This window comes from Aquarana catesbeiana, linkage group LG01 (assembly GCF_042186555.1).
Source record: "Aquarana catesbeiana isolate 2022-GZ linkage group LG01, ASM4218655v1, whole genome shotgun sequence".
NCBI classification, from domain to species: Eukaryota; Metazoa; Chordata; class Amphibia; order Anura; family Ranidae; genus Aquarana; species Aquarana catesbeiana.
In genome coordinates, this window is record NC_133324.1 from 100,648,255 (window position 1) to 100,720,343 (window position 72,089).

Sequence of the window (72,089 nt, forward strand, 5' to 3'; positions counted from 1 at the left end):
TTGGTTATATAGTCTAGATGTAATGGTCAGATGATTACAAATTTTAGTCTATATATTTTGTGTTTTCTTGTAAATTATGTACTCAGGTCATCAATAAACTAATTCCCTAGGGTATTAATAATAGTGATAACACATATTATATTAACTTTATATTAACGTTTACCTCCATGAAAAGTAAAGGAAAAAACCTGTTCATTTATAGCTAGCTGAAGGTTTAAAATAATAAAATGAGCATCACTCAGTATTATGCTGTGTGTCTGCTTAATTGTACAGCATAAAAAATATTATTGAATTTTCATAAACAGAGTCATTTTCTTTCCCACAAAACAAGGGAAACGTCCATAGCAAAGAAAACCCATTTTGATAGTGTAAATATTTGCGTTTGAAACACTGGATGAGGGATTAGTTATTTTAAACTACAAAAGCAAAATTACTAATAATGATTGGTTTCAAGTAATTAAATGCTTTTATGCAAATTTGTGAACCGTAAATATGACCTGGGAACAAAAGACTGCTTAACAGTTAGTATTAAGCAATACATTAGTGTATCAATTAAGCAGAAGTCTGTTTGGATGAAAGGGAAGTGGATGGTGTTGCCATGGTGACCTGAATGGTGTGAGGCGTAACACCCAAATTGAAATGGAGATACACAGTAAAATGTTTGCAAATATGTCTAGAAACTTATGTTCATTTACAAATTACTAATTGAAATTGGCTTTTACAGCAGGAAACACAAACATTATTTTTGCATTTTTTCCCGTGTATTACTGCATACCAGACAAAGAGACATTTCTGTCAAAATTAAATTGTCGTGCTGAACCAAATCTTAATTCACTGCAATTATGAAAATGATAATCAAGAGGCATTATTATTTCCTCCAACAATTAAGTGGCAACTATATGTAAATGTTTGCTCTTTTTTGTACATTTTCGTCATACTAAATTTCTGGCAGCAGTAGGTCACGTGGTCTGTAATTACAACTAGCACATTATTGAATCTTTTACTAGTTTGCGTGGGAATGGGAACCTCTTGTTACTAACCCACAGACATGTGTTGCTCATAGTTTATTTATCTGCAGACGGCAGCTCTAAAGTGGTTCTAAAGGCTCAAGATTTTTTACTTTCATGCATATGCATGAAGATATAAAACCTTCTGTGTGCAGCAGCTCCCCAGCCCCCCCAATACTTACCTGAGTCCCATCTTGATCTAGCGATGTGCACAAAAGTGTCAGCTATCCGGAGACTCTCACTCCTCATTGGCTGAAACACAGCCAGTGAGCCAATGAGAAGAGCGAGGGTCGAGCTGCAGCTCTGTGACTGAATGGACACACAGATCAGTGGGTGGGTAGCAAGTCTGCTCAGGTGCCCCCACAGCAAGCTCTTTGCTGTGGGGGCACTTGGTAGGCGGAGAAGTCAGGAGCGGATTTCCGAGTGTAGCCCCCTGTTCCTAAAAATGGGGCTATAGTGTAAATTTAGTTTTTGGCTGAGCTGTAAACAGCTCAGATTGATTGTTGATTATTGATTGATTGATTGATTATTTGGTTCTGTTCTAAACTTGACTGGGTTGTGCATTTCCCACTGTTGCCAGTAGGTGTCACTGGTACCACAGGACAGTGCAAGAATTACAACTAGGTTGAGCTGTAATGAATATTCTTTTTCCGGACACAGCCCAGTAGGAGGTTCCTGGCCGCTGTGCATCCTGGGAAGGGGTATTTATTGGACAGATGTCATGTACTCTGGGTCATTCTTACCTCTTCTGGCCTGAGGCTGTGCTGCTGCATCTTCTGCAGTAGGCCCAGAAGCCTTTCTGGGGCCTACTAATCCTGAGGTGGTCCTTAGGCTGTCTTGCCCGTGTGGAGGCAGCTGAGTCAAGCTGAGGAGATCCAGGGGAGGACCCTTGCTGGAGAGAGCCAGGATGAAGGCTGGTCTCTCAGAAGGGCCTGGTGACTCGTTTGGAGGACACACCTATATCCAAACTACCCTTACAGTACTGCTGGGTTGGCTTAAAGGTTCTGGTACTGTTAAGCTGTTCTACAATCTAATCAAGGTAACTAGCTCCTGGCTGCTAAGTCTGTGAGAGCCTTTACAATCACTTTAAGCCTTATAGATGGTTTGAATTTGCTGAACTGCCTGAGATTTGATCCATGTAGGAACAGGCTGATTTTATCCAAGTCGATCCATCCATTTCCTGCAATCCATGCTTAGGAAAGAAAATTGCATCATCTATGGACTGCCTTACTTCTTGGGCAATGCTACCCTGTTTCCCTGAAAATAAGACCTAGCGTGATTGTCGGTGATGGCTGCAATATAAGCCCTACCCCCCCAAATAAGCCCTAGTTAAAGTCCTTGTAGGTCTTCTTTTCAGGGTAGGGCCTATTTTCGGGTAAACAAGGTAGGGCTTATTTGGGGGGTAGGGCTTATATTGCAGCCATCACCGACAATCACGCTAGGTCTTATTTTCGGGGAAACAGGGTATGTGCAAATTTGATACTATTTGGTCCCACTGGATAGAATGTATTGATAAAGTCAGAAGCGGTATACTGTAAACTAATCTTAAAATATGTACAAAATCTGTCTAAAACTGTGTACACAGGAAGAAAAACACACACACACACAATGGTTGAGAGAAAGTTCTTTAGTCTATTCAATAACTAACAATGGCTTTAGTACAATTAAGAGATAAGGTTAGATCTTGTGTCAATTGCCTGGAATAATACAGTTCTATGCCTAGCAAAGCCACAGATGGCTATGCCCTTAGAAATAATGTTATCACAATTTCCTCCTGAGAACTCAACTGAAATAATGAAAAAGTGTTACTAAACCCACAACAGTTAAATCTGTCTGTATATGCAGAATAGCATGGTTGTTATACTCACTGTGGAACTTAAGGGCTTAATCCTTTGCATTGTGTAAAAAGGCCCTTTGACACTATATGGGCAGATCCTTCCCTCCTGCACTGTCTATCTTGGCAAGGCCATATAATACATTGAAGGTAGCCATCCTGCACATGCTCAGTTTATTCTCTATTGCTGGAGAGAACATTTCCTGTTTCAGTTGAACTGGTCAGGTCACATGATATTGACATTACACATGTGGGCGTGTATACAGGCTGTAGTGGAAATCTCCCTTACCTGAAAACTCAGCACTGGACAAAATGTGCAGTTTATCATGTGACTGTGATATACAGATCAGCAAAAAAGATAAATAGTGGTAGTATTTTAATGTAAAAACAAGATTTATAAGCTGTGGGCACTGTGTGTACCTCATTTCATAGCACCGATCAGTGCTCATGTGATCGGTCACCTCTCTCCTCCCTCGATCTGACAGCTACAGTGGGTGGGGCTGAGAAACCCCCGCTGATGTCAGCCAGGATGAGGGGAGGAGAGAAGGAGTGAGGCGGCCAGTCACGTGAACGCTCATCGGCGCTCTGAAAATGAGGTACACAGCGGGATTTTAAATACATGTACTGGGGACATTATTTAATATAGCAGAGGGGATTGTAGCAATGTCATTGTGTTATGATAGCAGCAAGAGGGGAGTGCTGGGGAGTGGATGGAGCTGACAGGCAGGGAGTTGAGGGGGGAAAGGATGGGAGATCAGAAAGGAAAGCTGCAGATGACAGAGGCAGGTAAACTGACCATGGTGCCAGATTCTCAGCAGCCATGATAAACTGACTTACATACAATAATTTAAAAAGGACCCCAACTTATTTTAAATCAATCATTCTACTGTAAGGAAAAAAATCTACAAGTGGCATTGATTTCTAATGTCTGTTAATTCATCCAGAACTGGCCTGACCAGCAAATTCAGACAAAAAAGCTGATCTTTTGGTGCTTTAAAAGTCTCCAAGAACCCCAAAATTGCATAACATCAGCAGGTGGCTCTTGCAAGCGTGTCAAAGATCATAAACTTTCTGCACCAATTTACCCTGCATTAGAGGAGTGCCAGGGAAAAAAAACTTTGCTGCCCAAAGAGGGCATTAGAGTAGGGCTACTGTTTGTCATTGAACATACAGGCAACAGCCAGGCCTTCCATAGCTATGTGCTGTGGACTGATGAATCAATAAAAGAGTTGTTTGGACACCGTAACAGTAGACATGTTTGGCACAATCCAAAGACAGCATTTCTGGAGAAGAACCTCATAACAACTGTGAAGTATTGTGGTAGAAATGTTATGTTTTTGGACAGTTTACAGGGGGGGAGAGCATAGCCAGGTTTTTTAGGTTATACAGGGGGCCAAATTACACAGCACAAGCACTGTGCTGTATAACATGCTTTAACCACTTGCTGACCAGCCACCGTCATTATACTGTGGCAGGTCAGCTTGTTCCCGTGAATCGCTCTACATTGGCTCTTTAAACAGGTGTGCCCACTGCATGGCGGAGGAGCTGATGTGCGTGGCCGGCGGCCGCAATGTCCGCCTGGCCCCCCCGCGATCGCTCCACAGAGAGGCAGAATGGGGATCTGTCAGTGTAAACAAACAGATCCCCGTTCTGTCAGGGGAGTAGAGAGTGATTGTCTGTTCCTAGTGATTAGGAACAGCAATCTCTCTCCTCCTCCAGTCAGAACACTGCCCCCACAGTTAGAAACACCTCCCAGGCAACACATTTAACCCCTTGATCGCCCCTGGTGTTAAGCCCTTCCCTGCCAGTGACATTTATACAGTAATCAGTACATTTTTATAGCTCTGATCGCTGTGTAACTGCCAATAGTCCCAAAAAGTGTCAAAAGTGTCCAATCTGTCTGCCGCAATGTCGCAGTCCCGCTAAAAATCGCTGATCACTGCCATTACTAGTAAAAAAAATAAAAAATATAAATGCCATAAATCTATTCCCTATTTTGTAGACGCTATAACTTTTTCTCAAACCAATCAATATACGCCTATTGTGATTTTTTTAACTAAAATATGTAGAATAATACATATTGGCCTAAACTGATGAAGAAATTTTTTTTTTTTTTTAATTTTGTGCGGGGGATATTTATTATAGCAAAAATTTTAAAAAAAGATCAAAGTCGGGCTGAAGTTACGTGACTTTCATGTCAGAGCAGTGTGAACCCGGGCCTAATGTTCACATTTATGATGTCAGACATTTTTGTTTTTGTTCAAACATAAGGCATGTGGCATGACACAGGTTAGTGCATGACCTCTATCTTTAGTCTGAGAACTGACACTTCCTGAGAAGAAACAACATATCCTATTTCCTGGGTCTCTATAGACCCAATTCCTGGGTCTCTCCATCTAGTGCTCATGCAGGTGAGAGCTACACAGTAATTAGATCTGACACAGACAGAGCTTTCATAAACACACAGAGTACTCATTCATGCAGTGTTTCATTACATGAGTACTCCCACATTTGTGATGCAAGGCAGAGGAAATGACTAGGCATACACTGGACACTGTGTGACCTGGAACAAGAAGTTGCCTATCCCTCTGGTCAACAGGGATAGGCTACCTACAGCAATATATAGATAAAAGGGAATTAATCAGCATTGACACTACAAACTGCAGCCCCAACATGTGAGCTAGACATGTGCAGGTTGAAAAAATTAGTTTTGTTTCGGTTCATTTTAATTTGTTATTTAAATGAAATAGTTTAGTTAAATTCGTTACATTTGTTACATTCGTTTTCTGAATTTGTTTAATTAATTTCATATTCAAGTTCGAATTTCAAAAATTTGACCAAATTTAATTTTTTTTTTACTGAATTTAAAAAATGCAACCGCTGACTAGCCATTTTCCAAAATTCAAATTTCGAATAGAATGAATTTGAATTCGAATAGAAAAGATTGGAATAGAATAGAGAATAAGAGAATATAATAGAAAATAAGAGAATATAATAGAAAAGAATAGAATAGAAAAACAATAGACTAGAATAGAAAATAATAGAATAAATAGAATAAATAGAATATAACCTAACCATCTTCATCTTCAATTATTTTCTATTATTTTGGTACACTGTGGCAGATGTTGATGGGGCACTGGTGGTACACTGTAACAGATGTTGATAGGACAGTAGTACACTGTGACAGATGTTGGTGGGGCACTGGTGCACTATGACATATGTTGATGGGGGCACTGGTAGCATTAGGCAGATGTTGATGGGGCACTGGTACACTGTGACAGATGTTGATGGGTCAATGGTACATTGTGACAGATGTTGATGGTGCACTGGTACACTGTGACAGATGTAGATGGGGCACTGGTGCACTGTGACAGATATGCATGGGGCACTGGTGGTACCCTGTGACAGATTTTGATGGGACAATGGTACACTGTGATAGATGTTGATGGAGCATAACTGTTGGATTCTTTCTATTTTATTCTAATGCTTTTATATTCTATTATTTTGTATTATTTCTAATCTTTTGATTTCTAATATATTCTAATTCTTTGTAGTCAATTTCATTCTATTTTAAATTAGAATTTTGGAAGATAGTTATAATATAACCATCTTAAGAAATTCTAATAGAAAAGGATAGAATATAAAATAATGGCAAATAATAGAATATAAAATAAGACAATAGAATAGAACATTGATAGAAAAGAATAAAATAAAATAGAAAGAATATAATGGTTATATTCTTTCTATTTTAGTCTATTCTATTATTTTTTCAATTCTTTTCTATTCTGTTCTCTTATTTTATATTCTATTCTTTTCTGCTATTTTCAATTCTAATCTTTTCTTTTTAAATTCATTCTATTTGAATTTCTGAAGATGGTTATATTCTTTATATTTTATTCTATCTATTGTTTTTCTATTCTATTCTCTTATTTTCAATTCTATGATTTTAACTGTTTTGGAAAATCAATTTCTAATTTGTTCGAATTCAATTCAAATTTGTTTTCAAATTAGATTTTGATTCAAATTTGTTTTCAAATTGGATTCAAATTTGTTTTTGAATTCGATTCAAATTTGTCCAAATTTTGGTTTGATATTTTGGATTCGTTTAAATTTGTTACTATTGTAAATCGGTAATTCAGGTACATCTGAATTTTTGATAACGAGAAATTGGCCGAATTTCGATTCGGAATGAGACACACATGTATAATGTGAGCCCATCATTAAAAGGTAAGGTAACAAACAACACAGTGAATACAACTTAGCTAATACCTAGTTAGGCAACAAAAACATTTGAAAGATTTCAATGCTTCTAAAAAATGTTGGTATTGTTTACGGATGCAGCATTTATAAAGAAAAAAAATAGAAAAAACTTTCAGATACCAATTTTAATATACAGCATGATGATCCTTGAAAGACTTGGGAGGCATTTTGTTTGTTTATATATTTTTATTTTTCATTTGATAGTAACTGAGAACTGAATATCTTTTATCATCACAGTACATGTTCCTTGTAACATCAACAAAGTTCATTCCACATTTACATGTATAGAAACCATTTCAGGTATTTTATTTTATAGCAAAAATATTATTATAATAAAAGTGATTAAACGTTCAAGGATTTTTGGAATACAAGAAAAAAGGTAAAAACATGGATTGATCCTGCTTCTGATCATGACTGAACTATTTAAAAACAATGTATTTTTCATTTCCTTCTACTACTAAATCAAGTTAAAATGAGAAGTTACATGAGAATGGAATTTGCACATTAATTAGGATAAGAGTCCTTGTCGTCACTGTTATTTAGGTTTATTGGCAGGTGATATGGCAGTGGTTCAGCAGCTAAAGTACTATAAAATGACAAAGTGCATTATTTTCAATAATTTGTTGTCAGAAGAGGTAAATAAAAAGAAAATATCCCAAGGATACACAGCTGCATATCTGCATGCTATTATAAAAATGCAAACATTTCCAGGACTACGAACAGGAATAAATCTAACCTTGAGACAGTTTTTTTTGTTCTGGTATGTTAGAGTAGGGACAGTTAAAATTTCTGTCAGGTTTTACTTTCTGTCTGTGGTCTCATTGAGGATTTACTCTGATTTCCTGTACATTTGACATTGGGGAAACTGTTGTCAATGATTCAGGAAGACAAAGACAGCAAGAGAAGTTTTTACTTTACTGAACTCCTCAAGAACATGTTTTTTTTTCTGTCTCCTTATGGTAGTAAATTTCTACCACTTTCTGTCCTGTAAGAAAATGAGGCTCCCTAGTAGGTAGTAGGGATGAGTCTAAAACTCCATCAAACTTTATTTTAAAACAACATTTCCAACTTTATACTCATCAAAATTGGATAAATTGATCTTTAATTTGTGGCACTTCAAGGTGAAATTAAAAGATGAAAAACACAAAAACAATTTGAAGCCAACCAGAAAAAATATACTGCTCCCTGTTGCTTTAGGACAATTACTAGTAAACACACAGCCAATCACCTTCCCCCCCATCCAAATCGTCTTATCACCAAAAAATGTTTGTCCAGTCACAAAAGCTTTATACATCCTGGCTTTCCTGCTTTGATTGTAAGGAAAAGAGCTAGAGAAACCATGAAACAGATGGAGACAGAAAATGCAGTAAAAATCACACCTTTAAATAAAATGGTAAAAATGGTACTACTGGTAAAAGTAGTCAAAACATAGCCAGGGTTTTGGTAGCTAAATTGGACAATCAGAACAAGACAGGAACTCAAGAAGCCAGAGATCAGAAGACAGGATCAGAAACCAGAAAGGACGTCAACCAGGCAAGTCTTCAACAGGAACACAGCAGAGGGTCTCTAGATATGTTGACCAAGGTGAAGGCATTGAAGAAATTAACCAGGCAATTTAAATAGCCAGAAGGGGCTGGCTGTGGGCTTGACTGACGAGCAGGAGATGATCAACAGGTGAGCCACTGTGGAAAGATGAGTACTGGCAATTAACCGACAGCTGAGCAACCTGAGCACAGAGAAAGAAGGGCTGAGAGCCCAGCCCTGACATAGAGGAAGCCCAGATCCACTGTCACAAACTTTTTACAGGTGTATGCTTGACAGATTAGTGAGTAGGTGGAGATTCAAGATAGATCAAACTTTTAAGACTTTAAGTTCCCTTCAAGCTGGCCACAGATAGGCCGATTTCTGCTTGAGAACAACAAAGGGGAAATATCTGTCCATCATCTATAGCACTACCTTATAACAGTCCTTTAATAAATATAAGGCTGAAGGATCAATATTGGCTTTCCAAAACTTCAAGGCATGAAAACAAGAAATGCAATTGTGCAACCAGGGCAGCTAAACTAGATTACATTGCTACTGAGAGTAAAAAAAAACCCAATATGTTTATAAACATATTAATAATAAAAAGGTGAGGTTAGAACATATTGGCCCTATAAAAGATGATCAGGGGAAGCTGGTCACAAGTGTATGGATGTATGTATGTGTGTATGTGTGAAGGCACATCCATACATACATTCTTCTCCTCGGTTTATACAAATAAAAAGGAGAGGTATATTAAACAAGACAGTCGTGTTAATAGCATTATATCCTAGATTGTAAGCTCTAATGAGCAGGGCTCTCTGATCCCACCCTGTATTGAATTGTATTGTAATTGTACTGTCTGCCCTAATGTTGTAAAGCGCTGCGTAAACTGTTGGCACTATATAAATCCTGTATAATAATAATAATAATATTTTTAATGTGGTTGCTGACAGAGGCCAGTGTTAAAAAAAAGACTAAAAAAACGTAATATGAATAAATGACCGGGACCAGATAGCTTACACCCAAGAGTGCTCAAAGAACTTAGCCATGTTATAGCAAGACCATAATTCCTAATTTTTAAGGACAGCCTGTTGATTGGAATGGTACCTGCTGATTGGTGAAAAGCAAACATGGTACCAATATTCAAATAAGGGCAGAGATACATATATACTGTAACTACAGACCAGCCAGCCTAACATCAATAGTATGAAATCTATTGGAAGTAGGTTTGCACCGATACCAATACTGGTATCGGTATCAGTGCTGATACTAAGCATTTGCATGGGTACCCAAAACGGATACCTTCTGGTCCGGTTCTTCCAGCTGTCAGTGGGATTTCCCTCCTAACAGCTGAAATGTAAAGAAAAGAATGCCGGCAATTATTGGTTGTTAAGGAGCAACCAATGACATTTCAGCTGTCCGTGGGATTCCCCTCCCCGCCTCTTCCACCTTCCCTTCCTTCCATCCCCACAGCTCATAACACACCAGCCTCCAGCCCTCCTGTCCTCTGCAAATTCTGAACACGGGGCTGGGAGAAGTTTATAAAAAAAAATAGCTGTACAGCAGAGGATTAGCTCATTGGTACACGGAATTTTGGAGTCCTCGCCCGTTCTACCTCTGGCCCCCCCACTGAGTTCCCCTTAGTCCCAGTTGCCCAGGAGGAAGGGACAGGACCAGATGTATCAGCTGTGCTCAGCTGGTCTCAAGGTCCCAGCTCCAGAGATCCACCTGCATGAGAAGCTGCATCCCAACCCCCAAGTCCTCAACCTCTATCCCACCCCACCCTCAACTACCCTGCTCTCACTTACCAACTACTCCCCTCACTTACCCCCTTACTCCCCCCCACCCTTCTTTCACTTACCCCCTACTTACCCCCCCACCCTGTCCTCACTTACTCCCCTACTCCCCCCCCACCCTGCCCTCACCTGCCCTCACCTAACCCCCCCTCACCTCCCAAACCACCCCTCTACCTACTCTTCATAGGCAATAGGTATCAGTAATTGGTATCGACAAGTACTTAAAAAAGTATCGGTTCTCATACTCTGTGTTAAAAAAATGGTATCGGTGCATCCCTAATTGGAAGGTATGATAAGGGAAAAAAATCCAAGAATTTGCTGATGAAAATAGTATCATTAATTTATGAAGAACATGGATTTATGAAGAACCATTCTTGCCAGACCAACCTATAAAGAGGAGCTAAGCTGCAATTTGGATAGAGCAAGGCTGGTGGATGCAGTGTATCAACATTTCACTAAGGCATTCCATTTGATACAGTACCCCACAAACACTTAAGTTACAATTAAATGTCTTTTGGCATTGATGACATGGTATGTACCTGAATAGGAAACTGACCAGAGAGTGGTGATTATTGGCATATTTTCAGAATGGTCTGTAGTTGTGAGCCAGGTACCCCAGGGCCCTATCCAGGGACCAGTTCTGCTTAACTTGTTTATTAACGATATAGAAGTTGGAATAAATAATTCAATCTCAGTGTTTGCTAATGATAAAAAGCTAAGCAGGACAATACCTTCACAACAGGATAAAGCAACTTTACAAGAAGAACTAGTTAAAATAAAGGGGTGGGCAGCTATATGGAAGATGAGGTTCAATGTAAGAAAATGTACCTAAGAATATGCATGCAAGTTACATGCTAGGAGTAGACCCTCTGGGGGGGGATCAAAAAGGAAAAAGGGAAAAGCATCTGGGAGTCCTAGTAGATGACAGGCTGAGTGATAGCATGTAATGCCAAGCTGCAGCAAGCAAGGCCAGCAGACTATTAGCAGGCATTACAATGGTATTTACTGAAGAGATAAAACTATAATTCTACCATTTTACTAAACTTTGGTTTAGCTGCATCTTGTGTATTCCATCCATTTCTGGCCACCAAACCTCATGAAGGGTGTGCTTGCAGTGGCGGAACTACCGCCATAGTGACCCACGCGGAAGCTATGGGGCCTGCAGCCGAGAGGGGCCCATGGGGGAGGATGAGGAATGCATACTGCGGGGGGCGAGCACCGCCCGCATGGTCCCCCAGCCAGGGGAAGTGAGGAGAGGAAGACGCAAGCTGTCTATGAGCAGAGAGCAAGATGGTCCGCTGTAATAGCTTTCATTAGAATTTTCTGTGTTCCAGGGGCTCACTGTCACATAGTCCCACCTCTTAGCCCAGCACCTTTGATAGACAGAACACCGGTCCAATGCGGGACATGTGATGTCATCAAAGGTGCCGGCCCAAGAGGTAGGGCTATGTGACGGTGAGCCCCAGGAACACAGGAAATTCAAATGAAAGCTATTACAGCTCTCTGCTCGTACGGACAGCTTGCCTCTTCCTCTCCTCACTTCCCCTTGCTGGGGGACCGTGCGGGCGGTGCTCACCCCCCCACTCTGAGGCAGCCCCACGCTCACCAACAGCCATTTGAGGGCTGCAGTATGCATTCCTCATCCTCCCCGGTAGTTCCGCCACTGGCTCGCCTCTTCCTCTGCACAGGTGAGGCTGCATTGTGCATGGATCATGCTGCATTGGGCACAGGTGGGCACAGGTGAGGCAGTATTGGGCACAGGTCAGGCTGCATTGGGCACAGGGGAGGTTGTAATGGGCACGGGTCATGCTGCATTGGGCACAGGTGGGCACAGGTGAGGCAGTATTGGGCATAGGTGAGGCTGCAGTGAGCACAGGTGAGGCAGTATTGGGCACAGGTGAGGCAGTATTGGGCACAGGTGAGGATGTATTGGGCACGGGTCATGCTGCATTGGGCACAGGTGGGCACAGGTGAGGCTGCATTGGGCACAGGTGAGGCTGCATTGGGCACAGGTGGGCACAGGTGAGGCAGTATTGGGCACAGGTGAGGCTGCATTGGGCACAGGTGAGGCTGTATTGGGCATGGGCAGGCCACACTGCATTGGAAACAGGCAGGCCACATTGGGCACAGGTGAGGTTGCATTGGGCACAGGTGAGGCTGCATTGGGCACTGGACATGCTGCATTGGGCACAGGCGACACTGCATTGGGCACAGGTGAGGCTGCATTGGACACTGGACACGCTGCATTGGGCACAGGCCACGCTGCATTGGGCACAAGTGGGCACAGGTGAGGCAATATTGGGCACAGGTGAGGCAGTATTGGGCACAGGTGAGGCTGTATTGGGCACGGGCAGGCCACGCTGCATTGGGAACAGGCAAGCCACATTGGGCACTGGTCACGCTGCATTGGTCACAGGTGAGGATGATTGAAGCGCTAACTCCAGGTGTTTGGAATATCTTTATCTGTTGATTGTTAAACTTTCTGGAATACATATATTGCTATTGTGGTGTAGGATCTGGGTCTTTCTTTCTTTCTTTCTTTCTTTCTTTCTTTCTTTCTTTCTTTCTTTCTTTCTTTCTTGAACTTGCTGAAGAAAGTGCAAAGTAGAGCAACAGGGGGCTGGAGGACCTCAGTAATGAAGAAAAACAACAGACGTTAAACGTATTCTCCCTGCATAAGAGATGCTTAAGAGGGGATATGATAGCGATATACAAATCCTTGAATGGTGATTCTAGCTTTGGGAGGAAACTTTTTAATCTTTGGTCACTAAAGAAGACACACAGCCAAAGTTGGATGAGAAACAGTTTAATTTTAAATTGGTGCTAAAGGAGGAGCAGTCCTTTTGCTCTTTAGCGGTCCCCCACCGACGCTGTCTGCAACTTCCTTCTGCAAGTACCCCCATAACAACTGTATGCTGTGGGGGCACTCACGTGAGTACTCTCCCGAGCCAAGCAGTGTATGTCCGTAGAAACACACAAAGCATGGCTTAGCCACACACCCCCACTTCCTCCTCCCAGAATTTGACTGACAGCAACAGGAGCTAATGGCTTCCACTGCTGCTAGTAAAGTCTGTGAATCCAGGAGGAGAGGGTGACTGCTGGTTGGGACAGTGGTGGATCATTGTCAGGGCTGGGCTCAGCCCTTCCTTTTCTGAGCTGGCTGCTCAGCTTTCGGCTAATTGCCAGCTCCAATCTCTCTACACAGTTACCCAGCTGTTGATGATCCTGTTCGTCAGTCCTGCCTACTTGGGCCATCCAGTCCAGAGGAGCTCTGCCTTCGCCTTGGTCACATCACAAGAAACTATCTCCTGTGTTCCTGTTTAAAGACTAACTTTGCTGACATCCCTTCTGGCTCCAGATCCTGCTTGCTGTTCCACTACTTTGTTTCCTGACTTCTGCTTGGCTGACTATCTGTTCCGGTGGCTATGTTTTGACTACGTTTGTTCTTTTTACTTTTATTATTAAACAAGTGTGATTTAACTGTACTTCTGTCTCTGTCTGATTTAATGGTTTCTGACAATCATGAGAGGTGTCAGGTGAGTGTTTTTTTATGGGGGGGGGGGGCAGCCAGAACCAGCAATAGGACATTTTTTACTTTAGTGCAGGGTAGAAAGTAGATTTGACTTTAGAACCACTTTAAACTGCATGAGGGAGTCTTTACTGTTACTGCAGTGATGATGTGGAACCCCCTTCCACAGTTGGTGGTATTAGTGGAGAGTTTAGATACGTTCAAAAACGTTTAGAAGTGTTTTTTTTTAGCAAACACAATGTACAAGGATATGGAAAACAGTAGACACACACTCTTTCAGGTTGAACTGGATGAATGGGTGTCTTTATTGAACCTTAACAACTATGTAACCTGGAGAAAACTCACTGAGATGCACCATTCAAAATGGACAGAAAACTCCTATAAGATCAGGCTTGTTGATGGTTCTAAATTACCATCCTACATATTTATTTCATAGCCCTTATGAAAAACTGGGTGCACAGTCAATCATGGTGGTGTTAAAATCCAATTTCACCAAGGTGACATTGATAAAGAAGACCTACGTTTCCTCAAAATGTTGGAAAAGTTCTGGCAATACTGCCAACTTTGCCAAGTAAAACTGCTATTTCTATTAAGAGATAAATGATAATTACAAAATGATAACAACAGACCAATTCACAGCAAGATAAAGCCGGTTAATTCTCACCATGGAATTTCTGGCACAGAAAACAACTTGAAAAGGATATCTCTTCCTCCTAAAAACTGTACAAAATAGATAAGCCTACCTTCTTTTTAGGTTAATAGAACAAAATATTCCATTAATCATAATAACTTTCCTGGTAACATAAGAATAATCTTATACCCTCTAATGAAATGTAGGCACACAGAAAAAGGACAATAAAATTGAAATTTCTAAAGTCAAGATATTACCGTTTACATTTCTAGATAAACCCATTACTAATCCAAGCCACTTATCCATTTTAAACTCTAAAATTATAATAAATATTACTGTAAATATGCCTGACATGGATATTTGCTAAATATTATCGTATTAGTTTCAGAGGTTTACAAGTGTATATTATCACTGCAGAACAGTAAGCTCAGGATAAGTGATTAATAATATACACATTCCTGTGGTAGAGAATGTTAATGGATTATAGCAAATTGTAGAGTACAATTACTAGAACAAAACCAGTGCCAGTCATTGTCTAATTTCTGCTACATTTGCATTGTTTTTCAACCTGAATGATTCTTATGCTCAGCTCCAAAGCAAAATTTGCTCTGTAGCCTCATTAATTTATTTTGTAGTACTCTGCACTATGCCTGTGGAATATCTAACCTCATCCAAAGGATAATAAAGCTGTGTGTATTTCAGTGTCAAAAATAAGGAGGCATTATTTATCTGGGGATCTTCCTCTAAAGATGAATATTCGTCTTTGCAATTTTGTATTTTTTTCCTATAAAATAAAAAAATTACAAATTAAATCTTCTGTCTTCTATTTTAATGTTCTGTAAATAAAGCTGTTTTTTGTCAGTTGTGGCAATGAATAAGGCTTTCAAAAGTCCTGGGTTTTTAGAAGAGTTGAATGAACATTCTTTATCAACCACCTCAAGTCCGGACACATTCACTCCCTACCAGTCCCGGCCATTTTTCAGTAATCAGCACAGTCACACTTTGAATGATAATTACCAATTCATGCAACACTATACCCAAATAAAATTTTTATCATTTTTGGAGACAGATTGGGCTTTCTTTTGGTTGTATTTATTCACCACTGGGTTTTTTACTTTTTGCTATATAAATGAAAAAAAAAGACTGAAATTTAAAAAAAAAAAGGTTTTCTTAGTTTCTGTTTTAAAATTTCACAAATAAATACTCTTTCTTCATAAATTTAGGCCAAAATATATTCTACTACATTTCTTTGATTAAAATAACCCAAATCAGTGTATATTATTTAGTCTGTGTGAAAGTTATAGAGTCTACAAACTATGGTACATATATCTGAGGTCCTACAATGCCAAGACGGGGGCAATGAAAAATTAAAAAAATAAAATGTTTTTATTTTTTTTCCCCACAAAGTTGCCATTTTAACAAGTTATTTCTCACACACAGCATGGGCATACTTACAATTACACCCCAAAACAGATTCTGCCATGCCTCCTGATTATGGGGATACTAGATGTGTGAGACTTTTTCACAACCTACTGTCAGACCTGGGCTCTCAGCCCTTCCTTCTCTGTGCTCAGGCTGCTCAGCTGTCTGTTAATTGCCAGCACTCATTGTTCCACAGCGGCTCACCTGGTGATCATTTCCTGCTTATCAGTCCAGCCGGCAGCCAGCCCCCTCTGGCTATTTAAACTGCCTGGTTCATTTCTTCCATGCCTTCACCTTGGTCATGCATGTCTGGAAACTCTCTGCTGTGTTCCTCTTGAAGATTTGCCTGGCTGACATCCCTTCTGGTTCCTGATCCTGTCTGCTGCCTCTGACTACGCTGATCTCTGGCTTCCTGATTTATTGGCTTGTTCTGACTACCCACTTTGGCTTCTGTACCCTGGCTATGTTTTGACTATCTTTACCATTTGTGCCATTTTTACCATTATATTAAAAGGTGTGACTTTAACTGCATTTTCTGTCTCCGTCTGATTCATGGTTCCTGACACCTAGATGCATAGAGGAGCCCAAAATCCAAGGAGCATCTTCAGGCATTCCATTGTTATAAATTATACATCTCCTTTTCTGACTACCTATCCCATTTTTGGGGGCCCTGGAGCACCAGCACAGTGGAAACAAGCAAACAATATTTTCTGAAAGGCATAGTGAGTCTTTTGAAAAAGTAATTTTTTGTCACAAGTTATTGGAAAATACAAAAAATGAAAAGGAAAATAATTTTTTTTTTACACAAAGTTGTCAATTAAAAAGATATTTCTAACATACCTCATAGATATGCTTAGAAATACACCCGGAAACGCGTTCTGCTACTCCTCTCAAGTGTGGTGATACCACATGCATGATACTTTTTCACAGCCTAGCCACACAGAGAGGTCCATTGTAAAAAAATGAATTTGCAGGTAAACAGGTTCGCATACTATATGTATTTCATATGTGCATTTAGCTTGTCACCTAGGGAGCATCTTTAAAATCAATAGTTAGATTGTTTTGCTGCTGAGATTGCAGCAAAAATTTATTGAGCTAAAATATTTCCTCACTATCAAAATATATGAAATTTTGAGATAGACCATTTCAGGTTACTAGCTTTATATTTTTAAATTAGTACACATCAATAGTTTGAAAGCTCTAATAAGAAGCACTGCACCATCAGCATCCTTATAGATGTGCAAATAACTCACCAATGGCAAAACTCCTGGTGCAGTAAACCTGAGGTCACTACTTGGCTTGCCCTCGATCTCTATATTAATTCCAAAAACATGACCGGCATTGAAATCTGAAATAGAAAGATCATTTGGACAGCAATAATTTAAAAAGATGGTTGCATTACAGGTATTTAAATTTAAGTTAACTTCCTAGTGCTATTTTGGACAATGTCACTGTTAGCCTGTTATTTCTGGCTACAATGTAGAGTGACATGAAAGACACTTTAGTTGAGCAATTGTTATAAATGCTATGATCCCAGAAAGACATGTGCAAAAAAAGACTCTCCTTTGGGTATAAACACGATGATCCTTGAAGAGAAGAAGAACCATCCAAGTTATCTTTCTCCACAAATCCTTGTTATTTTCTATATTGCAAATAATACATAAACTAGGAGATAAAGCGGTAGTAATACTGTCTAGCCTAGGTCATTACTGGTACTACATAACAAAATATAACTAAACCTAACAAACCTATAGGATTTTTAGGTACCAAGAATTTAACGAGATCCAAAAAATTCCACAAATATTTACTATATCCACTAAAACATCACATTAAAAGATAATATTACAATTATGTTGCTGGAGATGTACAATATATACATCAGTTTCAACACATATTCATTTTCAACATGTTTCTTGGAAAAATACCCACTCCTTCAGGAGAGATTGGAGAAGATTTGTATCTGCAACATAAATCACTGCACTAGTGGTGGATGAATCCAAGCATCCAGCTAAATGTCAATGGAAGAGAGGGCCTATGGCAGCCAGGAAGGGGAGCATAATAGGCAAGTATACATCATGCATGCCCCCCACCCATAAAATGTATATATTTATAGCCTAGCCAGTCAACAAAATACATATACCATAATCATCCAAAGTTAAACTAGATTTTAAATCTATCAAAGGAGATCTAATTCCTATAGTAAAATAGCCCAAACTATATACTGTATTTAACTTCTTTTGTAAAAAATGATTGTATGGTACATATCATACAAATATAAATTTCAGACTTTGCTTCAGAAAGTTTCAGGGCAACAACATACCTCTCCCAACTAAATGTGGTAGATATCATGGGCCACCCCATCATAAAGTTTACATGTGACACAGACCGTCCAGAGCCATGGCCTTATATACTCCAGTCTCTAAGTGGAGACCCTTCTACTTCTTCACGATTTGGCACCAAAATGGTGTTTCACAATGACATCACTGCTTACACATGTGTGGCAACGTTGCAATGCAGCAACACCATCCATGGATCACGGGTGATGTCTTCCCTGTCTTTTTTTTAATTGATTTTAATCTGAAATGTTACTGTTTGTAATATATGCTCTATGTAAATATATGTTTACTTGGGAAGAAGAGATGTATATATGAAGATTGAGACTATGGGGGTTATTTACTAAAGGCAAATCCACTTTGTGCTAGTGCACAAAGTGCATTTGAAAGTGCACTGAAAGTGCACTTGAAAGTGCAATTGCTGTAGATCGCTGTAGATCTGAGGCGAAGCTCTGAAGTGAGGGGAAGCTCTGCAGATTTTATCATCCAATCATGTGCAAGCAAAAATGCTGTTTTTTATTTTCCTTATATGTCCCCCTCAGATCTTCAGCGACTGCAATTCCAAGTGCACTTTCAGTGCACTTTCAGTGCACTTTCAAATGCACTTTGTGCACTAGCGCACAGTGGATTTGCCTTTAGTAAATAACCCCCATAGTCTCAATTTTCATATATACATCTCTTCTTCCCAAGTAAACATATATTTACATAGAGCATAAAGGCAAGTGGTTTTGCCTTTAGTAAATAACCCCCTATAAGTCTATTGTGATTTATGTTGCAGATACAAATTCCCCAATCTCTCTAGAAGCAGGAGGTATGGTTATCTACAGTTGTTTGGAGTATCAGGGTGTATATGTATTGAAATTGGTGTATGTACATCTCTAGCAACATAACTATAATAGGATCTTTTGATGTGATATATATATATATATATATATATATATATATATATATATATATATATATATATATATATCAAACATATATATGGATATAATAAACATTTGTGGATTTTATGTAGTTACATTCTTGGTACATAAAAAGTCTATATTGCCATGGTAGCACTAATCACTCTGTTAAATATATTTATTGAGTTTTCATAAAAGAAAAAAATAAAATGATACAGTACATGGATACATAGCATACATCAGAAGATCTTTGCAACATGATAATAAATAAATAAATTAATTAATAAAATAAAATAATTTTAGAGTTATCTTACAACCACGTTTACTATACGCTAGTTGGTATAATAGATGTAAGATTAGAGAGATAAATCAAGTTATTAGACTAAGTATCCATAATATTTTAGGAAATAATAAAAGAAAGGGAGAAAGAGGAAAGATAAAGATGGAAAGAAGAAAAGAAGAGGAAAAAGAAGAAAAAAAAAAAAAAAAGAGAGTTTCCCGGGAAGGTGATCCAGCCCTCATTAGGTATATAAATATAATACATACCGTATTTATCGGCGTATAACAGGCACTTTTTTCCCCTTAAAATCAGGGGAAAGTCGCAGGTGCGTGTTATATGCCGATCCCCGCCGATCCCGAGCTGTCACATTTTCAAAATCGCGGACCGCGATTTGAAAATGGCGCCGCCGGAGCCGAAGTACGCAGTTTACTTTCGGCTCCACTCGTAGTCCCGAGCGGAGCTATCCGAACCTACTCGGATAGCTCCGCTCGGGACTACGAGTGGAGCCGAAAGTAAACGAGAGCCGCCGGAAAGAGCCGAGGACCGGCTCTGTGTACTTCGGCGCCGGCGGCGCCATTTTCAAATCGCGGACCGCGATTTTGAAGCCCTGGAAGCAGAGACAGGGGATCCCAGGCTGCACTGGGGCAAGGCTGCGCTGGGGAAGGCTGCACTGGCAAGGCTGCACTGGGGAAGGCTGCACTGACAAGGCTGCACTGGGGAAGGCTGCACTGACAAGGCTGCACTGGGGAAGGCTGCACTGACAAGGCTGCACTGGGGAAGGCTGCACTGACAAGGCTGCACTAGGGAAGGCTGCACTGACAAGGCTGCACTGGGGAAGGCTGCACTGACAAGGCTGCACTGGGGAAGCCTGCACTGACAAGGCTGCACTGACAAGGCTGCACTGGGGAAGGCTGCACTGACAAGGCTGCACTGACAAGGCTGCACTGACATGGCTGCACTGACAAGGCTGCAATGAAGGGCATTTAAATGTAAGTTTTTTTCCCTTCAACTTCCCTCCTAAAAGTTTTTTTTCCTTAAAATTCCCTCCCAAATTGGGGTGCGTGTTATACGCCGGTGCGTGTTATACGCCGATAAATACGGTAATTCAGTTTTAATATGACATATAACTTAGTGTGGTAGCAACAGAGATTGGTCAAAATCTGTAGGGAAATAGTTTTTAACCCATGGTTGCCAAATTTTGCGAAATTTATTTATTTTATTTTCTTCAATAGCTGTCATCTCAGCATATAAAAGTGCTCTGTTCATTCTGTGTTTAGCTTCAGCTAGAATTAGATTTTGGGACTTCCATGCCTTAGCAATCGTTTGTTTAGCTGCAGTACTAAGTTGGATAAACAATTGGAATTGAGTATGGGTGAGAATTGTGGGTTTAAGGTTTAGGAGTGCCATTGCAGGTTCTGGAGGAATTGTGATTTCCAGGGCTTTAGAAGCCATAAGAAATATATTCTTCCAGAATTCTTCAATTACGGGGCACTGCCACCATATGTGGAATTGTGTTCCTGCTGTATCACATCCTCTAAAGCAATCAGGTGAATATGTGGGGACGAATTTAGCTATTCTAGCTGGAACAAGGTACCAACATGCTAGAACCTTGTAATTAGTTTCAACAGCAAAACAGTTTGGAGAGGAAGTTTTGGTGGCTGACCATATATTTGACCAATCTTGTTTATCAAACACTCGATTCATATCTTGTGCCCATTTATTTGTATAAGAGGGAAGAAACTCACTAGATATCATATTAAGTTGGTTATATAATATTGAGATAAGTCCTCTAATATGTGGATCGCTTATACAAATCCGCTCGAATTGAGTCATTTGATTAAGAGTTGAGCCTGTACTAAGAAGTGGTTCATAAAAATTTTTAATTTGTAAATATCAAAATATTTCAGTTTTAGGTAACCCAAAGGTTTCACATAGTACAGGAAAGGTATAAATAGCTTTAGTCGAGGAAAGATTGTATAAACGAGTCAGGTTCGTAGAGGTCCATGCAGAGAATGATCTTGGGAATTTCCAGGCAGGATAAAAGGCTGGATTATTAAGAAATGAAAGCAAGGGATTATGTGCTGATTGAAGATTATGTGCAAATTTACATTTATCCCATACTGCTAGGGTCTGTTTCGTGATAGGATTAGAAAGATGTATTCTATCAGCAGGACAGAGCCAGAACATATTTGCCACTGAGATAGGGTCACTTTCCACTCATTCAATAGCTACCCATAGGGGAGCTTCTACAGAAGTATGATACTTGGAAATAAGTGCTAATTGTGCAGCGTAGAAGTAGGAGGAAAAGTTGGGCAATCCCAAACCACCACTCAATTTATTAAGGTAAAGCGTAGATTTAGGTATACAAGGTTTGGTGGTACCCCAAATGAAGGACATAACTCTACGTTGAGTAAGTCTAAGAAAGTAAGATGGTAAAGAAATAGGAAGTACCCTAAACAAATATAAGAATTTCGGCAAGATTGACATCTTTACCGCATTAATCCTTCCCAACCATGACAATGAAAGAAGAGCCCATTGTTTCAGGAAACCAGAAATTTGTTTAAGGAGGGGTAAGTAATTTGCCGCAAAAAGATCTTTAAGGGAGATTGTAAGTTTTATTCCTAGGTATGGAAGCTGCTTTGGAACCCAAGTAAAGGGTAAGGAAGTTTGTGCCTGCTGAAGTTCTAATTGAGATAAGGAAATATTTAATGCATTTGATTTTGTTGGATTAACATGTAGTCCTGAGATTTGGGCAAAATTATCTAGTATTTTTAGTAGATTAGGGGTGGATATATGGGGATGTGACAAAAATATGAGAATGTCATCCGCAAAGAGACATAGTTTATGGTGATGACCACCTATTTTGATACCTTTAATATCAGTATTGGTTCTAATAAGGTGTGCCAGGGGTTCTATTATTAGGGCAAAAAGTAGTGGGGAAAGAAGGCATCCTTGTCTAGTGCCTCTTTTGATATCAATCATTGTTGACTTATAGCCTGCATATTTGATATATGCTCTAGGATTATTGTATAAGCAGGAGACCCAGGTTAAAAAATTATTTCCAAATCCCTATTTACCAAGGACATAATTCATATAAGGCCATGTAACAGAATTGAATGCTTTCCTTATGTCTAAGGATACTAGGCAAGCTGGGATTCGTCTGGTTTTAGCCGCATGGATAAGTAAGAGTGCCCTCCTGATATTATCTCCAGCTTGGCGTTTAGGCATAAAGCCTGTTTGGTCTTTGTGGATTAGAAGACCAATAATATTATTCAGTCTAGTGGCCAAAATTTTAGCTATTAATTTTATATCAAGATTTAGAAGGGATATAGGACGATAATTAGTCCAGGAAATGGAGTCAGAATGTGGTTTGGGGATCATTGCTATTATAGAGGTGAGAGTCTCTGTTCTAAATAAGTTACCCTTAAGGATCGAATTGAAGGCTTTAGTTAAGACAGGTGTTATGATATTTGCAAATTGTCTATAATATGTTGCCGAGAATCCATCTGGGCCTGGTCTTTTATGTCATTTTAAAGATTTTATTGCGTTAAGGACTTTAGTATCTGTAATTGGACATTCAAGAAGATCTTTCTGTTGTTGATCAAGATTAGGAAGCGTGATATTGGAGAACAGGGTGTCTGCTTTAGTTTTATCAAAATTCAGGGCAGAAGAATATAATTTAGATAAATTAGAACGAAAAATTTCAAGTATTTTCACTGGGTTACTAGTGTATGATTCCCGGGATACTTTCAATCTGATAGGCGTATTTATATGTTGTGAATTTTTTAAAATTCTGGCCATAGGTGTATCAGGTTTATTTGCCTTACGATATTGAACATGCTGGCGTTTACTTATACGCTTATCTGCAGAATCAGTAAGAAAAAGATCTAGATCCAGGCGGGCTTTTTCTAGTTTGGTACTGTTAGTAGCATTTGGGGAGGTTTGAAAAGTTTGATGACAGTCATTAAAGGTAGATTCAAGTTTTGCAAACAGCAGTTTGCGTTCTCTTTTAAGGTTAGTTGCTTGTTGTATCAGTCTACCCCTAATGACTACCTTGTGTGCCTCCCATAATGTAATAGCAGAGACATCACCTGTATCATTGAATTTTAGGTAATCAGAAAGTGCTTTTTCAATCTCAACACGATGAGAAGGGTGGGTCAGTATTGAATCATTTATACACCAAGTGGCATCGTGTGACCTAGGAACTGTGGAAGCAATGGTAATAAATACTGCACAGTGGTCTGTCCAAGGAAAAGGAATGATTTTGGATGATATGATTTCTGGTAGCATACTTGACGGAATAAGAATATGATCTATTCGTGAAAAAGAGTTATGCGGATAAGAATAGTGAGTGAAGCGCCTACTAATAGGGTTCATTTCTCGCCAAGTATCTACCAGGCTATGAGTGGTAAGTAGATGTTGAAAAGTTAGATTTATTGAGTTTGTGGTAGGTCCAGGGGGAGATTTATCCAAGAACGGGAAAATAGTAGCATTAGAATCCCCACAAATAACAACGGTACCAAACTTATGTACTTCAATAAGTTGAAAAAGGTGAGATAAGAAAGCAGTTGGGCATTTATTAGGGGCATAATAAGACACAATAGTAATAGGATTATCAGAAATAAATCCTGTTAGGAGAACATATCGTCCTTCAGGGTCTGTTATTTTTGATACAAGGTTAAACGGAGTGGAACGGTGAAAACCTATAGGAGTTCCGCGCTGTTTAACTGTAGCAGAAGCAGTATAGAATTGTGGGTATGATGATGAAAGAAATTTGGGATAAACTTTATCAATAAAATGCGTTTCCTGCAAACATATAATATTATCTTTTTTCATAGCAAAAGAGCGTAAAGCCTTAGTTCGCTTATGTGGAGTGTTAAACCCTTGTACATTTAAAGACAAGATATTTATAGGAGCCATAAATCAACGAATGCGAATATTGTAGTATAACAAGCAAAGTACTCACCGAGAGCCAGGATCACCAACCCAAGAGTCAGGAGGGAATAACAAAGATTAAAGAAAGAAGCAATAGAGTAGAAAAAGAAAAAAGGAGAGGAGAATCGAGCAAACCCAATATGAAGACAATTTAGCAGTATATAAAGGCTAAATAATAGGGTGTAGGAGCATCTCAGGAGAGTTTTTAGAACTCCCTGAGAGGGTCCGGGACCACCAACAAAGACCCCCATAACAATGGTAGGAGTCCTTAGGTGGTATAAAGGGCAACAAGAAATTCCTAAGGGATGAATAACATCGGAGGACCACAGGAACTATTCCATTACTATCATGGAAAAATTTTGTTAAAATTGTTACAAAAAAAAAAAGAAGATAAAGTTCAAAAACTGAGAGGAAAAAAAATGGAAAAAAGTTAATATATATATATATATATATATATATATATATATATATATATATAAAAATATTAATAAAAAATATTTTTGTAACTATAACAGTAGTATGTAGCCATAACTCATTTTAGTCATGAATATGGCCAATTAATTAATTCTGTCAGCATGCAGTGCTGGAAAAAAGTAGCAAGGACAAATAACTATTCAGGCTTAGATTGTCAGTCCATTGAATCCTCATTGTTCGGTGGTGAATGTTCATATCGACCTCGCTTATTAAGATTTTGATGGGAAGATGTGGAATAGCTGGGTTTTGGGTCCTTATTTTGCTGTGTAGAACGAAAAGCTGAGCGCCTATGAGACTGGTCATTAGCTAAGATTGCTTCAGCTAGGCCCATATCAAATAGGGCTGTCTTCAAGTCTTCTGAAGAGCGACAAACATATTTTGTTTCCAGATGAGTAAATCTGAGACAAAAAGGAAATCCCCATTGATAGGAAATTTGATTTTTCTGAAGTACCTGAAGTTGAGGTTTAAGTGCACGTCTCTTTGCAACCGTTAGTGGGGACAAATCTGTGAAGAGTTGATAGGCATTACCCTGGAAGCTAAGAGATTCTCTACCTCTGGCAGCTGTTAGTATCTGTTCTTTGGTTCTGTAGTAGTGCAATTTAGCTATTATATCCCTCGGGGGACCATTTATTTTGCGTGGGGCTAACGCTCTATGCACTCTATCCATTTCAAGCCTGTCAATAGGGGTTCCAGGTAATAATTCTTGAAAGAGCGCCGTGATATTAGCCTGCAGATCTAGAACAGATTCAGGGATTCCCCTGATTCGCAGATTCGATCGACGATCTCTGTTCTCTTGGTCCTCTAAACGAGCCTGTAATGTAAGGTTTTCCTCTTTTAGTAGCTTCATCTCAGTTATGTAGTTCTGTGTAAAATTATCAATTTCATCAACCCTCAGTTCTAAGTCAGCTGTTCTCTGACCTAGTTCTCTAATTTCTTTAGTTAGTTTGTCAGTTATATGATCAGAAGTCTGTTTGAGGGCTTTCTGAAGCATATATTCAAATTTTTTGAAAATGTCAGACTGTGTAGCAGCTTGTAATTCACAGAATTCATTATCAGGCTCAGACTCACCATTATCAGCCTGTGTCTTTTGACTGTGAGGTAAAGATTTTTTAGTGTATTCACCGCTGTGCTGTGAGGGAGAGGATGCCGCCGCCATTCCAGCTGCCAGCCTGTGTGCCGTTTCCTTCATTTTACCTGTTTTAATTTTCGTTTTAGGAGCTCTCAAGACCATTGTCAGTGAAGCTGACAGTATTAGGTAGGTTCTTCTGTCGTTTTGAGTTATTTGCTGGTTCACTGGGACCTGTAGTCCTCCGATGAAAACTCCCAAGGAGCGGAGCTCTAAGGTAACATTACCTTCACCTCAGGCTGCCGCGCATGCGCCCAGCACTAATCACTCACTTCCAACTGCTCTGAAATTACAAAAAAAAAAAAAAACAGTCAACTTTCTACTACTTTTTTAGTAAAAGATACTTACAACATCATGACAAATAAAGCTGTGCTAGGCTACATTAACACCTCCGCGGATTCCCCATGCACTACATTTTTATGAAAGGTGCATTTTCCTGAAAACAGCACTAAAAATTAAGCAAATTTTTAGCACAATGTATGTGCAAGGCATCAAAATGTAGAGTTGTGAATTTAAAGTGGTTCTAAAGCCTTAAGGTTTTTTATCTTAATTTATTCTGGTAACCCCCCCCTACTTACCTGAGCCTGATTCCGATCCATCGATGTGCACCAGCTCTCTATGCTGTCTCCTTCCTCACTGGATGGATTGATAGTCAATGGACGCAGACAAGGTGTCTCGGGAACGTGCCCATACAAGTGCCCTCATAGAAAGCAGATTTCTAGGGGGGCACTCGCCAAAGAGAAGGAGGCTGGAGCACTGGTGGGGGACCCCAGAAGAGGAGGATCAATAATAAACATGGTATACTTATCTGCTCTGTGCAATGTTTTTGCACAGAGCAGGTAAGTATACCATGCTTATTATTTTAATTTAAAAAAAAATTAAGGTTTAATGTTACTTTACCTTTACTCTTCATGGTCTAAATGTAATTAAAGTGCCCATTTACATATACAGTATAGTTACAGTACATAGTTAGTCTGGTTAACACCTCTCAGATGCAGTGCATTGAAGTAGAATGTATTAGCACATTGCAATGTCATTCATTTTGAATGGCACCACAACACACTAAAGCAATATGGACCAGAGGCACATGCATTGCAGTGTGCTACAACACTTGGTAATGCACTACTTTGGGTTTTGATGTGTTGTGTCAGAAAAAATGCAGCATGCACATTTTTTGTTACATTCTGGTGCATTGGCAGTCCATTCAAAGTTAATCTCATCAAGCTGAGCTCATCAAGCTCAGCCTTCATGTACACAACTTTTCATATTTTTAGGGACAGCCTCTCCATTGATACATATAATAGTGTATATGGACAAAACGTTGTGGTCACCTAACCATTACATCTATATGAGCTTGTTGTATATCCTTTTCTAAGCTATTGGCATTAACATGAAGATGTCCCCTCTTTGATACGTTTATGGGACTCCACGTTTTAACAGCCTCCACTCCTCTGGGGAGATTTTCCACATGATTTTGGAATCTGTCAGTGAGAATTCTTTGCCCAGTCAGCCAAGAATCCATAGTGCAAACTCTAGTGCAGCTCTGCATAGAAACCAATCAAATTCCAGGTTTTTTGTGGAAGCTTAATTGAACAAGCTAAAGTTAGAAGCTGATTGGCTACCATGCACAGTTGCACCAGATTTTCCACTCTCCAGTTTTAGTAAATCAACCCCATAGAATCAGGTACTGCTGATAATGAGATAACCTGGCTCAAAACTAGTGTTCTATTTGATCCAAAAATATCAGAGTTCAAGTCGGAGCTCTGTGCAGATCATACCAGTTCCTCCACACCAAACTCTTCATTATCTTTATAGAGCTGGCTTTGTGCAAAGGAGCACAATAATGCTGAAACAGCAGATTTTAACGCAACACAAATGAACAGAACAGAAGTGTGAATTTGCCCTTAGTATTTGAGGATATTCTAAAAAAACACCAAACTGAGGCAAAAGGAAACATGGTGTTGTCTCTTTAAGTTAATTGTCCCAAGCCACAAAATTAGGTGTCTGCAATACTATGAGACACGGACAAGCAATTAAATGCAATTCAATTTGTATTGAATCTGGATAAATTTTAAGCAATTAGCTTTATTTTACTCCTTTTTGATTCCTGGCTGGAAATTCCATAGAGAGCCATGTCTTATCTACATTTATTACTTATTAGAAAAGAGTCATTTCTGTCAGGAGTGGGCATCTAGGGATATATCATCATAAATTCAGAAGGCCTAATGCACTAGATAGATGTCTCCAGCAACACACATACTGTACCCCTGAGTAGCAGATATAAAATATAAATTGACCCTGGAAATTAGTTGTGCCACTGAACGACAGCTATATTACTTTCACAGCCCAGTGTACGGTATGTGGTCTGTACAATGAAACTAGCAGATAATTCCACTGGCATTATGCAAGCATGCTTTCTCTCAGTCATAGAGAAATGAAACATAGCTATGGTTTGGCTATAAGTTTACTGCTAGTATCTCCTACAAAATAACTAAAGGATTCAGTATGCGCAAAGCCATCTTCTATTCTCTGTGTCTAATGTTTAAAAAAATGTACACAATATAGACAAAAGCTTGTGGACACCTGACCAAAACACCTACCTACAGTATATGGCCAAAAGTATGTGGACAGTTCTTTATGTGTGTTTCCAGTGAAGAATACAGTTAATACTACAGCATAAAAGACATTTTCGACAATTGTGAAATTCCAGCCTTGTAGCAATAGTTGGGAGAAGGAATTTTGCTGTTGCAGCATGACTGTTCCCCCTTTGCACAAAGCTAACTGAATGAATACATACACTATATTACCAAAAGAATTGGGACACCTGCCTTTACATGCACATGAACTTTAATGGCATCCCAGTCTTATTGGGCATACACACGGTTGGACTTTTAGGCTACAAAAGGCCGACGGACCAAATCCGGCAGACAATCCGATCGTGTGTGGGCTTCCCCGGACTGTCAGCGGACTTTTCCAGTCGCAAATCTGACGGACTTTAGATTTGGAACATGCTTCAAATCTTTACGTCGTAACTCCGCCGGACCCAGAAATCCGCTCGTCTGTATGCTAGTCCAATGGACAAAAACCCATGCTAGGGCAGCTATTGGCTACTGGCTATCAACTTCCTTATTTTAGTCCGGTGTACGTCATCACATACAAATCCGTCGGACGTTTGTGTGATCGTATGTAGCCAAGTCCGTTCATTAGAAAGTCCGCCGCAAGTCCTCCAAAAGTCAGTCGAAAGTCTGTCGAAAGTCTGCCGGACGGGCTGTCGGACTTTTGTAGCTGAAAAGTCCGACCGTGTGTACGCGGCATTAGTCCGTAGAGTTCAATATTGAGTTGGCCCACCCTCTGCAGCTATAACAGCTTCAACTCTTCTGGGAAGGCTGCCCACAAGGTTTAAGAGTGTGTCTATAGGAATGCTTGACCATTCTTCCAGGCATGCCATCTCGTCCACATCAATGCCTGACCTCACAAATGTGCTTCTGGATGAATTGTCAAACATTCCCATAGACACACTCCTAAACCTTGTGGGCAGCCTGCCCAGAAGAGTTGAATCTGTTATAGCTGCAAAGGGTGGGCCAACTCAATATTGAACCCTACGGACTAAGACTGGGATGCAATTAAAGTTCATGTGCTTGTAAAGGCGGGCATCCTAATACTTGTGGTAATATAGTGTATATTGATGAATTTGGTGTGGTGGAACTAGAGTGATCTGTGCAGAGGCTTGACTTCAACCCTACTGAACATCTTTGTGATGAACTGGAACGCTGATTTTGAGCCAGGTCTTTTTGTCCAACAGCGGTATCTGCCCTCACAATTGCTCTTTTGGCTGAGTAGGCCAAAATTCCCCCTAACAAACTCCAAAATCTTGTGGAAAGCCTGTCCAGTAAAGTGTGTTATTGTGAGATATGTTGTTACTTTCTCTTGAACCCTGCTCTCTGTGTATTACTTACTCCTGTCCCCTGTATTTTATTCCTTACTTACTCCTACACATTACGTACACTTGAATCCTGCACTTTGAGTGTTTATTTACTGTGTGCTCTGTGCATTATATACTTCTTGTGAAGCCTCCATCCATTCCCCGGTGTCCAGAACCCTGGATGCTCAAGGAGTGTTTCCTGCTGAATTTATGGCATTGGCAGAAACTCTGGACACTGTAGTGGTGATCTCTTATCAAGCCAGAGACACCACTATCCTGCAACTCAATGTATCTCTCAGGCGGCAGCGACCTATGAACCAACACAACAGTCCGACTCCGACACAGCAGTAAACACTGGCAACAAGCAGCATCTCTCACTCAGCAGCATTCTAACCGACTCCTCTCAATCCCCACATGAGACTGCAACAAGCCCTGGCTTCTCCTTCCTTTTACTCCTCTCTGCAGCATGCTTACCTCCTGGGACTTGTAGTCCAATGCAATTCTCCTCTTAATAGAGGCTGTCTCCTGGGGATTACTTCCACCACAATTCTAAGCAGCTCCCAGCAGTCTTTCACAATTTCCTGGGTGGGTTCTTCTTTCCAAGGCTGAACTACAGCCAATCACAGTGTCCCCTGTATCCTGGGTGGTGGGCAGGACTATCCTCTTTCAGCTATGGCTGAAAATGCAGCTCTGTCACAGTGCCTATACCCCCTTTCTCCCCCTCTCGCCCATCAAGCCGCTCCATACCCTTCACTTGCAGTCCAGGCGAGGGGAATGATAGCTGCAGTGTGAGTGCAGTGGTGACAGCTGGTCTATGCATGGGGGGGGCATAGACCAGGGCTACCCAAAAAAAAAAACAAAACAGAGTGGGATTCCCTCAAAATCAATGTCAGACTCTTTCTGAGCATGCAGCCTGGCTGGGAGGCAGTAATTACGTCCCCCAATCCTAAAGCCCACAGGCCACATGTCCTCATTATGGGGAGGCGCACCTTGGCAAAGCCCCTTGGCACCATGCAGATGAGCACAAGGGCCTCATCCCCATATCCCAGGCAATGATATCCCCCACGTGCATGAGCACATAGTACATAGTAGTCCTGGATACTCATTTACTAATAAGTAAAATAATAAATAAATACACATCCTGTACAAAAAGTTCATATTAATATTTATTAACAATGCCCCATGAGGTCCAAAGAATAATATTCCACAATGTCAAAATATAATGTCCCACAATGTCCAAAAAATGACCTACAGAGCTCTAAATGGGAAGTTGTCATTCATTCATTAGTGGCGATAGTAATACCACCACTAATGAGGGACTTCCTGTGCATATGGAGGTTCACTGGGTGGGCAGGTAAACAAGTCATTTAGCTTTCGGAAGCATGAACAACTAGAGTTCAGGGTGAACCCTGCATCACCCAAAAATCATACCTCGACCCCTATTCTCCGTGCCTTACTAACTACTGATCCCTGCACTTTGTGCATTACTTATTCCTAACCCCTGTTCTCTGTGCATTATGCAATCCTTTCCTCTGCACTCTTTTCAGTATTCTTGAACTTTGTACTCTGCATTCTCCAGATCTCTGCACTTTGTACTTTACATACTCCTGTCCCCTGCACTCTATGGCTTACATACTCCTGAACCCTAAAGTGTTCAGAGTCTCAATTTGTGGGGCTAAGTAGTCTTCATCTTTAATTTAGGGACAGGAAGCCTTTTTACCCCTTAGTCTACAGTATAATCTGTGTTCAGAAAAGCATATTTAATAGAAGAGTTTACATTTTTTTAAATTATTGTGCTGAGGTTTACATGCTTCTGTGAAACTCTCACTAATAGCACAGTAACTAAATCATATTTTATGCTATTGTACATATGTGCTGCTTAAACAGTGATTAGGTCTGGGTTTCATTTACAATACCTCTTCAAGCCCATTCAATTGTTAGCAAAATTTGGCCACACCCACCAATCACCCATCGTTGAACTTTGAGGTAGCAAACTGACAGTGCCCAAGTTAACAGTAAGCAACATGGGCACTGCAGACCAGACCCTCCCACAATATAGGCCAAAATAAAGAAGACCCAAGACCCAGACTGTCACATAACCAGAGTTTAAGGTAAGTATATATATCTAGATATAGATATAGATATAGATATAGATATAGATATAGATATAGATATAGATATAGATATAGATATAGATATAGATATAGAAAGGGTATTTTCCCTATAAATGAGCAGTTAAAAAAATACCTGAAAAACATGCTGTTAAACATAGACTGAATCAACAATATCACATTGCCAAATGTGAATCAACCAAACATAGCCAAACATCAAGGACATAAGAAAGCACATTTATAATAATTAATGTGGTTCTAAAGTCTAATTGTTTGTATACCTTAATGCATTTTCTGCATTAAGGTAAAATAAACCATACTACTTGTTGTGACCCTCACTTTTCTAAACACATCCTTAAATTCAATGCTGTCCCATCTGTGGCACCTCTGCTCCCTCTTCCTAGTCTCACAGGAGACTCGGAGAGCAACAGGAGCCATAGGCTGTCAGTCAAATCCTACGAGGAGGGAGACAGAGGAGTAGCCAAGTTTTGCTGTGTGTGTGTGTCTATGGAGCACTCTTGCATGATTGCCACCTCAGCATACAGCTTGCTGAGGAGAACTCACAGGAAGCAGGAGTGGAGAGCGCTGGCAGGGGATTGCCAAAGACAAAGAGGAGGTAAGCCACTGCTCTGTGCAATATCAGTGCACAGAGCAAGTAGGTAGATATAATTTTTTGATTTTAATAATAATAGTAAAAATAGCCTTTACAATCACATTAAAGCGGCGTTTCACCCATATAAATGTCATCAGCTATAAAAAGTGTAGCTGCTGAATTTTAATAATCGGACACACACCTGTCCAGCGATGCAGGCGAACAAAGCCCTTCTCCTCTCCCCTCCTCTCCTTAGCGCCGGCATTGTGACTGTGGATGCCCGGCTGTGGCCGTGCTGCGTGCTGTGATTGGCCGGGCAATCTTCTGGGACATGTGACGTGTCCCAGAAGATTGCATGGGGGGAGGGAGGGGTGACCTTCCTTCTGGCTCCCCGGAGTCCCGGGAGGAAGTGGGATTTTGATGCCCCTAAAAAGAGGATATCCGCTCCCCCCCCAAAAAAAAAATGACATGCCAATTGTGGCATGTCAGGGAATCACCTTCACTTAAAGCGGAAGTTCCATTTTTGGGTGGAACTCCGCTTTAAGGTAGATATAAAACCAAAGTAATAAAATCTCTTATAAGCTATAACAAGAAAAAATAATTGGAATATCATTACCTTCAGCTTTCATTACAATAATACCTGGTGATTCCATCATGAAAACTCTTGTTCATACAATTCCTATATAAGGTGATAATGCTCTGTCCCTTGTCTCCCAATTGTTTTCCTACATTGTCACCATGTCACACACTAGAAGCAGATGTTTCAGCATAGCTTCCAACTGTCCCTGATTTCTAGGGACTGTCCCTCATTCAAAACAAAGTCTCTCTGTCCCTCTTTCCTCCTCATTTGTCCCTCATTTTAGTCTGATCTTTATAGTTGTATAAAATAAACTATTTAGCTATCAAAAAGTGTTTCCCAGTGCTAAACCTTTCAACCAATTTCTAAATTGCTGCATTTGTAAGTTTCAAAAGCCAGTATAAAGGAATAGTAGTGGTAAAAAAAAGCACTTGGAGGTTTAACCAATCCTTTTTTTTGTACAATTCTTCTTTAATGGGGGGGGGGGGGGTGACAGGTGGTGTGTCCCATACCTATACACTTTTGCTTATAGGTGTCCCTCATTCACATCTCAGAAAGTTGGGAGGTATGGTTTCAGTGCTCATCGAACAGACATGGTCCACTGTTGTTACCAACAAAAACCTATGATAAAAAAAAAAAATCCATGCGCCAGTTGATGGAACGTATACAGGCAAATTCAAACAGGCTTCATGAGATTAGCAGTGCTGTTATGTAACAGAAGATAAAAAAAAAAAAGAAATGCAACAGTATTTTATTAGAAATTGGCATTATTTACGATACACCAAGCTTTATCAAGCTAAATGATATTCATTTAGGGTTTTTTATATATTTTAAAAACTGAATAAATTTATCAGACATCATCTATCACCTAACGATTGTCTACTGTAACTTTTTAGCTCATGTGTTTGTTTGGAATGACTATTGCACTATATTAAGCTGCTATTTTTAACACCAAGTAGAGTACTCCCATCATTATGAATCAACATATACTCTACTACACCAGAGTCTGTTTGAGACTTCTTATTTCAGGCTTATCAGAAAGGCTGGAGATATGAATTCATATTATCCAATTAGTTAGTAGGTTCAGCCTCTTACTCATACTACTTCTTTTCCTGACTAAAGCACATGCATCCACATATTCTAGGTAATTTATTTACACGTTATGAATTATTCATCTGAAATTTTTTATCTAATTATTTGAATTATTAGCATAAATAAATATAACCTATCCCATTTGCAAAGCCTCTTCAGAACTCGTTAATTCTAATCTTTTGTTAGACAATTCTAGCCTCCTTCATTATCATCAGATCATATCATCCCTTTGTCTCCACTATGTTATTTTACCTGAACAACCCTTGAGTGGATATAAGGGCGATGGTAGCCCACAATGTTAATTGACAGACACAAGCACAAGAATTATAGGGAAGGAAAACACTCATCTATAAAGCAGGTGTTCTCTGTAGAATGGTGGATGTGCATGTTTGTATGCATTTGTGTGCAATAGAAGGATAATCTTATTCCTAAAAAATTGATTGTAAACTTATATTTTAAGATAATATGGGAGCCAGAGCTTTGCGTGACTGTAACTGCTCGGAATAAGATTAATAAAAGGTATTTACACTGAGATAGCTTACAAACTGTATGTAGCATGTGTAAGAGCAGTGGAGAGGCAACATTCTATACACAAGTTATTTTAGCCTTTCCTGCTACTTTAAAATATGGAATGTGTAGTCTTGTATTATTATTATTATTCCGGATTTATATAGCGCCAACAGTTTGAGCAGCGCTTTACAACATGAGGGCAGACAGTACAGTTACAATACAATTCAATACAGAAATACAGAAGGGATCAGAGGGCCCTGCTTGTTAGAGCTTACAATCTTGTACATCATTTTTAGGCAAACTTAAGTAAAAAAAGATTAGCATGTTGCAAACAATTAATTGATATTAATAGGTGTTATATATTAATTTGGGATTTAAATTTGTGCTCTAGGCTGTGAATCCCCTCCCCAGCAATACCCTCCACACCCTTGTGCCTAATTGCTGCAGACAAAAAAAATAAGTAAGGGGTTATAATCCCTATTATTGTGTCCCATTCAGGAGATTTTCTTTCATTTCCTGTTCCATAACCAAAACAGAAAGTGAGGAGATTTCTTCCTACAATGAGGGAATCCCTTGTTGTCACAAGGGTCACGAGAACTAGTGTCCCTATTGGAAGATTTCTCATCTATTACTTCTCTGGGGAAGACCCAAAATTTGGGAATTTTTTTCACTTTCATCCTTGGTGATAACAGTAAACAGGACAAATAGAGAGGGTGAATCTCCCTAACAGGGGCACAGGCAGCAGTAAAAACTTGACAAACTTTCTAATCCCTCTCCATTCTATCCAAAACTTAAAAAAAGCATATAATTATACTTTAACTAAATCTGTGGTCACATGACATACTCCGGGCCAGAAATTTTCTCTCTTCACACTGCAGAGTGGACGGGTCCTTTTTAGGGTGTCTTCCTAGCTTCTGGTGTAAAACCGACACCTCCTATTGGTTTACCAGTGTTTGGGTCCTCTCAGGCTGCAGAAGACTGCAGCAGTGCGATGACATCAGTGGTAGTCAGTGGTAGCTAAAGACTGCATGGATGGATCTCTGGTATCTAAAAAAGTTACATTAGAGGTTTTTTTTAAATAAAAACTATTTCTGCATAGATGGGAGTTAACTTTGGGTGGAGTTGGGCGGGATTCAGTCTCCAGAAAATGAACTTTAAGCTTAAAAAAATTGTATTTACATCCTGTAAATATATACTGTAGATATGCATATACAAGAGTAGTCATATTTGCTCATTGCGTACTTAGATAGCAATTAAAAAAAAAACAGGATTTCTACTCTTTCCTGTCACTCTCTGGACCTACGCTTTGTTTGCTACACAACCGTCCAAGTTAATACCAGGTATACTGGCTGGTATCCGCTCTTTTAAAGGTCCATGAAGATGTGGGTGTCCTGCTATGTTAAAGAGATGCTGTCACTTTGCCTATTTTGGCAAAGTAACAGAACCTCTTACTGGCATCCCCTACCAGAAGCCACATTCTGTGCAGGCTCCATGTTGGATGGTGTAAGAACACAAGGTTCATTGATGTCACCCCCCCCCCCCCCCCTACCTATTTAAGCTACCTAGTATGCACTACCTAAGCCGTGCATGCTCGGAGAAGATCACATGCTCATACATATTTAGAGGCAGCAGAGGTTTATTATGTCTCTGACAGAGCAACAGAATGGCTGAGAAATATGGGGACAGTGAGTACAAGTGGATGGAAGGGTGAGCTAGTAAGAAACTCCCTCCCTGAATGGTCAAAGAGGGCCAATACTCTTTAATACCAGCTCACTAGCTACTAGAAGATTTTTTTATTTGAAAGGTGGAAGGTATAACTTTACTCCCTCTCAAGAGGTGGTTTATGTGTAGGGTTGCCACCTATTCTGGGAAAAATAATGGCCTTATAACCTCTTTCCTCTTTATATCATTGACAACAAGTCCCACTCTTACTGGTCAGGCCTGTAAAATACTCGCCAAGTGTCAACCCTATTTATGTGTAAATTCTATCTGCCTATCTCTCCCTAGGAAGAGTAGGTACGTTGCAACTTCCTGACTGATAAATAGATAACTGGACCCAAAACATATTCATATCAAGGCAAGCAAAGTTTAGTAACAGGCAGCAGCATGAAAAAATAATTTCTATAAATGAAAGAAAAAAATGTAAATAAAAAAATTCTCATTTACCAGTTAAAGAAAGTTAAAATTAACTCCAGGGTAATTCATTTATTTATTAAAAACAACTGCATAATATGGTAAGAACAAATAGTAAAAGTTTTGTACTTTTTCTAGACATCTATTAGACTTTTCTTTCTTTTTTTTGCTCATTTTCAGCAGGCATCTATTTTCAGGTAGGAACCCAAATGGATGTTCAGCTAGGCCTTAAGCTTGCTTAAATGTACTGATGTTGAATGGTCTTTTACTAGTTGCCATGGCAACTGATACCAGCGGAACACTCAGCACTGTGTTCGGCCTCTAGAAAGCTTCAACAGATGTCTTCAACAAATTGCCATGAAAAGACTTCAGTCTTTGTACCTTGTTAGGAGATAAAAATCAAACAACAAGATGTCCCTGCTTTCACTGCTGGTTGCCATCTCATTAAATATGTAGAATTACACCTCTTACAGTGAACAAGTAAAATCTCTCACACCCATCCCAATTCCTCTGGCTTTCTGCAGCACAATTTTTGTAAAATATTTATGCCGCCGTTTCCACATGAAATACAAGGGCATTATGCTTTGCAGCTGACATAGTCTGGCAGTGCAATGCTGGAAGCAGCTGGCAAGCAGCAGAAAATGAGAGCAAGATGATTAATTATTGATGATAAGTTTGAATTAACATTATATATACAGTATATACATATATTGTGTATGGGTATACTGTACATATTTATATAAAGAGTGAGATACAGAATGTGTGTATGTATTATTAATATTCACTCCATTTTTAACAAATACCAAGTTCAAAGAAAGACGTTATTCTAAATTGAATCAGATTGACAACAAGGTAAAAGGTAGCAAGCAGCACATGTACAAATGTATGTGAGCCCCCCAAAAATTACTTGATCCATGTACCTGACTAAGACTACATTCACTCAGCCAGGGGCTGCCTTGGCTGCATACAAACTGGCCAATTAGCTTAGGCCAGTTTGTGTGCTGCCAAAACTCCATAGAATTGTTGACCCTGGATGCATATGTAGCTGTACCCCCGTAGGAGCTGCTGAGTATTTTGGTCCGTCTGTCACCCTGTTACAGCCAGGCACACACGTGTCAGTTATCCTGAGACATGAAGCAGTCCTTGCGCTTTGTTTTTGTTTGTTTTTATTGAGGGAGATTGAACTTGGATAGGGGACTTATGAGATGCCCATCAAAACATCAGTTGGGACCTTATATACATCCTGAATATACATTACTCCTTTTCTCCTCCTGCACATTTCCTCTCTAGACAAGCTAGGGCCAATTTTATAGGCCTGATACTGTCTCAGCCAGGCCTAAAGCAAGTGCCCATTTTACAGGCAGGGACCATGGGCCCCTATGGTGTAGCAAATAGAAAAGTCCCAGTGCTAGCTGTCCCTGTGGCTACTGCTCCCAGCATCACCTCCTCAGGCACTGCCAGCCCCCCTGGCCACAGCTGCCTCGCTCTACTGCCCATTTAACCACCATATTCCAGACCGGCTCTGCACACATTCCAGACTTCTCCACATCAGTCCTCTCAGGCATGTCCCCCAGTCCTCCCGATGGTGTGCACATTCACCAGCCCTCCTGGCTGCCTCTGTGGAACTCTTGGAGACTTACTCAGATGTGTTCTCCCTCAGTCCTCTCTTGCTCCTCCTGTGCCTCCTGGCCAGGATGTCTCCACGTTTTCTTAGAGGGCCCTGTCTGCATCCGAGCCTAGGCCCAAGGTCACCCCCACCCAGACTGGGGAGCTACCTCAAAGGCCCCAACATCCTAACACTCCTTTTCCATTGTTCCACCCAACCAACTCCTCCCCAGCTGGGCTGACCCTAGGTATTTAAGGAGGCCTGCCCCCTGCCAATCAAAGTTGGGGATTGGTCAGGGCTCCCTAGAATACCTTAGGTGGCTCCATCTTCCCTCCAGCCTCTGTTTCTAGAAAACACTAGAGGATTCTAGAAACAAGTATGAGGTTCTAGTGATGCCACCTGTGAGTCACCCAGCACAACCCTGAGCCACTCCCAGCCCAAATCAAACACACCCAGGCTTAACTACAGCCAAGCCTGAAAATCTACCTACTCTAGGGAAAAACCTGCACTAATTCCCTAGTACACTAGAGGGTGCTACACTTACTAGCTCTGTCCAGTCCAGTTTAAGTCAGAGGCTCTATTCAAATGAACCACAGTTACATGTGAACAGTAATGGCTTTGGCCATTGACTTATACATTTGACAGCCGCCACTGTTAGCTGCTTCTGGTTGCATACTGTGTGCAGACAGCTTTTAGATTTTTTTCCCACAAATAGAGCTTTTTTTGGTGGTATTTGATCACCTCTGCGGTTTTTATTTTTTGTGCTATAAACAAAAAAGGACTGACAATTTTGAAAAAAAAAAACTATATATTTTTTACTTTCTGCTATAAAACAGACGCAATGAAAAAAAATATAAAAGATCTAATTTATTTATCAGTTTAGACCAAAATGTATTCTGCTACATATTTTTGGTAAAAAAAAATCCCAATAAGTGTACATTGATTAGTTTGTGCAAAAGTTATAGCGTCTACAAACTATGGGATATATTTATGGAATTTTTATTTATTTATTTACTAGTAATGGCAGCGATCATCAATTTTTAGCAGGCAGCATTGTGGCTGACAAATCTGACACTAAGTCACACTTTTTGGGGACCAGTGACACCAATCAGTGCTAAAAAAATGCACTGTCACTGTACAAAGGACACTGGCAGGTTAACATCAGGGGCAATCAAAGGGTTAAATGTGTCCCTAGGGGGTGCTTTCTAATTGTGGGGGATGTGCTTTGACTGAGGGAAAACAGAGGTCCGTGTTTCTGCTTAGCAGAAATGCAAGATCTCCATTTTCCCCTCTGGCAGAACGGCGGTCTGCCTCTCCTCAGAATGATCAGCGGGTCCCCGTGGACATCACATCCGCCTGACCCACTGATTGGCTTGCACTGTATCCAATCACATGATTTTGTGCAGGAGGGCTGCCCTGCCGCAGTATATCTGCATGGGGAGGTCCAGAAGTGGTTAATCAACACTTATAAAATAGTATTATCCATTTACATAACCATATAGCTCAGCTATTGAAGCTGAAGCTACCAATTTAAAATCCACTTAAAGTGTTACTAGACTCGGTAATGTGAAAATGGCGCCCCTCCACAGTGCCCACAGCTTATAAATCATCTTTTTATATCAAAGTACTGCCACTATATAACTTCTTGGTTGATCTGTATACCACGGTTACATGATAAACAGCAGAGTTTCTCCAGTGCTGAGAGTTCAGGAAGGAGGAGATTTCCACTGCAGCCTCTATAAACGCCCACATCTGTGATGTCAATATCATGTGACCTGGCTAGCTCTTATCAGCAAGTAAATGTTCTCTCAAGCATAAAAGACACAACTGAGCATGTGCAGGTCGGCTACTCTGCCTGTGTTAGCTGGCCTTCCTCAGATAGACAGTGCAGGAGGGGGAGGATCTGTGCATACAGGATAAAACAGCCTTTTTACACACTGCAGAGGATTAACCCCTTAAGTTCCACAGTGAGAATAACAAGCATGCTATGCTGCTTATACAGACTGATTTTACTGTTGCGGGTTTAGTAACACTTTAACATCATTTTTCGAAGAAAGGGCCAAACCTCATAAAAAAGGCCATGACAAGGGATGGGTGGAATGTGTCTTCTGTTTCTTCCCATTGTCTGCCCCTCTAATGATGCATCCTCTCTCTTTTTATAAGTGACAGCCCATGCCAAAGGACTGTTTTTGGGCAACTGTCAACTTCTCAACCAAACTCCCGTAAGTATTTATTTTCTTTTTTTTTTTTTAAACAACTTCTAGCAGTTTCTTTGTCTGCCATGATCCCATAGGTGGTGGTGGTGGGGGCATTTTATGACCCACCCTTCACCTTTATTCTCTTTATTGTGTTCTTTACCTTAGAGCAGGCTTTCCTAACCTTTTTTACCAGAGAAAGTCTTGAAATATTTTGAAGGTTTCGGGAGGACCCTGCCTAAATGAAATAATACGTTACTCCAACATTTCATATTCTGTGTCTTTTGTATCGTGTACTTATGTTAAATAATGATCCTGTCCTCTTTATATTGTGTCCTTTGTTTAAAATTTTTGGTGATCCTGCCAATCCCCCTGCTTTTCTTTTTCAAACTGACCACACTAGGCATGAGAGCACATCCAATGTACCCCAATGTACCTGCACTGATGGAGATACAAATACTTCAAATGACAAACCAATAAAAATAAAAAACAGCAAACCAAATGTGGCAAAATAACTTCTGGTGACATCACTTCCGGTTCCTGTTGGTAAGCTACATCTTGGATGAGACATGATATATGTATAAGACTACTGATACTGTTTATTGTGTAAGTGCAATTTTTTTGCTTTTATGGTTTAATAAATATTGTTTTCACTGTATGGAGATAAAAGTTTTCTCCCAGCTGCCCACCCATAAACCCCTGGAACCCCCTCCATGGAGCGCTACCTCATGATTGGTAATTACAGTTGCCACCTCATCCCTAAAACGGAACACATATTAATTGCACAGGTTCTGGGTCTAATTCGATGCACATAAGGAACTGAGTTTAACTACCACCATAATCAGCCACAGAACCTGTGTAATTAATATGTGTTCCATTTTAAAGGGATGGGGTGGCAACTTTATCGGCAATGGTAAAAACAGCACAGAGCCCTCCCACTGGCCCTCCACTCACCCATATTAGAGGTGTGCTCTGGTGGGAATTACATGACACTCATAAAAATTATTATAAGTGTATGTAAACCCAAAATCGATTTTTCAGTAAGTTTGGCATAATGCCTACCTGCATAGTTTTCTTACACAAATATTTATTTGTTAATCTGCTACAGAGTTTTTTACCTTGATATCTTTCCAGTAACAGCATTTCCAGACCACATAAAACCACTACCTGACAATAAGCAATAACGTTGCCAGCCTGCCATGTGCACCATTTCTTTTGGCTATTGAGTTGCCTCTCAAGTCTTCATGATGCGTGCGCAGAGTCCAGTTACGTGACCCGTAAATGGTTAAGTGACCAGCCGAGGTGAATCACACTATGCGGATGGAACAGTTCTTTTTTACAGCAAACAAAAATGAATCCAAGTTTAGGGGAAATGTAGACCGCTTGGGTGGAGTTTCTTGAATCTCCCTTATTGGTATCCTATATGAGATAGCTAGTCACTGTCTCTCCTTTACTTAAGCAAGCCATAGTTGGTCGAGCCACCATGGTTAGACAATTATTGATTTTTTTTTTTTTTCTGATGGCAGACTTACATCCTCTGCTGGATGCTACTCTACCGTTGCTTCTTTCTTCCCTTTTTTTTTTTCTCTTCTTCCCTTTTCTATCTTTCGATTTATCCCGACTTAGTTTTTCTCTGAAAAAGTGGGCATTAATAGTACATTTTTCTTTACTGCATATTACTATATACTTCACATGTATTAGATGCTGTATGGCAGGAGAGTATGATGAAACTCACCTTATAGATGGCTATAGTACTGCCATTAAGTGCTGTTATTCTTATTACAATGCCATTTCTTTATTTCAATAAAAATATATTATATCAAAATGACCAGCCTCTTCTCCAGTTACAGAGTTCTTTCTGCAGTATTAAACAGAAAGAACTCTGTGGGATACTGCAGGCTGTACACAAATTTTTAGAATGGGAATCAAAATTTTGGACAACGTTGTGGACCAATCCTGTCGTATTCTATTCAGATAGTGGAATTTGCTCTTTATTTTAAATTAGCTCTAGTAGTTTCTTTCTTCAGACAATGTTTCTTGTAAAGGTTATTTTGCAAAAGTTGAAAAATATATGTATCCAAATCTTCCATCAATTTAAACCTCCAACCTATAAAGTGATTTATAATACATCAGAAAATATTACTAAAGCTAAAACTTAGGAGTTACGGAACAGACACATTTCCAGTTTAATAATTACATTGGTCTGCTCCAAAGTAAAACATGCCTAGGACCAGTTTTTAGTTCTGCATTGTTGTAAAAATAAAAAACTGAAGCAAACCATTGTGATACATTGGTGAGCTTATGCAAGATGACCAGAATAGCCCGACACAAAGAAATGAAGAAAATGAATCCATTGTCAAAGCTACAAATGTGAAAGAATTGTAGTGTGACAATAGATATTTCTTCATGCAAATCTCCCATACTGTTTGTTATTGTATATACTTCTGTGTCTTATTTTTCTTCTATTTTAGTGTTGTTAAATTGTACATGTTTTCTTGTGTATCTCCCAATAAAGTGCTTTTCACAATTTTATTGCTATGCAATTTTACTTGACGGTTTCTTACTTTGTGAAATGCATTTACCTTAAAAAAGGGCTTTTTAAATTGTTTTGTACTTAGATTATGCTTGAATTTAATTTCTTAAACCTTTTTCTTTTTACCTTATAAATAAATAATTTACTATTAGCACATTTATTTAAAAAAAAAAAAAAAAAAGAACCTAAAAGAAAAACAAAAAACAAACTTGGTGTTTTGTTTTAAGGCTAAGTAATTCCTAATGCATTCTGTAATTGATATTTAAAGACTAGAATATATTTTACAACTATTATAAAGTATTTGTTGTTATTACTTTTTCAGTTTGAATAGTTTCTCTTTTTGTAATACAGTAATATCTATATCTAGGAGTAGTTTGTATCTGTAAACATTTATATTAAAATCTCACTTTTAGATTTACTACATAAATATTTGGGAAATAGGGTAAACTTCCATGTCATTTAGGTTTTATTAGCATAACTAGGACAGATATATTTTTTATCTCTTTACTGAGCAAATAATAAAAAAAAAGGTAAAGCACACTATAGATACAAGATTGCTTGTGATAATGATGATAATGATGATGGTGTGAATAATAGTGCTAATGAAGAAGACGTTAATGATGTGTTATTTCTAATGATTACAATGTATCTAAATGCAAGAATAAAAATTTAATATTTTGCAGCTTACCAGGCCTTAAATGTGGTTTCTGTATTTGTTTAACCTTTTCAGGCTTTTTTCCCTTTATTTTTATTTGTTATTCCTGTGAATGACAAACCTGTTTCATGGAAGCTACGCTCATTTCTCTACTGTGTTTATGGAGGAAGCTATGTTTAATCCAAAGGCTGGACATCAAACATGTCTGCCTTCTTTCATCACCATTACATGCGGGGTGACAAAATTAGTAGTTTACACCTGATAACACTGTTTTTGCTTCCAGTTAATCTCTCAAGAAGTAGCAACAAGAACATTCCTTTCTGGCAAGAACAACAGGTATTTTCTGTACTTGCTAAAAATGTTAGTCTGAAAAAGCCTACAAAAGCGACCAAACAACTAAAAAGCTGCAATATATATTTAATTTTTGTTCTTGGGTTTAGTTATGCATTAACCACTTGCCACATTGTCCATGTCATGCAGATATACTGTAGCACAATGGCTCTCCTGAGCGAATTCCCGTACTGGTAAATCCTACCCTTTTTCGGCCACCAGAGGGCCACGCGCGATCGCGTGCACGAGCGCCAGCACACAAATCCCTGTGCTGTCAGAGGAGAGGAGCCATACTGTTTTTTCCTACTAAGTAGGAAAAACAATATGGCTCCTCTACTAGTCAATCCTATCCCCCTACAGTTAGAACACAGTGAGGGAACACACAATTAACCCCTTGATCGCTTCATAGTGTTAACCCCATTCCTGCCAGTGAGATTTACATTGTAATCAGTGAATTTTTAAAGCACTGATTGCTGTATAAGTGCCATTGGTCCCAAAAACGTGTTAAAAGTCTCCGATCTGTCCATCGCAATGTTGCAGTACCGCTAAAAATTGCAGATCATCGCCATCACTAGTAAAAAAAATAATAATAAAAATGTCATAAATTTTCCCATAGTTTGCTGACGCTATAACTTTTGCGCAAACCAATCAATAAACGCTTAGTGCAATTTTTTATTTACCAAAAATATGTAGAAGAATATATATTGGCCTAAACTGATGAAGAAATTTGTTTTTTTTTTTTAATTTGGGGGATATTTATTATAGTAAAAAATATTCTTTTTTTTTTTCAAAATTGTCGCTCTTTTTTTGTTTATAGCGCAAAAAATAAAACCCACAGAGGTGATCAAATATCACCAAAAGAAAGCTCTATTTGTGGAAAAAAAAGGACGCAAATTTAGTTTGTGTACAGCATTGAATGGCCACGCAATTGTCAGTTAAAGCGACGCAGTGCCAGATTGTAAAAAGTGCTCTGGTCAGGAAGGGGGTAAAATCTTCCGGGGCTGAAGCGGTTAAATAATATGTCCAGACAAAACTTTTTTTTTCTTATTTTGGATAGAGTAGGAAAGCATTAGAACCCATACTGGGCTTTACTGATATCCAGGGCTGTATTAGAGAGGTTTCCCCTTTCCTATTGTCCCAGTTACAATGGATGCAGCATGCTGGAAGTGAGGAAAAATAGCAACAGAAATAAAACACCTTTCAAATAGAGTAGGTAGGATTAGAACCCTTGTTTGTGTGCTGCTGTTGTAAACAATCTTTCAATTTCTATTGTGTAAAAACATTGTCATCATGACAGTAAGAGATGGTAAATTTTTGTCATGGAGGCCAAGATAGCAATAAAACCAGAAAGGCTTTCTAAAATAAAAAAAAATAAAAAATGGCTGAACATATACTGTACTTCAATCAGAATAAAATAGGTTTGCCCAAACCAAGATTGGTCCTGGATTAGGCCATTCCACAGCTGCAAAATGTTCACCAAGGATCACCAATGACTATAAGAATTTCTACATTTTGTCCACATTGCCAAGTGCACTAACCTGCCCCCCCAACAGCTGCCCCCTTCCACACACATGCACACTTAAACTGGCCATACATAGAACATACATAGATCGAAATTCAGCAGGAACTGGCCAAATTTCAATCCATGTATGGCCATTCCCATTCAAGAGGAATTGGTCTAGTGATTAACTCCTCCTGAATAGGACTGTCTGTATTATTTCGCTCGATCAGAGTTTGAAGCCAATCAGTTGCAGTGCTGATCAGTGTATTCTAGGAGTGGAGGAGTCCCTCTAGGAGGATGCAGTAGCGCTGCAGGAAGGGATTTCACATTCAACCCGAATATGTGGATGGGGAAACTGGTTCAGTATGGCCAGCTTTGGACTTGCTAGACTCATTCAACAAGTGAATAGCAAAATAACTGTCTCTAAATGTTTTATGGGGAGTTGCAGAGGGACCAATGGTGTAAAATTTCATCATGATGTACGTGCCTAGATTTGGACTTTACTAAGTCCTAATATGGGTTTAATATAGCCCAAACAGGGATACCATATCTTGATGACTTGGAATACCCATAGGATCATGGCTTGTCTAATCTATATATTTTTGACAATATTTTCACAAACTTGTTGACATCCACTGCAGTGGCTGCCAGGAAACGTAATAAATTAAGCAAACATATAGGGTAAGTCTAGGCACAAAATTGCTCCTGTATTAGCCAAAGTTTAATAAATTTGCCCCTTAGTGGATTTTGCTTTAGTGTTTTTTGAAAGCACTTAAAATGAACAAAACTTTAGTCTATGTCTGCATTCCAATATTTATTATTACTAGTATTATGACTCTTGAACTTCTTGAATGCTTTGAATGGTTTCACTTTTCCCTGCAATATAGAAGATTTAAGAGAGGTGCTGACAGTCAGTTAACTGATGTTCTAGCCTGCAGGCATGCATGAAAATAAACAGTGGAACTTCCAAAAGAAAACACTGAGCAAAGAAAACATCCTATCGCAAACAGATTTGTGTCAGACTGTAGCATTGCTCACAATGAATCATTTCAATAGGAGAACAAGACCAAGCTGATAGAAAGCCTGAAAACAGATAAATATAAGTTGGTGCTATAGGAACAACAGTGTTATATTGAACATATAAAGACTTATGGCAATTGTTAGATACTTGCACCTTCTCTAAAAGAAAATGTTGTTACAGGCTCCATCAGGCAGCCATGGTTGAATCTGACAAGGGGACTGATGTTCAGAAAAAAACTGTACATGACTTAGCTCACCAGGTATTACCCATGGTGCAATATGTCATCATGATGTAGGTGCCTTGATTTGGACTTTCCAAACAAGGGTACCCATATCATGATCACCTACCATACCCATAAGATCATGGTTTATTTCATATGTATATATATTTGACGAGATTCTCACAGATTTGCTGAGCTCCACTGAAGTGGCTGCCAGGAAAACTAATAACATGAGCAAAAATGGAGGGTAAATCTAGGCACAAAATTGCTTCTGTATTAGCCAAAGTTTTATCAATTTGCCCCTTAGCGGAGTTTCCTTTAGTGTTCTGTTTGCCAAAAGGAAAAATTAGGATTTGTGCCCACTGTTTTTTAAGACACTTTTTCTTTTTTCTTATTTAGATCTTTATAATAAATATTCCAAGAACTACAGATGATATCCACAATTAGAGCACAATTAATGTGAGTGAATCAGAGCTCATAGTGAATCCAACCAGTATTCAGCTTGCCTTTCTCCTGCTTCAGTCAATCATCAAGATTTAGATGCTTGAATCATAGAAACATATAGCACACAGATATAGGTTGCTCATTTGAAGCATTGTGTTTGGTAGGGAATGAGTAGAAGAGGGTGATGAAATAGACAGAAGGACGGGTGGCAGATCAGACTATATAAACTCAAAACCTTTGTAGTGACTGTTGCATCATGTGGCATGAGGAAGCAGATGAAGATAATGGTTGTGACTTATCTTAGTTGCTCCACAGTCCCTGAACCCATAACCACTGACTTCTTATTAGATCTGCAGGTTTGACCAGTGGCCTGATTTGGCTCAGTTAATCATACAGATACCCCTCATCTCAGCATCCAAAACACAGTATGAGAGAGTATTCAATGCAGAGGTTGGAATCATCTGCCTGCAGATTAAACAAAAGAAACCTAGGGGATTCCTCCATCTACATTAACAGTGCCAACTATCAAAATATTCTGATTGGGTGCAGGCATCTTTCATCCGAAAATTTTCCACCTGGCTCCTTTGGCAAAGGTCAATTGAAAAATCAACTTTTGTCAATCAAGATGTTCAGCTGATTCAGCAGAGATCATATGAAATGCAATGTGTGCATGGCCAGCCTTCGCCTTTTAAAAGAATAAACTAATGTTGCCACTACATTTAAGTACTTATAAGCTGCAATATATTACATTTTTTATGTGTTACTCTCACGCTACCACTCTGTGTGTGTGGGGTAAAAAATGAATATCATGCCTGCCGCCTTCACTTAACCGCTTCAGCGCCAGAAGATTTTACCCCCTTCCTGACCAGAGGACTTTTTGCGATCCGGCACTGCATCGTTTTAACTGACAATTGCGCGGTCGTGCGACGTTGTACCCAAACAAAATTGACGTCCTTTTTTCCCATAAATAAAGCTTTCTTTTGGTGGTATTTGATGCCCTAAAAATATATAAAAAAATATTTTTTTCCCCAGTTTAGGCCGATATGTATTCTATGTATTTTTGATAAAAAAATTTGCAATAAGCGTATATTGATTGGTTTGCACTAAATTTATAGCGTCTACAAAATAGGGGATAGTTTGTGGCATTTTTATTTATTTTTTTTTATTAGTAATGGTGGCGATCTGCAATTTTTATCAGGATTGCGACATTATGGTGGACAGATCGGACACTTTTGACACTATTTTGGGACCATTGTCATTTATACAGCGATCAGTGCTATATAAATGCATTGATTACTCTGTAAATGACACTGGCAGTGAAGGGGATAACCACTAGGGGGCAGTGAAGGGGTTAAGTGTGTCTTAGGGAGTGATTCTAACTGTGGGGGGATGGGCTTCAACACACAGGACAGTGATCACTGCTCTCGATGACAGAGAGCAGTGATCTCTGTCATGTCACTAGGCAGAACGGGGAAATGCTTTGTTTACAAAAGAATCTCCCTGTTCTTCCTCTCCGTGACACGATCGCGGGCACCCAGCCTGCGACATCACTTCTTAAAGGGGATGTACCTGTACACCCTTTTGCCTACCAGTGCCATTCTGCCGATGTAAATCGGTGTGCGATGGTCGGCAAGCGGTTAAATAGCTTGACTATTCATAAATAAATTAAACCTATAAAGTAAACCTATCACTCCTAATAGATAACCATCAAAATAAATATAAAGAGACTTCAGTGCATAAACCAATTGAATGTTACTGGGTGTGACCTCAAGGCGAAAAGCAATCACTCTGTGATGCCCCTAGTCATCCAGTGATCGCTACACTCTTCACACTGTGTTGAATCAGCAGCAATAGAAAATAGGTGTATAAACATGCGATATAAATAATGATCCAAAACATATAATGAAAGTGATCCTAGTGCATAAATAATAACTTGTGTCTCAAGGCTGGACACTTAACACACAAATCTAAACAACAATATAATGATGCATGTCCACTGATACAAGCCCTTATATAAAAAGTCCTTTTAGTGAGGTATGGTTCCTTGGACGGTGTACTGGCGTGTAATCACCTCTTGGGGTCCTCTATAATTGTTTCCGATGATCTGCTCTCACATATGTTGTGTCTCTGTTTTCTCTCGGGGGGTTCCCTCTAATGTCCTCTCAAAGGGGTATATATAAAGGAAGAAGAGCGCTCTCATAGTGTAGTAACTTAGAATGAATTTATTAAAATTATAACATCATACAGTGCACTCACATTAAAAAGCCGAGTAATGGCGTGTATCCACAAGCTCCAAGCTCGTTCCACAATCGTGTCACTTCCGGTATGTCTCCACACTGTCCAAGGAACCATAGGCTATGCTGATTTAATACTTACCTGAGGTGAGAGGCTAGAGAGCATGGAGGTGATGTAGGAGCAAGATTGTCACCTATATTATGAATAATCACCACTAAGGTGTCCGTTTATGAAGCAGTGATCAGCGGTGATCCCGAGGATCACCGCTGATCACAGTCCATAAACAGTTTATGAAACAGTGATAATCGGGGGAGAACATGTTTGAACTTGTTCTCCCTCCGATTATCTCTACACACGGAGAATCCTCATTGAATGACACAGAAAGGGCCAGTTTATGAAGCGGTGATCTCACCGCTTCACTGGTGATCTGAGTCAGAATTCACACTCCCAGGTTCACCAGCTCAGAGGTGGTGAATCTGGGAGTGAAGAGGAAATCTGGGGGGATCTGAGGGGGAAGGAGGAAGATTTTTAACTTCCTTATGCCTCGTTCAGACCCCCCAACACTGTAAGCATGTCCCCCTGTCATATTTATGTGTATACATATATATACATATATACATATAATGTGTATATGTATATATATATAATGTATGTGTATATACATGTATATATAATGTGTGTGTGTGTGTATACATATGTATATAATGTAGGGGTAATTCACGCCGTCTGTCCGTGTATTGAGCGGTGATAATTTATCACCGCTTAATAAACTGACATCTCTGTATTTCTGGTGCTGTAATCTCGTAAAGTCTCACGAGATTCCAGTATCAGGAGCCTTTCTCCACTGTTGAAAGCATTTGTAGATCTCTTCACTCCTCCAAAGGTGAAGCGATCTACAAAGCTTCATAAACTGGCACACAGAGGAGAAAAATCTTCACTGTGAATGCCGGAGAATGAAGCAGTGAATAGATTTCACTGCTTCATAAACGGACACCTAAGGGTGTAGAGATATTGTGCACTACCTCACAAAAAAGACTTTTTATATAATGACTTGTATCGATGGACATGCACCATTATATTGTTGTTTAGATTTGTGTGCCTTGAGACACAAGTTAATTTTTATGCACTAGGATCACTTTTATTATATGTTTTGGATCATTATTTATATTGCATGTTTATACGCCTATTTTCTATTGCTGCTGATTTAACACAGTGTAAAGAGTGCAGCGATTGCTGGATGACTAGGGGCTTGCTTTTAGCCTTGAGGTTACATCCAGTAACGTTCAATTTGTTTATGCACTGAAGTAATTTTATATTTATTTTGGTGGTTATCTATTAGGAGTGATTAACTAGGTTTACCTACCACAAGAGTTTACGTCACATATTGGTTAGATTGAGTTTACTGTCAGCGCCTCACTACTCTCTAACAATATATTACATTTGTACTCTTGTGTTTAAATATACTTTAACCACTTTCTACCCCGCCCATAGTCAAATGACATCTGCAGGAGGGATCTCCCATCCTGGGCGGGCATCATATGAGGTCCTGGGCTTCCCGGCTGTATAGTGGGCGCGTACCCGCCATGTCACTCGGGAGCTGATGCGCGCGCCCAGTGGCTGCGATGTCCCCCGGGCACTTGCAATTGCCGGTAACAGAGCCAGGACGTGGATCTGTGTGTCTAAACACACAGATCCACGTCCTATCAGGAGAGAGGAGACCGATCGTGTATTCCCAGTACAGAGGAACACTGATCGGTCTCCTCCCCTTGTGAGGTCCCTCCCCTTACAGTTAGAATCACTCCCTAGGTAACACATTTAACCCCTTGATTGCCCCTAGTGTTAACCCCTTCCCTGCCAGTGACATTTATACCGTAATCAGTGCATTTTTATAGCACTGATCGTTGTATAAATGTGAATGGTCCCAAAATAGTGTCAAAAGTGTCCGATGTGTCCGCCGCAATGTCACAGTCGCAGATCGCCGCCATTACTAGTAAAGAAAAAATAACAATACAAATGCCATAAATCTATTCCCTATTTTGTAGACGCTATAACTTTTGTGCAAACCAATCAATATAAGGTTATTGCAATTTTTTTTACCAAAAATATGTAGAAGAATACATATCGGCCTAAACTGTTTATAGCGCAAGAACTAAAAACCGCAGAGGTGATCAAATACCACCAAAAGAGAACTCTATTTGTGGGGAAAAAATTGATAATTTGGGTACAGTGTTGCATGACCGCACAATTGACATTCAAAATGCGACAAGACAAGACAAGACAAGAAAGTGATCTTACCAAATCTTGTATGCAAATATTTTCAGATGAATATAGATATTACTAACCTATAGGGGGGATTTACTAAAACAGGTGCATAGAGAATCTGGTGTAGCTGTGCATATTGCCCAAACAGCTTCCAGGTTTTATTGGCAAAGCTTAATTGAACAAGCTGGTATTAGAAGCTGATTGGTTACTACGTCCAGCTGCACCAGCTTCTGTGTGCTCCTGTTTTATTAAATTTCCCCCATAGTGTATTTTTCAAGGAATTCTTCTGATTTTGATAGGACTGGTGATGATTCATGTATCTCTAGTTACTTTGGAGGACACATGTAACCCAACGGAAAAGTCTGTTGGGTGAGCTGATTTATTGACTCAAAATAAATAATAATATAGGATTCTTAGATAATACCAAGGGTCTGCAGAGTATATAGACATGAATACTCATGCAACTTTACATAATCTATAGGAGAAAATGTATTTCAGCAGTGGAATAGTGCTCATTACTGTTAAATACCCATGGTTAGTTTAATACATCTAAAAACGAATAGCTTATATGGCAGGTGTATTCCTCTGTGTAGCTTATAAATATCTTCTCACATCTAAACTCTAATCAGAAATCACAGAAAAGGTTGGTAATTGAGAGTGGTATGGAATTTTATTCATGTTTGCTTGTTGTATTCATTGCTCAGGATCAAAGTGAACTGACAGTCATTTTCTTTACCAACATATCATTATTGTCAAGGTGCTAGACTTTCTCATCAAAGCACAGGAGAGTATTTTCTTCTTTTAGAGACACTAAAAAATATAGGATGGAACCATCATGTTTTATTGGTTTAGCCTTTCCTTACTCTGTCTATAAAAAGCCCTATCCTCCTTAAAACATCTCTTTAACATTCATGTTCCTGAGTTCGAAATGACCTTAAGTACTTTACAGTTTGGCACTATTAGAAGGATAATTAACATTGACTTTGTTGTTGATGTGTCATTGTCTGTAGTTTCCATTGTTACTCATTTTAACTTGTTATACATTCACTGTAATGGTCATTTTTCATGGACAATAAAATGTTATTAGGGATTGTAATCACAGAAAAAAGGTTGATAAGATTTAAGTACAACAATTAGAGGTTATACTTTATTAATATAACAGTAATCACATCTAAAATGTATCCACATTATTGCTAGTAGTAATTAAAGCCTAAACCTTTTCAAAATTGATATTTTAATTTCAGGGGACCATCAAGTGGATATTGGACTATTTAATCACCTGTCCATATCTTGCATTTCTAATGCCCTGTACACATGGTCGGACATTGATCGGACATTCCGACAACAAAATCCTAGGATTTTTTCCGACGGATGTTAGCTCAAACTTGTTTTGTGTACACATGGTCGCACAAAGTTGTCAGAATTTCCGATCGCCAACAATGCGGTGACGTCAACCACGTAGGACGAGACTAGAAAAGGCCAGTTCAGAACCAAGCGCGGCACCCTTTGGGCTTCATTTGTTAATCTTGTGTTAGTAAAAGTTTGGTGAGAGACGATTCGCGCTTTTTCAGACTCGTGGCTTTCAGATCATCTTCTGCGGTTCAGTTTGTGCTTGTGGGTTTGTATCTGCTCTTCAGTGCGTGCAGTCAGTGCATATTGGAGTTTTCTGTGCGATCTTGTCTACTCGTTGCTGTTTTTCAGGTCGCTCTTCACAGGCCTTGCTGTTCTTCAGTGCGTTCTGTTACTTAGTTCTGAGCAGCCGACCATTTTCTAGCCATGTTGCGTATATGTACTCCTCATAGAGTTTGTGCTGTGCGGGGGCTTGGTGTTGGGGTCCTGACCTTGACACAAGTCCAGTCCATGAGCAGGGTGGGGAGGAGTTCATGGACCAAGAATTGGTTGCTTCAGCGTGACCAGTTCTCTCATATGCCTTTGCTCCGTGAGATCCGTGAGAATAATCCTGATGATTTCAGGCACTTTCTCAGGATGACGGACCCCGTATTTCACAGTTTGTTGGCTTCGCTGACCCCCTATATCAGCAGGCAGGATACCTGCATGAGGCAAGCCATCACTCCGGAGCAGAGGCTCGACGCTACCCTGCGGTACTTGGCGATGGGGAGAAGTCTGCAGGACTTGAAGTTCTCGACAGGCATCTCCCCCCAGGCTCTGGGTATCATTATCCCAGAGACCTGTTCTGCCATCATCCAGGTCCTGCAGAAGGAGTATATAAAGGTAAGATTTTTATCCTTTAATATCACATTTTATTGTATTGAATGTTTGCTAATATATTGAATTTCTTTCCTCATTACCTAATTACCATGATTGTAATATGCTGTGAATGTCCCCTTTGTCCTCATTCATGCTGGAATGTTATGTAATTTTTTTTATGTCCTTCATACATATTTGCCTTCACTTACCTCCCCAGCTTGCTCTCCTGCCCCTATATTCACCTCATGTAGTCACTTAACAATGTATTTTATCAGCTCCATAGTAGTGCTTTACCCCAAACACCCCCTAAAATGTTTAGAAATGTGATTTGTGCTTTAAATTCAGGCAGAGTGCTAGAGGCTTTTTTGTGCTGTCCCCAAATCATTTTTAACCCTCCCTCCCCCCAACTGCTAAGTCAGCTGATCCCAATTCTCTAGCTATCCTCAATCCTCTATCTGCTGACTTTGCCAAACCCATACACACTATACCCATCTCTTTAGTGGTCAGATTTATGGATGAATTCCCCAAAGCATGTAGTGCAAGGGCCTGCCTGTATACTTTCAAATGGTACTGTTTCAAGTTTTTGTATACTATTATTATCTTGATAGGTAATAGCAGAATGTCCAAATGTGCTCAAATGTGTACAGTGTGTATTTATATCTTTGTATTATGACACTTCTTACCTGTCCAGTGGGCTGCCAATAGTGTAACTAAGGAGGGGCTGTTCCAAGTAATACCCATTATTTAGGCATTCATCTCTCAATGAAGTGGAGAGGGTTACCTATCCAAGATCCCCCCCCCATAATGTTAGAAATGGCCCATGGGGGGGGGGAATATGATAGGTGTACCTTATACTTTGGTGTTGTAAAATTCCCCTTAATAAATGTTATCTGGATGTTGGCCAAGAATGTTTGTGTCTAATCTGCTTTCCATGTTTGTGCAAAAATACTAATTTATTTTTGTTTTCCTCAACAGTTTCCTTCTACGCCACAGGAATGGCAGACTGTGGCCTCCCACTTTGCCCAGCGGTGGGACTTTCCTAACTGCGGAGGGGCAATTGATGGGAAACACGTCCACATCGTCCCACCACCCAACTCGGGGTCGTACTATTATAATTACAAGGGGTTCAATAGTATTGTGATGTTGGCGGTGGTGTCGGCTAATTACGAGTTCCTGTATGTGGACGTGGGGAAGAATGGCCGGATGTCCGATGGTAGAGTCATCGCCCAGACAGAGTTTTACAGGCGTCTCCAGAATGGCAGCTTGGACTTGCCACCTCCAGAAGAGAATGTGGAAGGACTCCCATTTGTCTTCGTTGCGGATGAAGCATTTGCGCTGGGGGACCATCTTATGCGGCCATTCCCGATGAGGACCCTCACCCCGGAACAGAGGGTTTTTAATTACCGGCTGGCCAGAGCCAGAAGAGTGGTGGAGAACACATTTGGAATTATGGCCAGCCGGTTCCGCCTATTTCTTACACCCATCCATATGGTGGAGTATAAACCGAATCATATAATCCTGGCGTACTGTGTTCTACATAACTTTTTACGGCAACATTCTGCCAACTATGCTGGCTCAGTTGGGCCTGAGGCTGGAATTATAAATGAAACAACCCTGACGGCGCTTGAATGTGGCCGTCCTGGCTTGCCCTCCCTGAGTGCCCGTGATGTCCGGCTAAGATACCTTGAGTTCTTTGCGGGTAGGGGGGCCATCAATATGCCAGACAATTTGTGAAACCTTGATCAAATAAAACAAAAATTAAGCAAATCTTTGGTGACATTTACTGCTTGTGTTTGTTTTAGCTGACCCTGACCGAAATGTGGTGAGTCCTGAAAATGGCGTGATTGTGTAGCCCTTATACAAAGAACTGTTGGTTGTTATTTACTAAAGGAAAATACAATTTGCACTACAAGTGCACTTGAAAATGCACTGAAACTGCACTTGTAGTGCAAAGTGGATTTGCCCTTAGGAAATAACACCCATTGTCACAGAAAGCAGTAATTACATCACCACAAAAGTTTTGTAGCGTTGAGATAATAATCCACACATTCTTGATTAACAATCTTTTTAATACCTGCACAATCACATGTGCATTTAGAAAAGGTTTTTAAAACAAACCAACATGTTTGTTGTATAACAATTTTTGGGGTGGCATTATCAAAAATAGAAATGCCCATTTAAGATAAAACAGGCATGTGTAAAACTAACAAGAAAGACACAAATCTTGAACTTACAAAGTTCACATATGGTAAAACTTGAAGGCAATATCAGACATGAGTATTTAGGAACTGTGTTTGATATCGCGTTCAGATGGGGTTAAGTCACCCCAGGAAAAGCCAAATTTTGAAGATGCACACCAATTTACGAATGTCAACATGTGCTAGCTGCTATCACGGGGGATCAAGGGACGTGTTTTGGGGGAGCAACCCCTTCCTCTCAGCTAGTTTATTATTGAGGAAGGGGTTGCATCCCCAAAACGCGTCCATTGATCTCCCGTGATGGCAGATAGCACATGTTGGCACACTGTGTGCATCCTCAAAATCTGTTTTTTCTAAAAATCCCTAAAACATTTTTAACATTGTAGCGTACAAAAAAACAAAGGGATTTGGAGGGGTTTTAAACTCTCCCCTAAACGTCAATGATGTTATTATTGTTTTCAATAACATCATTGATGTTTTTCTTGATGTTTTCCAAAGCTAAATTACACCCCATGATCTCCCCAATCAGGATCTGTGCACTTTCAGAGGTGAAATGCCCTGGATCCACAACATCACTATCACCTAAAAAGAGAGAAAACCAAAAAAAAACAGGTATTATAAATATGCCGGCATCCATCTCTTACCTGAGTCTGTGGTCACAGACACTCACCTGTTGTGGTGCCAATTTCCACCACGTCTTCTTCCTCCTCCTGCTCTTCTTGGGTTGGGGGTATTTCCCCTTCTTCACGAGGTGGGAGGTCTGTGGTCTCCTCGGATGAGGGGTGTCCTCTGAGTCTTTTCTCCCCTATGTAAAACAAAAATGGTATAATTAGCACACAGATATTTGATGGCCGAAATATAAAGATGAAACATTGCTTGGAAGTGGGGTACAATTGTCTATTTTGGCAGAGTTCCAAGATGTAGCATTTTTATTGTCCGTTGTCAAGCTTCAAGACTTTACCTGTCTTGTACAAGCTTCACAGATGGAGACCCCCCTATATTATCCACTGGAGCACCTGTGTGGGCCACCTAATAAAAAGGGTGTTCAGGTGTCCCACAATAGTGCTCTAGCATCCAGATGTGAAAACAGCTGCTGAGTGTCCTCTCCTTACACAGAATCTAGTTTGCATTTCATTCTAGTCACAAACCCATCTACACAACCAAATATTTTTCATACAAGTAGGCCCTAAGAAATGTCGGCAAATGCATATGGCCTAAACAGTGGTGTTTTATAGGCCGAAAGAAAAATGTTTGATACGAACGAATAATGGGCCCATGAACATGAAAGTTGCCATTTTAAACTGTACAACACTTAAGAAAAGCACATGGAGCAGCACGAACGTAATAAAGACAAAAAGAATAGGAACACAGCACAACTACTTACTTTTTTGCAGCACTCTCCGGATCTTTCTGTACTGCTCGGGCTCTCTTAATTTCAGGTCCGACCACCGCTTCCTGAGCTGATCTTTCGATCGTCGTACCCCAAAATTCCGGTGCAGACTTTTGACCACTTTCACCACGATCTTGGCCTTTCTGATATTGGGGTTGGGGTAAGGTCTATACTTTCCATCATAGTCGGCCTTCTTCAGAATGTCGACCATCTCCAACATCTCCCCAAAGGACCTATTAGAGGCCTTAAATCGTCTCCTTCTGGATCGGGACGTTTCCGGATCGGGGCTTTCCTCCTCCTCCTCGTTTCTACAATTAGCACACACCTGCTCTGACTCCGCCATGTGCTCTTCACCCACTGCGCCAAATGAAAAGGGGCGGGGAATAGACTATAAAGAACGCCAGGGGCGGGCGGAGTTACACTCATGCGCAGTGTGTATAAAGCGTAACACGCGTGCGTAGTACGTACGATCTGAGAGCGGAGGAAGGAGTATCAGAGGCGCCAATCGTGATAACGAAGGTAAGAGCCAAACTTGGGCCTATACTGCTTCTAGATTGAGGCCTATATTGTAACTAGATTAGGAGAGTTTTGTCTGACATTAGGGTTTGTCTTGTGTTGTGTCTTGCAGTGAAAATGGATATCTTGAACTATACCGACTTTATGGCAATCTTCATTGACATGTTCAGGGAGCTGCCTTGTCTGTGGCAGATAAACTACCCACATTATAAGAACCAAACAAAGAGGAAGGCAGCACTGGATCAATTGCTGGAAATTGTGAAGCAGGTGATCCCCACGGCAGACACCACCTATTTGAAGATCCTAATTGGTGGCCTTAGGAGCACTTATCTAAGGGAGCACAAGAAGGTCCATGATTCGCAGAGATCCGGAGCAACAGATGACATCTATGTCCCCAGGATGTGGTACTATGACAGGCTGCATTTTCTGGCAGGCCAGACTGAACCCAGGTCATCACTCTCCAGTCTTCCTTCCACGCTTCCTTCCCCCCCAGCTGAGGCTTCTGACACCCAACCTGGGCCTTCCAGGCAGCAACATGTGGAGGAGCCCAGCTTGAGCCAGGTATAGCATTCCTCTAAATAGTTAAGGTTGTCCAATCAATGATGTTAACTAGATGTTAGTTTGGAGTACTAATTTATGTTTGTGATTGATGATGCAAAAACTAAAACCATGTCCCTTTTTCATACACAGGGAAGTCTTAGCCAGGAGGTGGCCGGGCCGAGCAGGCTGCCTGATATGCCGGTCCCTCCCCTACACCCGCAAAGAGAAAGTGGCAGGAAGAGGAGTACCCTAGAGGAGGCTGCCATAGGTCTCTTTTGGAAGGCTACAGAGGCCCTGGGAGCACCCCACACCGTGGAGGAGGACTTTGTTGGCATAATTGCCTGTAAAATGCAGCGGATGGAGGAGGGCCAACAACTCATGTGTGAGTCCTTAATGTTGGAAGCTCTCAATAAGGGGTTGAGGGTCCTCCTCCTCCTCCTCCAGGTCCTTCTACTTCTCCTCCTCCTCCAGGTCCTACTAGTCCTCCTCCTCCTCCAGGTCCTACTCCTCCTCCTGCCACATCTCCAACAACAGAGCCACAGCCGGGAAGGAAGCATGGAAAGAAGACCAGAAAATGATGACCCTGGGTCCAGTCTGGTCTGGCAAAAGATGCAGCCTCTTGTGGTACCACAGCCTGGGGACACAGATGTCATCTGCTGCTTTCCGGATCTCTGGGACTTCTGGACCAGGCTGCACTCCCTTACATATGGACTCCACAGGCTTCGCCAATTTATGATGTTTATCCAGCGTTGCCTCCCTCTTTGTTTGGTTCTGAGCCCTTAATAAAGGATTTTTGGTTTCAATTATACTCTCCTATGTGTGTTTTACTTCAAAAAGGACAGTTTGTTTGTGAGGAGGCAGGTACATTTCTAAAGTACAATGTGAAATTAACAAGGGACCCCAACACCAAACAACCTCCTTGAGATTAAATAATATAAGATATCAATGGTGTTGTGGTAACTTGACACATAAAACACACACAAAAATATTCTGGAGTAAAACTAAAAATAAAATAAAACAAAGATCAGCCTTGGAAAAAATACAAACCTAAAAAAAAAAAAAAAAAAAAAGCCTTTAAAAAAAAAAACAAAATAAAAAAATATTTTTGTCAGATGTGACAAATCAAAATATATTGAGGGAATCCCGATAAATAATAAAGAAAGAAGTTTGTGAGAAGTCTGTGTGAATATAAGCAGCAAAACTACTTCCTTCTTCTCACATTATAAAGAAGAAGAGAGTGTGCTGTATTAAAACATTTTTAACATTGCACCGTGATGAAAGTGCTGTATCCATTGCGAACGCTAAGTTTACCAGACCGAGCTGTTCCGTCTCGGAATTTCTTCTGAGCATGCGTGGCATTTTGTGCGTCGGAACAGGCCACACACGCTCGGAATTGACGCAATCGGATTTTGTTGTCGGAAAATTTTATAGCCTGCTCTCAAACTTTGTGTGTCAGAAAATCCGATGGAAAATGTCTGATGGAGGCCACACACGGTCGGAATTTCCGACAACACGCTCCGATCGGACATTTTCCATCAGAAAATCCGACCGTGTGTACGGGGCATAAGTGTGAAATTAACTACCATAGTTCTTGACCTTATATTCACTGAGGAATCTTTATTTTGAGCAACTTAATCTTTCATGGCAAGTTAAAATAATTAATTGCCCAAAAAAGCAACAATATTTGCCTTCTCTCCAGTGATATCTCCCACAATTTCATCACACTCTGATAATGTACTGGTCTACTTCTGCTTCCTGTGAGCCCAAGTCATCATAGACATGAGCTATGAGGGCACATCTTCCCACTTACCTGGGCTCGCAGTACTCCTGAACAGTGTCATTGTATAGGCACTGTGCTGTCCACGAAGAAGTACAATGCAACCTCACAGCCAGAGATAAAGAGTAAGGACCTGTGATGTCAGTGGACTGGGCAGAAGGCTACAGGTATACATTAATTTCTTTAAAAAAAAAAACTCACCAGTGGCAGCTTCAGGGAGGGAAGTGCATTTAAGATGGAGTTGAGTAAAAATTTTCAACCATGTGAAATAAATTGAATAGTGTGATATAATGATATTAAGTGCAACACTAGAAGCTGAAATAGCTGATGCTATCACACTAAATTTGCAGTCATTTTTTGTAAATATGTATATCTACTGCAGCCAGTGTTTATAGAAGTCCCCATATTTTCATTGGATGCTTTCTACTGCATGTTCTGTATAATGTAATAATCAAACAAATCAGATTCAAACTTCATCATGAGTGTTCAGTATATGACAATATACTGCAAAGACAAAGGAACAAGCTTGTATGTTGCTTGATCCTGCCATTCTGTGAATGTGCCCCAGGTATCCTATTTGTGCCCCAAGCCTACTTTGCAGTAGCTGTGGTCATCAAACCATCAGTGATCATTTAGACCAGTTGTCCCCAACCCTTTTCTGTTACGCCCCTTTTAGAAGCAGTTGAACCTCTATTCCCTCTAAACACACACACACACACACACATCCCCCCATACTCATTTGTCGCATATATATATATATATATATATATAGATATCTATAGATATATCTATATATAGATGTATCTATATCTATCTATCTATAGATATAGATATAGATATAGATATATATCTATATAGATAGAGATATCTATATAGATATATATAAAAATATTTATATATACTGTATATATATAGTAAAACCTTGGATTGCGAGCTTAATTCGTTTCGGAAACATGCTTATAATCCAAAACACTTGTATATCAAAATGAATTTCCCCATAAGAAATAATGGAAACTAGACTTCATTTCATTTCTTTTTAATTTGTAAAATACATAATTTAGTTCTGTTATATTTGTTATGCTACGTTAATTCATTTTTGAATAATGTGTTATTCTGTAGAGTATAGATATTCATTACAATGAATCCATTTGTTTTCTTGTTTAACCTCCCTGGCAGTTTTCCCGAGTGTGACTCTGGGTTAAATTTCAGCACCATTAGCGGTAACCCCGAGCCACACTCGGGATTACATCTCAGGATCCTGGTGCAGTGTACTTACCTTGTCCCCAGGATCCTGCAATGTCCCCCCGTTGTGTCTGCGGGCTCTGTCCTCCTCCCGAAGCCTCTCTGTGCCGGGCTCCATTCCCTGCGAGCGTTGCGACGCACGGGGGCGGAGCCTGGCGTCAAATTCAAAAAAGGGAAAATTCATACCACATACAGTACACTGTAATCTTACAGATTACATTACTGTATGAAATCATTTCACATCTCTTTTGTCCCTAGTGCTTTGTCCAATGCCCTGCATGCAGTTTTATATGATATATACTGTTCTTTCTGCCTGGAAACTGGAGATTGTCCATAGCAACCAAAAAGTGTCCCTTTACGTCAAAAGTGGTTTTAGACCAGCTAGAAAACAGCAATAGTAAATTAGAACACTTGCAGAATTGAGCGATAGTGAATTGTGGGGAAATTTATTTTATTATTATTATATTATTATTTTTTATAATTATTTATTATATTATAATTTATGATTTTGTGTTTCAAACTTCATACCCGGGATATCTACTAGTCTCTTGGTGGACAGATTTAAGTGTGTTATTGCTAAAAATTACAGGCCTTAAATATAAATCGCCAAATTTCTATGCAAAATAATTGTACCGCTTTAAGATGCAAAAATCTGAAATAATCATACCGCCAGGGAGGTTATTTGTTTTGTTTTCGGATAATTTGTTATATATGAATGTATTTATATTCGTGATAACGATTCGTAGCTCGGAAAGTCGTTTGTTTATTGAATCCATTAACACACACAATGACAATATCTCTTCTCCTCTGCTCAAATACAATACAACACCTATCTCACTCAGTTCTAAGGAATCACTTTGCCATTAATCCAACCTCCAGCACAAAATTAATCAGCTGATTGGACTGTTAGATTTACTCCGAGTTGACCTTTTGTTTCACTAGACCTTTAACGAATTAGCGATTCATGGCAAATTCTTTAGTTATTTTCATTGTAATTTCTTTCATATTAGTTGAAATTCCTTATTTTTGATTCATTATGAAGCTAATTGCACATGTCTAATGGAAACTCAGATGATTAGTTCCACAAACATTTATTCATAACTCCTTCAATTTATAGTCCATATAAAAAGATTATAGCAATGTGATAGGTTGTGTAACCATAAAATGTCCATCCACAAATGGCAGCCTCCACAAGGGGATTAAAAGCAAAATCCAGCAGGAGCTACAGAGTATAAAAGAGAAGAGAGGCGTCTCTAATTGTAGCAATATGGTTACATTTAATGAAGGTACAACGTTTAGCAACTCACATGGTTGATGATTAAAAGAAGCACATCTAAATATGCAGGCATCCCGGGTAAAGCTGTCCACAAAGACCATCCTCTGCACCGCTGGCTCTCATTGCTGTCAGTCTGCAGGGAAGACTACCCTGCAGTAGAGCAATCTGAAAGCGAAGCTTGAAGTGCTCGTGGAGCGCAGTGTGGAAGGGATGACGTAGATGGCAGTGTGGAGGACAGTCTATGTGGACAGCTTTATCGCGGATGCCTGCATACTTAGATGTTCCTGTTTTAATCATCAGCCATGAGTTGCTAATGTTGTACCTTCCTTAAATGTAACCATATTGCTACACTTAGAGGTGCCTCTCTTCTCTTTTTTACTCAGTTGTGACGTGACGCAACTTGTATATTAAGACATCACTTGTATATCAAGTCAAGATTTATTAAAAAAAATTGCTTGTCTTGCAAAGCACTCTCAAACAAATTACTCTCGATCCAAGGTTTTACTGTATTGTATATGGGGTCTTCAAAAAGAAATGTCCACACTTTTTCTTATTAAAAATAATAAAAAAAAAAATGTGGAAACTTTTCGAAGAACATATATATATATATATATATATATATATATATATTATGTTCTATATATCTATATATCTATATATATATCTATATATCTATATATATAGATATATAGATATATATATATTTCACTGGCCACTTTATTTGGTACACTTGTTCAATTTGAAATATGTGGGTACGGGGCGCTATGTGAAACACTGCATAATAAGTGCGAACAAATCAATATCAGTCCAGATACACTTGTGCTCATAAGTTTACATACCCTGGCAGAATTGATGATTTTACATAGTAGGTGAGGTTGAAAAAAGACACAAGTCCATCAAGTCCAACCTATGTGTGTGATTATGTGTCAGTATACATTACATATCCCTGTATATTGCGGTCATTCAGGTGATTATCTAATAGTTTCTTGAAGCTATCAATGCTCCCCACTGAGACCACCGCCTGTGGAAGGGAATTCCACATCCTTGCCGCTCTTACAGTAAAGAACCCTCTACGTAGTTTAAGGTTAAACCTCTTTTCTTCTAATTGTAATGAGTGCCACGAGTCTTATTAAACTCTCTTCTGCGAAAAAGTTTTATCCCTATTGTGGGGTCACCAGTACAGTATTTGTAAATTGAAATCATATCCCCTCTCAAGCGTCTCTTCTCCAGAGAGAATAAGTTCAGTGCTCGCAACCTTTCCTCATAACTAAGATCCTCCAGACCCTTTATTAGCTTTGTTGCCCTTCTTTGTACTTGCTCCATTTCCAGTACGTCCCTCCTGAGGACTGGTGCCCAGAACTGGACAGCATACTCCAGGTGCGGGCGGACCAGAGTCTTGTAGAGCGGGAGAATTATCGTTTTATCTCTGCAGTTGATCCCCCTTTTAATGCATGCCAATATTCTGTTTGCTTTATTAGCAGCAGCTTGGCATTGCATGCCATTGCTGAGCCTATCATCCACTAGGACCCCCAGGTCCTTTTCCATCCTAGATTCCCCCAGAGGTTCTCCCCCCAGTGTATAGATTGCATTCATATTTTTGCCACCCAAATGCATTATTTTACATTTTTCTACATTGAACCTCATTTGCCATGTAGTCGCCCACCCCATTAATTTGTTCAGGTCTTTTTGCAAGATTTCCACATCCTGCGGAGAAGTTATTGCCCTGCTTAGCTTAGTATCGTCTGCAAATACAGAGATTGAACTGTTTATCCCATCCTCCAGGTCGTTTATGAACAAATTAAATAGGATTGGTCCCAGCTGGGATTGGTCTGTGCTGGGATTGGTCCCAGCACAGAACCCTGGGTGCCCTTGCAGGACGATTTCTTGGCCATTTTTCAGAGAATATAAATAATAACACCTGATCAAAAGTTTACATACCATGGTGATTTTGGCCTGATAACATGCACACAAGCTGACACAAAGGGGTTTGAATGGCTATTAAAGGTAACCATCCTCACCTGTGATCTTTTTGCTTGAAATTAGTGTGTGTGTGTAAAAGTTCAATGAGTTTCTGGACTCCTGACAGATGCGTGCATTTTTCATCCAGTGCTGCACTGAGCTTTCTGGATTCTGAGTCATGGAGAAAGCAAAAGAATTGTCAAAGGATCTGCAGGAAAAGGTAGTTGAACTGTATAAAACAGGAAAGGGATTAAAAAAAGATATACAAGGAATTGAGAATGCCAATCAGCAGTGTTCAAACTCTAACCGAGAAGTGGAAAATGAGGGGTTCTGTTGAAACCAAACCACGGTCAGGTAGACCAACTAAAGTTTTAAAGGGATGGTGAACCCGCGCAGTGGACATAAAGACTTAATTGGTAAAGTTTGGAACTGCTGCCTCCCAACAGGCAGTCACCCTAAAATGGGGACAGCTGAGATATATTAGAAATGATAGAAGGGTTTGGCGCTGTTCCTATTTAGTTTCCTACCTCCATATAGGTTACTAGATTAAAATAAATTCTTAGGTGCACCATGCATATATCAAATATTAAATACAAATTAACAATATGAATTCCCAAGTATACCGTGCATGTGTCAATTAAATATTCTGTTGCAATATTGTGCAATCATAGGTGATACATAGACATAACTTAAATGCTTACATAGTAATATTGCTAGGGAGGGAAGAAAGGGGGGGGAGGGGGGGGGAGGAGGAAAGGGGGGGGGGAAGGGAGAAGGGAGTGAGATAGGGAGGTGGGGAGGGGTGTAGGAAATCTGTTCCTAAGGAAAATTACAATAACAAAATAAAGTGCAAATGTGCTGGTGCAATCCAAAAGGCAACAGTGACAAGATAAAAGTGCAAACGTGCTTCAAAATTCTTTAGTAAGTCTCTTGTGTCATATTCTTGTGCTGTGGTGATAATCCTTCACTTATAATATCTCTTTGCTCTAAAAGTGCAGCCACTCACCAGATCACTTCACCCCTGCGGGGGTAGTAGGCAGTTACAGTTTTATCGCCACTGTACAGCGATCGCTGGCGGGCTCAGGATCGTGGTATATCATATATAAAAAGAGAGGGAGTGCCCATAGCGTAAAATTGCTTTAAAAAAGTTTTATTACACAAAATGAAAGGGTACTCACACTTTTACGGTAAAAATCAAGCGAAATGGTAAAAACGTCAAAACCGTCATTAATATCCTTCAGCGCTGGTACAGGAGGTGATGTTTGGGAAGCACAGATTAGGCCACGCCCTACACGTTTCGTCGTTAGGACGTCTACGGGAGTTGCTAAATGTTGTACCTTCCTTAAATGTAACCATATTGCTACACTTAGAGGTGCCTCTCTTCTCTTTTTTACTCAGTTGTGACGTGACGCAACTTGTATATTAAGACATCACTTGTATATCAAGTCAAGATTTATTAAAAAAAATTGCTTGTCTTGCAAAGCACTCTCAAACAAATTACTCTCGATCCAAGGTTTTACTGTATTGTATATGGGGTCTTCAAAAAGAAATTGTCCACACTTTTTCTTATTAAAAATAATAAAAAAAAAAATGTGGAAACTTTTCGAAGAACATATATATATATATATATATATATATATATATATATGTTCTATATATCTATATATCTATATATATATCTATATATCTATATATATAGATATATAGATATATATATATTTCACTGGCCACTTTATTTGGTACACTTGTTCAATTTGAAATATGTGGGTACGGGGCGCTATGTGAAACACTGCATAATAAGTGCGAACAAAATCAATATCAGTCCAGATACACTTGTGCTCATAAGTTTACATACCCTGGCAGAATTGATGATTTTACATAGTAGGTGAGGTTGAAAAAAGACACAAGTCCATCAAGTCCAACCTATGTGTGTGATTATGTGTCAGTATTACATTACATATCCCTGTATATTGCGGTCATTCAGGTGATTATCTAATAGTTTCTTGAAGCTATCAATGCTCCCCACTGAGACCACCGCCTGTGGAAGGGAATTCCACATCCTTGCCGCTCTTACAGTAAAGAACCCTCTACGTAGTTTAAGGTTAAACCTCTTTTCTTCTAATTGTAATGAGTGGCCACGAGTCTTATTAAACTCTCTTCTGCGAAAAAGTTTTATCCCTATTGTGGGGTCACCAGTACAGTATTTGTAAATTGAAATCATATCCCCTCTCAAGCGTCTCTTCTCCAGAGAGAATAAGTTCAGTGCTCGCAACCTTTCCTCATAACTAAGATCCTCCAGACCCTTTATTAGCTTTGTTGCCCTTCTTTGTACTTGCTCCATTTCCAGTACGTCCCTCCTGAGGACTGGTGCCCAGAACTGGACAGCATACTCCAGGTGCGGGCGGACCAGAGTCTTGTAGAGCGGGAGAATTATCGTTTTATCTCTGCAGTTGATCCCCCTTTTAATGCATGCCAATATTCTGTTTGCTTTATTAGCAGCAGCTTGGCATTGCATGCCATTGCTGAGCCTATCATCCACTAGGACCCCCAGGTCCTTTTCCATCCTAGATTCCCCCAGAGGTTCTCCCCCCAGTGTATAGATTGCATTCATATTTTTGCCACCCAAATGCATTATTTTACATTTTTCTACATTGAACCTCATTTGCCATGTAGTCGCCCACCCCATTAATTTGTTCAGGTCTTTTTGCAAGATTTCCACATCCTGCGGAGAAGTTATTGCCCTGCTTAGCTTAGTATCGTCTGCAAATACAGAGATTGAACTGTTTATCCCATCCTCCAGGTCGTTTATGAACAAATTAAATAGGATTGGTCCCAGCTGGGATTGGTCTGTGCTGGGATTGGTCCCAGCACAGAACCCTGGGTGCCCTTGCAGGACGATTTCTTGGCCATTTTTCAGAGAATATAAATAATAACACCTGATCAAAAGTTTACATACCATGGTGATTTTGGCCTGATAACATGCACACAAGCTGACACAAAGGGGTTTGAATGGCTATTAAAGGTAACCATCCTCACCTGTGATCTTTTTGCTTGAAATTAGTGTGTGTGTGTAAAAGTTCAATGAGTTTCTGGACTCCTGACAGATGCGTGCATTGTTCATCCAGTGCTGCACTGAGCTTTCTGGATTCTGAGTCATGGAGAAAGCAAAAGAATTGTCAAAGGATCTGCAGGAAAAGGTAGTTGAACTGTATAAAACAGGAAAGGGATTAAAAAAAGATATACAAGGAATTGAGAATGCCAATCAGCAGTGTTCAAACTCTAACCGAGAAGTGGAAAATGAGGGGTTCTGTTGAAACCAAACCACGGTCAGGTAGACCAACTAAAGTTTTAAAGGGATGGTGAACCCGCGCAGTGGACATAAAGACTTAATTGGTAAAGTTTGGAACTGCTGCCTCCCAACAGGCAGTCACCCTAAAATGGGGACAGCTGAGATATATTAGAAATGATAGAAGGGTTTGGCGCTGTTCCTATTTAGTTTCCTACCTCCATATAGGTTACTAGATTAAAATAAATTCTTAGGTGCACCATGCATATATCAAATATTAAATACAAATTAACAATATGAATTCCCAAGTATACCGTGCATGTGTCAATTAAATATTCTGTTGCAATATTGTGCAATCATAGGTGATACATAGACATAACTTAAATGCTTACATAGTAATATTGCTAGGGAGGGAAGAAAGGGGGGGGAGGGGGGGGGAGGAGGAAAGGGGGGGGGGAAGGGAGAAGGGAGTGAGATAGGGAGGTGGGGAGGGGTGTAGGAAATCTGTTCCTAAGGAAAATTACAATAACAAAATAAAGTGCAAATGTGCTGGTGCAATCCAAAAGGCAACAGTGACAAGATAAAAGTGCAAACGTGCTTCAAAATTCTTTAGTAAGTCTCTTGTGTCATATTCTTGTGCTGTGGTGATAATCCTTCACTTATAATATCTCTTTGCTCTAAAAGTGCAGCCACTCACCAGATCACTTCACCCCTGCGGGGGTAGTAGGCAGTTACAGTTTTATCGCCACTGTACAGCGATCGCTGGCGGGCTCAGGATCGTGGTATATCATATATAAAAAGAGAGGGAGTGCCCATAGCGTAAAATTGCTTTAAAAAAGTTTTATTACACAAAATGAAAGGGTACTCACACTTTTACGGTAAAAATCAAGCGAAATGGTAAAAACGTCAAAACCGTCATTAATATCCTTCAGCGCTGGTACAGGAGGTGATGTTTGGGAAGCACAGATTAGGCCACGCCCTACACGTTTCGTCGTTAGGACGTCTACGGGAGTTGCTAAATGTTGTACCTTCCTTAAATGTAACCATATTGCTACACTTAGAGGTGCCTCTCTTCTCTTTTTTACTCAGTTGTGACGTGACGCAACTTGTATATTAAGACATCACTTGTATATCAAGTCAAGATTTATTAAAAAAAATTGCTTGTCTTGCAAAGCACTCTCAAACAAATTACTCTCGATCCAAGGTTTTACTGTATTGTATATGGGGTCTTCAAAAAGAAATTGTCCACACTTTTTCTTATTAAAAATAATAAAAAAAAAAATGTGGAAACTTTTCGAAGAACATATATATATATATATATATATATATATATATATATATATATGTTCTATATATCTATATATCTATATATATATCTATATATCTATATATATAGATATATAGATATATATATATTTCACTGGCCACTTTATTTGGTACACTTGTTCAATTTGAAATATGTGGGTACGGGGCGCTATGTGAAACACTGCATAATAAGTGCGAACAAAATCAATATCAGTCCAGATACACTTGTGCTCATAAGTTTACATACCCTGGCAGAATTGATGATTTTACATAGTAGGTGAGGTTGAAAAAAGACACAAGTCCATCAAGTCCAACCTATGTGTGTGATTATGTGTCAGTATTACATTACATATCCCTGTATATTGCGGTCATTCAGGTGATTATCTAATAGTTTCTTGAAGCTATCAATGCTCCCCACTGAGACCACCGCCTGTGGAAGGGAATTCCACATCCTTGCCGCTCTTACAGTAAAGAACCCTCTACGTAGTTTAAGGTTAAACCTCTTTTCTTCTAATTGTAATGAGTGGCCACGAGTCTTATTAAACTCTCTTCTGCGAAAAAGTTTTATCCCTATTGTGGGGTCACCAGTACAGTATTTGTAAATTGAAATCATATCCCCTCTCAAGCGTCTCTTCTCCAGAGAGAATAAGTTCAGTGCTCGCAACCTTTCCTCATAACTAAGATCCTCCAGACCCTTTATTAGCTTTGTTGCCCTTCTTTGTACTTGCTCCATTTCCAGTACGTCCCTCCTGAGGACTGGTGCCCAGAACTGGACAGCATACTCCAGGTGCGGGCGGACCAGAGTCTTGTAGAGCGGGAGAATTATCGTTTTATCTCTGCAGTTGATCCCCCTTTTAATGCATGCCAATATTCTGTTTGCTTTATTAGCAGCAGCTTGGCATTGCATGCCATTGCTGAGCCTATCATCCACTAGGACCCCCAGGTCCTTTTCCATCCTAGATTCCCCCAGAGGTTCTCCCCCCAGTGTATAGATTGCATTCATATTTTTGCCACCCAAATGCATTATTTTACATTTTTCTACATTGAACCTCATTTGCCATGTAGTCGCCCACCCCATTAATTTGTTCAGGTCTTTTTGCAAGATTTCCACATCCTGCGGAGAAGTTATTGCCCTGCTTAGCTTAGTATCGTCTGCAAATACAGAGATTGAACTGTTTATCCCATCCTCCAGGTCGTTTATGAACAAATTAAATAGGATTGGTCCCAGCTGGGATTGGTCTGTGCTGGGATTGGTCCCAGCACAGAACCCTGGGTGCCCTTGCAGGACGATTTCTTGGCCATTTTTCAGAGAATATAAATAATAACACCTGATCAAAAGTTTACATACCATGGTGATTTTGGCCTGATAACATGCACACAAGCTGACACAAAGGGGTTTGAATGGCTATTAAAGGTAACCATCCTCACCTGTGATCTTTTTGCTTGAAATTAGTGTGTGTGTGTAAAAGTTCAATGAGTTTCTGGACTCCTGACAGATGCGTGCATTTTTCATCCAGTGCTGCACTGAGCTTTCTGGATTCTGAGTCATGGAGAAAGCAAAAGAATTGTCAAAGGATCTGCAGGAAAAGGTAGTTGAACTGTATAAAACAGGAAAGGGATTAAAAAAAGATATACAAGGAATTGAGAATGCCAATCAGCAGTGTTCAAACTCTAACCGAGAAGTGGAAAATGAGGGGTTCTGTTGAAACCAAACCACGGTCAGGTAGACCAACTAAAGTTTTAGCCACAACTGTTCGGGATGCAAAGAAAAACTCACAAATAACTTCAGGTGAAATACAGGACTCTCTGAAAAACATGTGGTGTGGCAGTTTCAAGATGCACAATAAGGAGGCACTTAAAGAAAGATGGGCTGCATGGTTGAGTCGCCAGAAGAAATCCATTAGGCCCCTTTCACACTGGGGCATCGGTGCCATCGGCGGTAAAGCGTCACTATCTTTAGTGGCGCTTTACCATCATTTTTGCTGGTGTTTTTGGCTGATAGCGGGACGGTTTTAACCGTAAGCTGTCGAAAAAGGCTTAAAACGATCTGCAAATCGCCACTGCAGCGGCGATTTGCCGGCGGTTTTGGCAGCAGTGCCCATTCAGTTCAATGGGCAGGAGCAGTTTAGGAACGGTGTATACACCGCTCAAAAGATGCCGCTTGCAGGAGTTTTTTTACCGTCCTGCAAGGGCACCGTTCCAGTGTGAAAGCAGGAGTGGCTCTTTACAGGCGCTATGCAGGCGCTATTTTTAGCAATGTAGCGCCTGTAAAGTGTCTCAGTGTAAAAAGGGTCTTACTACGCAAATGCCACAAAGTATCCTGCTACAATACGACAAACAGCACAGAGACAAGCCTCAAACCTTCTGGCACAAAGTCATTTGGAGTGATGAGACCAA